The 72,089-nt window shown below is 45.8% G+C and overlaps 2 protein-coding genes across 2 annotated transcripts; both read right to left on the reverse strand.

Moving 5' to 3' along the window:
- Positions 1-25,468: 25,468 nt before the first annotated feature.
- Positions 25,469-27,021, reverse strand: LOC123168892 (expansin-B2). The gene is made up of 3 exons (XM_044586756.1): positions 26,757-27,021; positions 26,536-26,645; positions 25,469-26,290 (listed from the first exon to the last, which is right to left on the reverse strand). Exons 1-3 carry the CDS (start codon positions 26,932-26,934, stop codon positions 25,763-25,765), a joined length of 816 nt encoding a protein of 271 aa, XP_044442691.1. The 5' UTR covers positions 26,935-27,021; the 3' UTR covers positions 25,469-25,762.
- A 39,378-nt stretch (positions 27,022-66,399) lies between these two features.
- Positions 66,400-68,065, reverse strand: LOC123168899 (expansin-B2). The gene is made up of 4 exons (XM_044586764.1): positions 67,828-68,065; positions 67,611-67,720; positions 67,188-67,372; positions 66,400-67,089 (listed from the first exon to the last, which is right to left on the reverse strand). The coding sequence occupies exons 1-4, from the start codon at positions 68,018-68,020 to the stop codon at positions 66,753-66,755; spliced, it is 825 nt and encodes a 274-aa protein (XP_044442699.1). The 5' UTR covers positions 68,021-68,065; the 3' UTR covers positions 66,400-66,752.
- Between the last annotated feature and the right edge of the window lie 4,024 nt (positions 68,066-72,089).

Raw genomic sequence — 72,089 nt, forward strand, 5'->3', positions numbered from 1 at the left:
GAAGTTAGAAGTTGCCAGGCTAGATATGTATATATCTAAGGAGAGAGATAGTAATAAGGAAAATACCTTTTGCTCTCCTAGTATTATTGACACAGGAGATGCATACCTGAATGAATTACTCTCTAATGGAGAGAATTCTAAGGCATCCATGGAAGAAAAATACCTTAACAAACTGAAATAAGTTTTTTCTTCAAAGAAGAACAGAGACACATTGTCACCTAGCATTTCTAGGTTGAGAAAAGGTGTTCCTACGAATTAAAAGGCTAGTAAAACCAATAGAGATTTGCACAAATGTGACTCGTTCCGTCTCGAATCACGCTTCTTCTATGAGAAGCTCTGGTTTGTACGAAGCTTATATCAAACCTTCTCTTAAATTGGACAAAAAATTACCACAGCCTATTAGTGCCATATCATGACACCATGCCAAGTTTCATGTATTACATGTGACTTTTGGATTCTTAGAAATTTTAAAACCAAGATTCTCAATGTTTGCGGTCGAACCATGATGCCGAGATGTTTGAAATTCTTTCCCATTTATTGCATGGGGTCTAAACATGCACAAAGTGACACATCTATGATTTTTAACCCATTTGGTGCACTATTGCATATGCGCGTAGTAAAAATTTGAATTACGTCGATTAAATGCGTATAAACTGAGTTAATATCTAAAATGGGTCAAACAAAGTTTGAAAAATTCTTAATTTTAACACCACAATTGTATTGATATATCTGCGTTGTCGAAGAAATCTCAAGGTGAGAAGAGGCGGCGACTGTCAGTTCGATCGCAGAATTGACATGTTCCCTCTCAGAACCACGAGTCTTCTCGTGATAAGCTCTGATTTTGTAAGAATCTTATGTAAAACTTGTCTCAAATTGGACAAAAAATTTATCACAACCTATTGGTGCCATATCATGATACCATACCAAGTCATGTATTTCAGATGACTTTTGCATTTCCAAAATTTAAGAACCAAGATTCTAAATGTTTGTCGCTGATGCGTCTCCAACGTATCTGTAAATTTTGATTGTTCCATGCTATTATATTATCTATCTTGGATGTTTTATATGCATTTATATGCTATTTTATATGATTTAATTGACCCGCGGATACTTGTGGTGACATTGGAGTATCTAGGTGACATTAGGGTTGATCGATGTGTGTCCTATTGTGTTACTTTACTACGAACTCTAGGGCTGTTTGTGACACTTATAGGAATAGCACAATGGATTGATCGGAAAGAATGACTTTGAGGTGGTTTCATACCCTACAAGCAATTTCATCTTATGTTCTCCGCGATAGGAACTTCGGAGTGACTTTTGTCACACGTTGAGGGATTGACATATGATCTAATTATGTTATCATTGTTGAGAGAACTTGCATAGTGAAAGTATGAACCCTAGGCCTTGTTTTCAAGCATTGCAATACCGTTTTCGCTCACTTTTACCACTTGCTACCTTGCTGTTTTTATATTTTCAGATTAAAAAAACCTATATCTACCATCCATATTACACTTGTATCACCATCTCTTCGCCGAACTAGTGTACCTATACAGTTTACCATTGTATTAGGTGTGTTGGGGACAACAGAGACTCTTTGTTATTTGGTTGCAGGGTTGTTTGAGAGAGACCATCTTCATCCTACGCCTCCCACGGATTGATAAACTTTAGGTCATCCACTTTAGGGAAATTTGCTACTGTCCTACAAAACTCTGTGCTTGGAGGCCCAACATGAGTCTACAAGAAAAAGGTTGCGTAGTAGACATCAGTCGTTGAGCCATGCCGTAGAAATGTTTGAAATTCCTTCTCATTTCTTACATGGGGCCTAAAAATGCAACCAGGTCACATATATGATTTTAAACCCATTTTAGTGCACTAGTGCATGAGCCTGTAGTTCAAACTTGAATTATGCCCATTAAATGCCTAGAAACTCAATTAATGTATAAAAAGGCAAAATGAACCCTAAAAATTATAAAATTTAACATGACACTCATATTATAGCATATTCACTACAGAAAAAATGATTTGAGAAATTCAAACACTATCCTTTGCTATTATACCCCCATTCTTTCAAATCAATTTGAAATTCAAGTACACCACACACAATTTATGTACAACCATTTGTGATGCATTAAATATCTCACACGACCTGCTTGGCTAAACCATGGGTGCACCCTCCTATTTGTGTACGCGAAAAGCTTCATCACCCAAATCACATTGCCCTTCTTGGACTACAATCGGCAACCCACGTCCAAATAGTTTGCAAGCACCGAGAGCGCTCGAACAACCGTCCTTTCCTTGGCGGCCTCCCTAGCCGGGATGGAGGCCGGCCGCACCGAGCTCGTGGCAGCATTTTCCAAGGAGTTGTATGCTTGCCGACAATCTGGCGATGGAGGCCATAGAGCGCCTTCCCCAGGGCATCATCGAGCATGAACTGGAGATGGAGGAGGTTATGCGGCTTGAAGCTACGTTGATATTTCCCCAAAGAGGAAGGGATGATGCAGCACAGCGGCGGTAGGTATTTCCCTCAGTTATGAGACCAAGTTTATCGAACCAGTAGGTGAACCAAGCAACACTACATAAACAACACCTGCACACAAATAACAAATACTTGCAACCCGACGTGCAAAAGGGGTTGTCAATCCCTTTCGGGTAGCGGCGCGAGAAATTGGCAAACAGACGTGAGAGAGTAGTAAATATTGATAGATTGAATGCCAAATAAAATAAAGTGCAGCAAGGTATTTTTGTATTTTTGGTTTAATAGATCTGAAAATAGATTGTAATGGAAAATAATATGAGAAAGAGACCCGGGGGTCGTAGGTTTCACTAGTGGCTTCTCTCGAGGAAAATAGCAAACGGTGGGTAAACAAATTACTGTTGGGAAATTGATAAAACTACAAATAATCATGACGATATCCACGCAATGATCATTACATAGGCATCACGTCCAAGATTAGTAGACCGACTTCTGCCTGCATCTACTATTATTACTCCACACATCGACCGCTATCCAACATGCATCTAGTGTATTAAGTTCATGGAGAAATGGAGTAATGCAATAAGAACGATGACATGATGTAGACAAGATCTATTTATGTAGAAATAGACCCCATCGTTTTATCCTTAGTAGCAACGATACATACGTGTCGGTTCCCCTTCTGTCACTAGGATCAAGCACCGTAAGATCGAACCCACTACAAAGCACCTCTTCCCATTGCAAGATAAATAGATCGAGTTGGCCAAACAAAACCCAAATATCAGAGAAGAAATACGATGCTATAAGAAATCATGCATATAAGATATCAAAGAAGACTCAAATAACTTTCATGGATAAAAAGATAGAGCTGATCATAAACTCAAAGTTCATCCAATCCCAACAAACACCCCGCAAAAAGAGTTACATCATATGGATCTCCAAGAGACCATTGTATTGAGAATCAAACGAGAGAGAGAAAGCCATCTAGCTACTAACTATGGACCCGAAGGTCTACAAGGAACTACTCACGCATTATCGGAGAGGCACCAATGGAAGTGGTGAAACCCTCCGTCTAGATTGGATCTGGTGGTTCTGGACTCTGCGGCAGCTGGAATTGATTTTCGTCGACTCCCCTAGGGTTTCTGGAATATTGGGGTATTTATATAGTAAAGAGGCGGTCCGGGGGGCACCCGAGGTGGGCACAACCCACCAGGGCTTCTTTGGCCCACTAGATGTCTTCTGGTCCTTAAAAAACCACAAAAAGTTTGGCTGTGTTTGGACTCCATTTGGTATTGATTTCCTGCGATGTAAAAAACATGCAAAAAAACAGTAACTGGCAGTTGGCACTATGTCAATAGGTTAGTACCAAAAAATGATATAAAATGACTATAAAGTGATTATAAAACATCCAAGAATGATAATATAACAGCATGGAACAATCAAAAATTATAGATACGTTGGAGATATATCAGCATCCCCAAGCTTAATTCTTGCTCGTCCTCGAGTAGGTAAATGATAAAAACAGAATTTTTGATGTGGAATGCTGCCTAACATGTCATCTCATATTCTTTTCTTTATAGCATGGACATTTTGACTTTTATATTGTTCAAAGCAATAGTCTAGTTTTGAACTGATGACTTAAATACTCAAGCATACCAACAAGCAACCATGTCTTTCAAAATATCAACGCTAAAATAAGTTATCCCTAGCCCATCATGCTCAATCATTGATCCATTCATGAAACACACTCGCATATTAGCTACACCCAATACTCAAGTACGATCATAGTGCCTCCTAGTTGGTGCTTTTATAAGAGAAGATGGAGACTCAAATTAAAAATAAAAAATTGCATAAAGTAAAGAAAGGCCCTTCGCGGAGGGAAGTAGGGATTTGTAGAGGTGCCAGAGCTCAAAGCGAAAATTGAGAGATAAAAACATTTTTAGAGGCATACTTTTCCCACCAACGAAAACGACTTAGAGTTCCCAACACTTTCCATGCTAGATATATCATAGGCGGTTCCCAAACAGAAATTAAAGTTTATTTCTTTTTCCACCATACTTTCACTTTCCATGGCTAACCGTAATTATGGGTGCCTTCCATACCAACACTTTCCAAGGAATTTATTATTTGACAACATAAAGTAAATTCATTTTTCATTTCGGGACTGGGCCTCCCTAATACCTTTGCCTTACTCTCGTGCAATGACAAGTGAATAAACACTCATCGTGAGAATAACACATCTAGCATGGAAAATGTGAGCCACCCCTCACCGCATCGCGAGCGGTACGAGCACACAAAAGAGAAATTTATTTTGAATATTAGAGATGACACATACACATTTGCTTAGAACGGCAAAAGAATACCGCATATAGGTAGGTATAGTGGACTCATGTGGCAAAACTGGTTTAAAGGATTTTGGATGCACAAGTAGTGATCACACTTAGTGCAAAATGAAGGCTAGCAAAAGATTGAGAAGCGACCAACCAAGAAACGAATAATCTCATAAGTGAGCATTAAGCATAATTAACATCGAATAATGCACCACAAGTATGATATAATTTCATTGCATAATTATTGACTTCCGTGCTTGCATAGGGAATCACAATCCTTAACACCAATATTCTTACTAAAGCGTAATTACTCATCAACATGACTCACATATCACATCATCATATCTCAAAACTATTACTAAGAATCAAGTTCATTTTGTCCAATGATCTTCATGAAAGTTTTTATTATATCCTTCTTGGATATCTATCACTTTGGAACTAATTTGCATGTGTTGCTTTTGATAAGCTCATACAAATATAAGTGAAGATCATGAGCATAATATTTCTTTCTCTCAAATTAATTTAAGTGAAGCAAGAGAGAATTCCTTGAAAATTTTACTAACTCTCAAATAAATCTAAGTGAAGCAAGAGAGCATTTCTCCAAAAATAACTAAGCACACCGTGCTCAAAAAGATATAAGTGAAGCACTAGAGCAAATCCATAGCTCATAAAAAATTAAGTGAAGCATAGAGAGCAATTCTAACAAGTCATGGCATAATTTTGGCTCTCTCAAATAGGTTTGTCCAGCAAGGAATCAAGACTAAACACACAAAGCAAAACAAGCAAAGACTCATATCATACAAGACGCTCCAAGAAAAACACATAGTATGTGACGAATAAAAATATAGCTTCGAGTAAAATACCGATGGTCGTTAGAAGAAAGAGGGGATGCCACTCGGGGCATCCCCAAGCTTAGTTGCTTGCTTCCCTTTGGATAATATCTTGGGGTGCCATGGGCATCCCCAAGCTTAGGCTCTTCTTACTCATCATTCCTTCATCCATCGTAATCTCACCCAAAACTTGAAAACTTCAATCACACAAAACTCAACAAAACGTTCGTGAGATCCGTTAATATAAGAAAGCAAATCACCACTTTAGGTACTGTTGCAAACCCATTCATATTTTATATTTGCATTATATCTACTGTATTCCAACTTTTCTATGGCAAAAACTCTTCAAAGGAAACCATAGAATCATCAAAACAAGCACACAATGCAAAGAAAACAGAATCTGTCAAAAACAAAACAGTCTATAGTAATCTAGATATTTTTGAATACTTCTATAACTCCAAAAATCCAGAAAAACTAGGACGACCTGAGAAATCTGTATATCAATCTGCTGTAAAAAATTCAGAGTTTTTCATTGCTTCTGTGATTTTTAAAAATTCTATCTCTGGACGCAGAAGTTTCTGTTTTTTCAGCAAGATTAAACAACTATCACTCAAGAAGATCCTATAGGCTTTCTTGGCACAAACACTAATTAAAACACAAAAACACAATCATAACGGTAGCATAATTGTGCTAACACTCAAGAACAGAAAGCAAAAAGCAAAAATAATTTTTATTCATTGGGTGGCCTCCCAACAAGCGTTATTGTTTCACGCCCCTAGCTAGGCATAAAGTAAGGATCTAAGTTTTTTCATCCTTATCCAACTCTTCAATCAAACACTTAGAATTCTTCAAAGATTTAGCATAAAGATTTTCAATGGCAATACTCCTAGGACCAAATTTAAAGAATTCATTCTTGCCAAAGGGATCTCTTATAACTTCAACAAAATCTGGGTGAATACTAATCATCTTAAGATCCACTTTACTGTTATTACTTGAAGTTGCACCCTTGCTCTTAGTAACTTGAGTGGTCTTGACAATCTTTACGGGAGTTTTTTCAATAGTTTTAGCGGAAGCAAAAGTCGTGCTCAAATTACTAAGATTTCTTCTAGTTTATCAATCCGAGACGGACTTTCTTCAATTCTTTCGTGAACTACGGTTCTCTTTTCTTTTAACAACTTAAAAACGTCTCCCGCTTTTAACCCAATTTTAGTAGCAAACTTATGAATCTTTTTATCCAAGTTATCAATATGCTCTTCAGTAAGCATTTTCTTTTCAATACATCTAATCTTTCCATGACATGCTCAAGAGTCAAAGTTGTTTCATTAATCATAAAAGGTGGTGAGCCTACCAAATTTTCCAAAGCATGAAAAGCATCAAGAGAGGGACACATCAAGAAATTTCCACCAGTAATCGTACCAAGTGGTGATGCCCACATAAAAGCAATGAAGAAGAACAACGGTAGATTGCTTACGGATAGATCTGTTATGAGCATTGCAAATTCTATACCAAGCATCTTTTAAATTTTCTCCTCCCCTTTGTTTAAAGTTGAGAACCTCGTTCTCGGGAGTGCACGCAATAGAGGAAGAACTATCCATGACGATAATAACGGTAAACAAGATTGCACTCAAAAACAGATCCGACAAGAAACGGCGAACGAAAAAGAGGGCGAATAAAACGACAAATTTTTGTGAAGTGGGGGAGACGACAATGAGAGGCAAATGGCAAATAATGTAAATTGTGAGGAGATGAGATTTGTGATTAGGAACCTGGTAGATGTTGAAGATCCTCGTCGGCAACGGTGCCAAAAATTCCTTTTGATGCGGCTTGAAGCTACGTCGGTATTTCCCCAAAGAGGAAGGGATGATGCACCACAGCTGCGGTAGGTATTTCCCTCAGTTATGAGACCAAGGTTATCGAACCAGTAGGAGAACCAAGCAACACTACGTAAATAGCACCTGCAAACTAATAACAAATACTCGCAACCCGATGTGTAAAAGGGGTTGTCAATCCCTTTGGGGTAGCGGCGCCAGAAATTGGTGAACGGACGTGAGAGAGTAGTAAATATTGATAGATCGAACGCCAAATAAAGTAAAGTGCAGCAAGGTATTTTTGTATTTTTGGTTTAATAGATCTGAAAATAAAAGCAAAGGAAAACAGATAGCAAAGGCAAATAATATGAGAAAGAGACCCGGGGGCCGTAGGTATCACTAGTGGCTTCTCTCCAGGAAAATAGCAAACGGTGGGTAAACAAATTAATGTTGGGAAATTGATAGAACTTTGAATAATCATGATGATATCCAAGCAATGATCATTACATAGGCATCACGTTCAAGATTAGTAGACCGACTCCTACCTGCATCTACTACTATTAGTCCACACATCGACCGCTATCCAGCATGCATCTAGTTTATTAAGTTCATGGAGAAACGGAGTAATGCAATAAGAACGATGATATGATATAGGCAAGATCTATTTATGTAGAAATAGACCCCATCGTTTTATCCTTAGTAGCAACGATACATACGTGTCGGTTCCCCTTCTGTCACTAGGATCAAGCACCGTAAGATCAAACCCACTACAAAGCACCTCTTCCCATTGCAAGATAAATAGATCGAGTTGGCCAAACAAAACCCAAATATCGGAGAAGAAATACGAGGCTATAAGCAATCATGCATATAAGAGATCAAACAAGACTCAAATAACTTTCATGGATAAAAAGATAGATCTGATCATAAACTCAAAGTTCATCCGATCCCAACAAACACACCGCAAAAAGAGTTACATCATATGTATCTCCAAGAGACCATTGTATTAAGAATCAAACGAGAGAGAGAAAGACATCTAGCTAGTAACTACGGACCCGAAGGTCTACAAGGAACTACTCATGCATCATCGGAGAGGCACCAATGGAAGTGGTGAACCCCTCTATGATGGTGTCTTGATTGGATCTGGTGGTTCTGGACTCTACGGCAGCTGGAATTGATTTTCGTCGACTCCCCTAGGGTTTCTGGAATATTGGGGGTATTTATAGAGTAAAGAGGCAGTCCGGGGGGCACCCGTGGTGGGCACAACTCACCAGGGCTTCTTCGGCCCACTTGATGTCTTCTGGTCCATAAAAAACCACAAAAAGTTTCGCCGTGTTTGGACTCCGTTTGGTATTGATTTCCTGCGATGTAAAAAAATGCAAAAAACAGCAACTGGCACTTGGCACTATGTCAATAGGTTAGTACCAAAAATGATATAAATGACTATAAAATAATTATAAAACATCCAAGAATGATGATATAACAGCATGGAACAATCAAAAATTATAGATACGTTGGAGACGTATCAGGAGGCGGCGGAGATCGACGAGCGCTAGACGTATTAGTAGTTTTTTGTTTACAAGGCCAGTCTTTTGTTAGAGCTATATTTAGGTGAACTAGGTCTATTTTATTAGTGAACTTACTTGTTTACCCAAAATCAGAAGTGGTGTTTAATTTTACAATGACGTGGACGACCACTATAACCAATGAAAGTCACACAAAAAAATTGTATGTTCAATCTCATCGCACACGTGTAAAGTAGAAAAATCATTTGCTATGATAAGCTATCTCACACATTTGTTCATAATGAGTCGTTTCTGATGACACTTTGTGCACAAGTTTTCCCCTACACCTAGCGATTTTTTTCGCCAATGGCGGAAATACCCACCTTTACCCATTTTTCTCCTCGACCAAATGCCACATTTCTCATGTGCTCCTTCCTTTCTAAGTTCAAACCTTCCTTGCTTGCTTGCTGTGTAGCCTCCTCACTGACGACTCTCCTTCCCGGTGCTCGCCTCATCAATCTAGTCGGGTAATCCACTCCTCCTCCTCCATCCTACATGGCCCGACCACCGGCATCACACCTTCCACCCAAATCACCATCCCATCCTTCAAACCCTCATCGCCCAATTCCATGGTCCATGTAATATAGCTAGGAGCTCAAAGAGCATTAGGTAGTGGAGAAGCAAATCATGGTCACACGCGCGGATGAAGTCGCGAAGGCTGTCATGTGTGTTGACCACCAAATCCTGGAGGAGCACCTGGTCATCGAGGCCACCGTCAATGCTTCAGGTGCAGATGCCGCTGCGTGGTTGGCTTCTTTAATTGACAGTTCGTGGTGTTTCTCGATACCACCGCTGGTGCCTTCGACAAAGACTATGAGGTATTTTCTCAGCGTGCCCGTACTTACCTCAATTCCAGGGCCAGCAGGTTGGTGCCCGTACTGACTCGAATGGCCCACCATGACGAGGAGGGGACCCATGATGTGGAGGCCTCACCCTCTTTCAAGGGCAAGGAGCCCATGGTCATCTCCGACGATGAGGAGTAACTTGTTTTTAGCATACTAAGCTAGCTATGTCGGTTAAGTATGTTCGGTTAACCTTTTGGATGTACTGCTCCTGCCTTTATAAATTCTAGTCAAGTATCCAATGTAAAATTTTATGCAATCCGATCTTCAAGTATTTCCTATTATGCAACATGGTGTTCAGTTAACTATTTGGTTCAATGATGTGATGTTCAGTTAACTGTTTGACTCAATTTTGCAATGTGATGTTCAATTGTTTCGGTATAGGTTTGTATTTATATATATGTGAGAAATAAATCAATTTTTTTTGTACTAAATAGATGAGAAACATACACAGTTTATATTTTTTTACATGTGAAGCATACATGTTGTTGTTAACTGGCAATTTCATGCCTCAAATTAATCTGTTGGATCTGCAATGTGTTTATTCTTCATTAATCTATTTTATTGATAGTATTCCAATTCTCAATTAACCTAATCAATATATAACTTATGTAATTACAAGGTAACAATGGGAGACATTGAGGTTTACCATCGAGGTTTGCACATGGTCCTTTCGCTAATAGCACATTATCGTGCAATTGCAGGAACCATTCTATAATAATTAGGTTTTTACTAATTTGGTCTTGCATGTAGGTCCTCGTGTTATAGGTTTAGACCCATTTTACATATGGGGAAATAAGATGTCCATAAATATCAGTCAAGTCGAGAAACTTATAAATATTATTAGTATATATAAACTAGCGAGGAGAAACAACAAACTCTTTGTCTATGCAATAAAGATGTCTCCATAGGATAGTAGTAATTGTCTTTGGTTTTTTCCCTATGCACATCATTCCAATATTTAGAAAATATATTTATGCATAGCTTTGTTTTCGGTCCTTTCCAAAGCAGTTCACCGATGATTACCGCTCAAACCACCTTTGTGATCAAGACGCAACGAGGGTATTCATACAACACCCATGGTATAATATTCAGTCTTCCTTAATAGGGTGAAGGATGGGTGAGCAATCATCCGCAAGCACTTGCCTAAAGTTGGAAGGACCTTCAATGATCTTCAACATCGTTGAAGACTCAATATTTGCCTTTCGCTTCAACAGTTTTCCAGGTGAGATTCATTTGTCTATTGATCATCTATGACGCTACTTTTGAAAGGCTCTAGATGTTACAGGTGAAACTTGGTGCTTGTGTAATGTGGTGTGGTGAACTAGCTTTATGAAATCATGTTGGCCGTTACAATAATATGAAATATACTATGTGTTTGATTCAAAATCTGAATGTTTACTAAAGGGATTAAATACAATAGGATTTTTAGCCTCCTTATTGGGTTATTAGATTGCACATGGTTTCTTATCTAGCTTCATGGGCGATGACCAATTTTAACCTACACAGTTGCAACAAAATAAGTATGTGCGATCAATGAACAACTAACCACGGTGTGATGCTGGACAATTGTATGCGTTATGCCGCCATACCACAAATGTTTCTAACAAGATAAGTGTGTGTGATGAATCGCCCTATGTCACACAGTTTTTCCCACGCATCGTGCGTGATGTACTTCAATGACGCAGATGCTTCTATCAAGAAAAGCATCTGTGATGTCTCACCCTATCACACATGAATTTCTGGAATGCATCATGTGTGATGCGCTATACTAACACAAATGTTTGTTTTGAATATATTGTGTGGGTTGTTTAGCATATCTCACACGACTTGTTCGACCTACTTGTTTGTGATAGCTCTTCCGACCGCACATGAGCACTTCCGCTCTTCGTGTGTGATCGGAGGAGCTATCACTGATAATTAATCTAGGTCGTGTGGGATGAACCCTCTTATCGACCACCTTAGCAAGGCGACATTTTTTTAAATGTGTCATCAAAAGCGGGTTTAAACCATTTACACAAGACGACTCTGCACTAGTGGAGGCAAAAATGTTGCAGGCTACTAAACACGCCCTAGGAATCTATAAGTATTTGTTAGTTTTAGATGGAGTAAAGTTTTACTTATGGGAATCCACCTGTGGTTGGATAGTTAGGAGGACGGTGGTATCCCAGCCCATCAGGGATCAAGTCCTAGACTTGATATCGGTGCTCGTATTTTACTGGGTTTATTTCAGGCCTTTCAGTGATGTGCGTTTAGTGGGAGAATGTCGGGTAACGTAGCAGAAATTCAAAATTTTCTACGCATCACCAAGATCAATCTATGGAGTTTACTAGCAACGAGAGGGAAGGAGAGTGCATCTACATACCATTGTAGATTGCGATGCGGAAGCGTTGCAAGAACGCGGATGAGGGAGTCATACTCGTAGCGATTCAGATCGCAGTTGATTCCGATCTAAGCACCGAAGAACGGTGCCTCCGCGTTCAACACACGTGCAGCCCGGTGACGTCTCCCATGCCTTGATCCAGCAAGGAGAGAGGGAGAGGTTGGGGAAGACTCCATCCAGCAGCAACACGACGGCATGGTGGTGGTCGAGGAGCGTGGCAATCCCGCAGGGCTTCGCCAAGCACCGCGGGAGAGGAGGAGGAGGAAGAGGGGTAGGGCTGCGCCAAAAAGGAGACGTTCTCATGTCTTGGGCAGCCCCAAACCTCAACTATATATAGGGGAGGGGGAGGGCTGCGCCCCCATCTAGGGTTTTCCCCCCAAGGGGTGCGGCCAGCCCTAGATGGGGCTTGGGGGGCGGCCAAAGGGGGGAGGAGTGCCTCCCAAGTCAAGTGGAGGCCCTCCCCCTTAGGGTTTCCCCTCTCCCATGCGCATGGGCCTTGGGGGGGCTGGTGCCCCTGGCCCATTAAGGCTAGGGTGCCCCCTTACAGCCCATGCTACTGTATTGGACGTGGTGGAACATTTTCCGGACCTCCGGACCCCTCCGGAATCCTCCGGAATCTTCTGGAAGCTTCCCGGTACAATACCGAAAAAACCCGAACTTTTCCCGGAACCCGAACAACAACTTTCCATATATAAATCTTTACCTCCGGACCATTCCGGAACTCCTCGTGATGTCCGGGATCTCATCCGAGACTCCGAACAACATTCGGTAACCACGTACATACTTTCCCTATAACCCTAGCGTCATCGAACCTTAAGTGTGTAGACCCTACGGGTTCGGGAACCATGCAGACATGACCGAGACGTTCTCCGGTAATAACCAACAGCGGGATCTGGATACCCATGTTGGCTCCCACATGTTCCACGATGATCTCATCGGATGAACCACGATGTCGGGGATTCAATCAATCCCGTATGCAATTCCCTTTGTCTATCGATATGTTACTTGCCCGAGATTCGATCGTCGGTATCCCTATACCTTGTTCAATCTCGTTACCGGCAAGTCTCTTTACTCGTTCCGTAACTCACATCATCCCGTGATCAACTCCTTGGTCACATTGTGCACATTATGATGATGTCCTACCGAGTGGGCCCAGAGATACCTCTCCGTTTACACGGAGTGACAAATCCCAGTCTCGATTCGTGCCAACCCAACAGACACTTTCGGAGATACCTGTAGTGCACCTGTATAGCCACCCAGTTACGTTGTGACGTTTGGTACACCCAAAGCATTCCTATGGTATCCGGGAGTTGCACAATCTCATGGTCTAAGGAACTGATACTTGACATTAGAAAAGCTCTGAGCAAACGAACTACACGATCTTGTGCTAGGCTTAGGATTGGGTCTTGTCCATCACATCATTCTCCTAATGATGTGATCCCGTTATCAACGACATCCAATGTCCATGGTCAGGAAACCGTAACCATCTATTGATCAACGAGCTAGTCAACTAGAGGCTTACTAGGGACATGGTGTTGTCTATGTATCCACACATGTATCTGAGTTTCCTATCAATACAATTCTAGCATGGATAATAAACGATTATCATGAACAAGGAAATATAATAATAACCTATTTATTATTGCCTCTAGGGCATATTTCCAACAGTCTCCCACTTGCACTAGAGTCAATAATCTAGTTCACATCACCATGTGATTAACACTGACAGGTCACATCACCATGTGACCAACACCCAAGAGTTTACTAGAGTCAACAATCTAGTTCACATCTCTATGTGATTAACACTCAATGAGTTCTGGTTTGATCATGTTATGCTTGTGAGAGAGGTTATTAGTCAATGGGTCTGAACCTTTCAGATTCGTGTGTGCTTTACGAATATCTATGTCATCTTGTGGATGCTACCACGCGCTATTTGGAGCCATTTCAAATAATTGCTCTACTATACGAATCCGGTTTACTACTCAGAGTCATCCGGATTAGTGTCAAAGTTCGCATCGATGTAACCCTTTACGACGAACTCCTTTTCACCTCCATAATCGAGAAAATTCCTTAGTCCACTAGATACTAAGGACAAGTCCGACCGCTGTCATGTGATCCTTTCCCGGATCACTATTGTACCCCTTGACCAACTCATGGCAAGGCACACTTCATGTCCGGTACACAGCATAGCATACTGTAGAGCCTACGTCTGAAGCATAGGGGACGACCTTCGTCCTTTCTCTCTCTTCTGCTGTGGTCAGGTCTTGAGTCTTACTCAATACTCACACCTAGTAACACAGCCAAGAACTCCTTCTTTGCTGATCTATTTTGAACTCTTTCAAAATCATGTCAAGGTGTGCGTTCTTTGAAAGTATCATCGGGCGTCTTGATCTATCTCTATAGATCTTGATGCCCAATATGTAAGAAGCTTTTATCCAGGTCTTCCTTTGAAAAACTCCTTTCAAACAACCCTTTATGCTTTCCAGAAATTTTACATCATTTCGGATCAACAATATGTCATTCACATATACTTATCAGAAATGTTGTAGCGCTCCCACTCACTTTATTGGAAATACAAGTTTCTCATAAACTTTGTATAAACCCAAAATCTTTGATCATCTCATCAAAGCGTACATTCCAAATCCGAGATGCTTACTCCAGTCCTTAGAAGGATCGCTGGAGCTAGCATACCTTTTAGCATCCTTAGGATCGACAAAACCTTTCTGATTGTATCACATACAACCTTTCCTTACGAAAACTGGTAAGGAAACTTGTTTTGACATCCATCTGCCAGATTTCATAAATGCAGCTAATGCTAACATGATTCCGACGGACTTAAGCATCGCTACGGATGAGAAAATCTCATCGTAGTCAACTCCTTGAACTTGTGGAAATACTCTTTGCCACAAGTCGAGCTTCATAGACGGTAACATTACCGTTCACGTCCGTCTTCTTCTCAAAGATCCATTTATCTCGGATTTCATGGCTTCTAACCATTTGTCGGAATATGGGCCCACCATCGCTTCTCCATAGCTCATAGGTTCATCGTTGTCCAACAACATGACTTCCAAGACAGGATCACGTACTACTCTGAAGTAGCACGCATCCTCGTCGTCCTACGAGGTTTGGTAGTGACTTGATCCGAAGTTTCATGGTCACTATCATAAGCTTCCACTTCAATTGGTGTAGGTGCCACAGGAACAACTTCCTGTGCGATGCTACACACTAGTTGAAGTGACGGTTCAATAACCTTATCAAGTCTCCACCATCCTCCCACTCAATTCTTTCGAGAGAAACTTTTCCTCGAGAAAGGACCTATTTCTAGAAGCAATTACTTTTGCTTCCAGATCTGAAATAGGAGGTATACCCAACTGTTTTGGGTATTCTTATGAAGATGTATTTATCTGCTTTGGGATCGAGCTTATCAGCCTGAAACTTTTTCACATAAGCTTCGCAGCCCCAAACTTTTAAGAAACGACAACTTAGGTTTCTCTAAACGGTGTCGTTTCAACGGAATTGCGTGGTGCCCCTTTTAAAGTGAATGCGGTTATCTCTAATGCCTAACCCATAAACGATAGTGGTAATTCGATAAGAGACATCATGGCATGCACCATATCCAATAGGGTGCAGTTATGATGTTCGGACACACCATCACACTGTGGTGTTCCGGGCGGTATTAATTGTGAAACACTTTCCACAATGTCTTAATTGTGTGCCAAACTCGTAACTCAGATACTCATCTCTATGATCATATCACAGACATTTTATCCTCTTGTCACGACGATCTTCAACTTCACTCTAAAATTACTTGAACCTTTCAATAATTCAGACTTGTGTTTCATCAAGTAAATATTCTCAGCATCTACTCAAATCATCTGTGAAGTAAGAACATATCGATATCCACTGCGTGCCTCAGCACTCATTGGTCTGCACACATCAAATGTATTACTTTCAACAAGTTGCTCTCTTGTTCCATCTTACTGAAAATGAGGCCTTTCAGTCATCTTGCCCATGTGGTATGATTTGCATGTCTCAAGTGATTCAAAATCAAGTGAGTCCAAACGATCCATCTGCATAGAGTTTCTTCACGCATATATACCAATAGACATGGTTCGCATGTCTCAATCCTTTCAAAAACGAGTGAGTCCAAAGATCCATCTACATGGAGCTTCTTCATGCGTTCTATACCAATATGACTCAAATGGCAGTGCCACAAGTATGTGGTACTATCATTACAATTTAATATCTTTTGGCATGAACATGTGTATCACTGCGATCGAGATTCATTTTAGGTGCAAGACCATTGAAGGTATTATTCAAATAAACAGAGTAACCATTATTCTCCTTAAATGAATAACCGTATTGCGATAAACATAATCCAATCATGTTTATGCTCAACGCAAACACCAAATAACAATTATTTAGGTTTAACACCAATCTCGATGGTAGAGGGAGCATGCGATGCTTGATCACATCAACCTTGGAAACACTTCCAACACACATCGTCATCTCACCTTTAGCTAGTCTCCATTTATTCCGCAGCTTTTATTTCGAGTTACTAACACTTAGCAACCGAACCGGTATCTAATACCCTGGTGCTGCTAGGAGTACTAGTAAAGTACACATTCATATAATGTATATCCAATATACTACTGTCGACCTTGCCTGCCTTCTCATCTACCAAGTATCTAGGGTAGTTCTGCTTCAGTGACGGTTCCCCTCATTACAGAAGCACTTAGTCTCGGGTTTGGGTTCAACCTTGGGATTCTTCACTAGAGCAGCAAATGATTTGCTGTTTCATGAAGTATCCCTTTTGCCCTTGCCCTTCTAGAAACTAGTGGTTTTACTAACCATCAACAATTGATGCTCCTTCTTGATTTCTACTTTCGCGGTGTCAAACATCGCGAATAGCTCAAGGATCATCATAACTATCCCTGATATGTTATAGTTCATCACGAAGCTCTACTAGCTTGGTGGCAGTGACTATGGAGAACCATCACTATCTCATCTGGAAGATAAACTCCCACTCGATTCAAGCGATTGTGGCACTCAGACAATCTGAGCACATGCTCAACGATTGAGCTTTTCTCCCTTAGTCTTCAGGCTTAAGAAACTTGTCAGAGGTCTCATACCTCTTGACGTGGGCACTAGTATGAAATCCCAATTTCAGTCTTCGGAACATCTCATATGTTCTGCGAAGTTTCAAAAACGTCTTTGGTGCCACAATTCTAAACCGTTAGCATTACGCACTGAACTATCACGTAGTTATCAAAACGTGTATGTCAGATGTTCCGCAACATCTACAGACGACGCTGAGGTTCAGCACACCGAGCGGTACATTAAGGACATAAGCCTTCTGTGCAGCAATGAGGACAATCCTCAGTTTACGGACCCAGTCCGCATAATTGCTACTACCAACTTTCAACTAAATTTTCTCTAGGAACATATCTTAAACAGTAGAACTAAAGCGTATGACATAATTTGCAAAGATCTTTTGACTATGTTCATGATAATTGAGTTCATCTGATTAATGAACTCCCACTCAGATAGACATCCCTCTAGTCATCTAAGTGATACATGATCCGAGTCAAACTAGGCCGTGTCCGATCATCACGTGAGACGGACTAGTCATCATCGGTGAACATCTCCATGTTGATCGTATCTACTATACGACTCATGTTCGACCTTTCGGTCTCTTGTGTTCCGAGGCCATGTCTGTACATGCTAGGCTCGTCAAGTCAACCTAAGTGTTTCTCATGTGTTCCGAGGCCATGTCTGTACATGCTAGGCTCGTCAACACCCGTTGTATTCGAACGTTAGAATCTATCACACCCGATCATCACGTGGTGCTTCGAAACAACGAACCTTCGCAACGGTGCACAGTTAGGGGAAACACGTCTCTTGAAATTTTATTGAGGGATCATCTTATTTAAGCTACCGTCGTTCTAAGCAAATAAGATGCATAACATGGTAAACATCACATGCAATCAAATAGTGACATGATATGGCCAATATCATCTTGCTCCTTTGATCTCCATCTTTGGGGCACCATGATCATCTTCGTCACCGGCATGACACCATGATCTCCATCATCATGATCTCCATCATTGTGTCTTCATGAAGTTGTCACGCCAACGATTACTTCTACTTCTATGGCTAACGCGCTTAGCAATAAAGTAAAGTAATTTACATGGCGTTATTCAATGACACGCAGGTCATACAAAAAATAAAGACAACTCCTATGGCTCCTGCCGGTTGTCATACTCATCGACATGCAAGTCGTGATTCCTATTACAAGAATATGATCAATCTCATACATCACATATATCATTCATCACATCTTCTGGCCATATCACATCACATAGCACATGCTGCAAAAACAACTTAGACGTCCTCTAATTGTTGTTGCAAGTTTTTACGTGGCTTGTATAGGTTTCTAGCAAGAACGTTTCTTACCTACGTAAAACCACAACGTGATATGCCAATTTCTATTTACCCTTCATAAGGACCCTTTTCATCGAATCTGTTCCGACTAAAGTGGGAGAGACAGACACCCGCTAGCCACCTTATGCAACTAGTGCATGTCAGTCGGTGGAACCTGTCTCACGTAAGCGTACGTGTAAGGTCGGTCCGGGCCGCTTCATCCCACAATGCCGCCGAAACAAGATAAGACTAGTAGCGGCAAGAAGAATTGGCAACATCGACGCCCACAACTACTTTGTGTTCTACTCGTGCATAGAAACTACGCATAGACCTAGCTCATGATGCCACTGTCGGGTAACGTAGCAGAAATTCAAAATTTTCTACGCATCACCAAGATCAATCTATGGAGTTTACTAGCAACGAGAGGGAAGGAGAGTGCATCTACATACCATTGTAGATTGCGATGCGGAAGCGTTGCAAGAACGCGGATGAGGGAGTCATACTCGTAGCGATTCAGATCGCAGTTGATTCCGATCTAAGCACCGAAGAACGGTGCCTCCGCGTTCAACACATGTGCAGCCCGGTGACGTCTCCCACGCCTTGATCCAGCAAGGAGAGAGGGAGAGGTTGGGGAAGACTCCATCCAGCAGCAACACGACGGCATGGTGGTGGTGGAGGAGCGTGGCAATCCCGCAGGGCTTCGCCAAGCACCGCGGGAGAGGAGGAGGAGGAAGAGGGGTAGGGCTGCGCCAAAAAGGAGACGTTCTCATGTCTTGGGCAGCCCCAAACCTCAACTATATATAGGGGAGGGGGAGGGCTGCGCCCCCATCTAGGGTTTCCCCCCCAAGGGGTGCGGCCAGCCCTAGATGGGGCTTGGGGGGCGGCCAAAGGGGGGAGGATTGCCTCCCAAGTCAAGTGGAGGCCCTCCCCCTTAGGGTTTCCCCTCTCCCATGCGCATGGGCCTTGGGGGGGGCTGGTGCCCCTGGCCCATTAAGGCTAGGGTGCCCCTTACAGCCCATGCTACTGTATTGGACGTGGTGGAACATTTTCCGGACCTCCGGACCCCTCCGGAATCCTCCGGAATCTTCTGGAAGCTTCCCGGTACAATACCGAAAAAACCCGAACTTTTCCCGGAACCCGAACAACAACTTTCCATATATAAATCTTTACCTCCGGACCATTCCGGAACTCCTCGTGATGTCCGGGATCTCATCCGAGACTCCGAACAACATTCGGTAACCACGTACATACTTTCCCTATAACCCTAGCGTCATCGAACCTTAAGTGTGTAGACCCTACGGGTTCGGGAACCATGCAGACATGACCGAGACGTTCTCCGGTAATAACCAACAGCGGGATCTGGATACCCATGTTGGCTCCCACATGTTCCACGATGATCTCATCGGATGAACCACGATGTCGGGGATTCAATCAATCCCGTATGCAATTCCCTTTGTCTATCGATATGTTACTTGCCCGAGATTCGATCGTTGGTATCCCTATACCTTGTTCAATCTCGTTACCGGCAAGTCTCTTTACTCGTTCCGTAACTCACATCATCCCGTGATCAACTCCTTGGTCACATTGTGCACATTATGATGATGTCCTACCGAGTGGGCCCAGAGATACCTCTCCGTTTACACGGAGTGACAAATCCCAGTCTCGATTCGTGCCAACCCAACAGACACTTTCGGAGATACCTGTAGTGCACCTGTATAGCCACCCAGTTACGTTGTGACGTTTGGTACACCCAAAGCATTCCTACGGTATCCGGGAGTTGCACAATCTCATGGTCTAAGGAACTGATACTTGACATTAGAAAAGCTCTGAGCAAACGAACTACACGATCTTGTGCTAGGCTTAGGATTGGGTCTTGTCCATCACATCATTCTCCTAATGATGTGATCCCGTTATCAACGACATCCAATGTCCATGGTCAGGAAACCGTAACCATCTATTGATCAACGAGCTAGTCAACTAGAGGCTTACTAGGGACATGGTGTTATCTATGTATCCACACATGTATCTGAGTTTCCTATCAATACAATTCTAGCATGGATAATAAACGATTATCATGAACAAGGAAATATAATAATAACCTATTTATTATTGCCTCTAGGGCATATTTCCAACAGAGAAGACGTTCCCATCAACTACGAAGGCGTGCCTGGCAACTTTGTCAATTGTAAGATGATGTGACGGGTCCGAGCATCTACAACCGGGCCCCCTGTACCCGCCCCCAACGCATGGATGGGCTGTCTGGTCAGTGTTTGGACAAAAAAACGCCAGCCAACCAGGCGCCCCATTTCTGGCCTAAACGCCGGACTGACTGGCACTCGCCATATCCAACCAGAATCTAGGGCGGATATGGGGACGCACGAACGTGCCCACACGTCAGATCCGGACCACTCTGGCCCACCGGACCCCACATAAAATGGACCCATACGCACTGCGGCCGAAACCCTAGCCTCGTTCCACTCCACTCCACTCCCCACCCACACTATCAAGCTCCTCTCTGGCCAGCTTTGGTGTTCTCCTCCATGGCGGCGCCTGGATCTGACTCCAACATGTCTGGATCTGACGACTGGGAGCTCATCCCTTCCAGCCACGAGGAGGATATGACCGTCTACAGTGCCCTCAGACGCTCCCGAGAGGAGTTCGCCCTTCTACAGTCTTCAATGAGCCCGCGAGAATCCGTTGCCCAACTGGCAGTCAGATCCGGTGTCGGTGGATCCGGGCCCGGAAGACCTCATCGCGCGTCGCCGATTGCGGCCACCACAGCTGCATGGCGCAACCCTGCCATGCCGCTGGAACCTTTTAGGTGACACCTTGTCCCCGCGGCGTCTGGCGCCGAAATTGAGGCCATTTGCGCCTCCATGACCAGCCGCGAACCCAAATAGGAGGGTCGGTGTGCCCGCCGCGCTAGGCTTCTGGTGCGGCTTCAAGCGGAGGCGGCTGCCGCGGCCCTCGCGGCCCAGGCGGCCACGACAGCTCGTGATGCGGAGGAGGCTTTGGCAGCTCGTGAGGAGACGTCGGAGGAATCCCTCCGTGCTCGCATAGCCAAGAAGCGATGGAGGAGGCAGTCAAGGCGATGGCAAAATACCATAGCCAAGTGGTCCGTGCCATGGCGGGACTGCCCCCAAGGAGGAGAAAGACGAAGACGGTGGCAGATCGGACAACTTCTTCGGTGAGCAGATCCGCCTCGATCCGTTCTGCGTCTTCGACCGCTACTGCTGCAAGGGCAACGGGAAGGGCAAAGGCAAGGCCGGCCGTGGATGGACTTCTCCGGTCATCGTTTCGTTCTTAGTTAGTAGAGCATATCAATTTTTGGTAGTCCAATGACATGCAATTTTTCTTTTTTTTTTTGGCGAAAAACCGATGACATGTATTTAGCTACCTACGATGTTGCATGAACTAATATGAATTTGAGTATTTGGTTTAGATGCATCCTGTTGTGGAGAAGCAATTTGGTGGGTTGTCCGGTCATTGCCCACGGACGTGCTCGTGCACGTCCGCGGACGTTTGGTGACCGAAATTTGGTAACTGTGGTTGTAGATGCTCTCAGTCCCTCGAAAATGCTTATAGGGGGTGTGCGTGCGTATTCATAGGGATAAGTATATCTACGTATGTTGTATGAGCGTCTGTGTTTGTATTATATTTAAGAAAAATTACTAACATATTTAAGTTCCAAAGGAATTGGACTTTTAGCGAAATTTTAGGTTTAATAGTGGAAATTATATTTTTGTATCTTGGATATCATAAAGTTAGGCGGTACATTTTTATACACGGGAGGCATCCGAGGCCACCTGCATAAGTGGGTGACGTGTAAGCTGGAAGTGCCGTATATATTATTATTTGTCTTTTTTAACGCATATTAATATTATTATTTGTCTGAATGGGCTTGGATACCTGGTGCGCATACGTAGTTTTTTTTTAGATTGCATATGAAGCAGTTATACAATAATACTTGAATGGTACAACACACCGAAGTGAATTTAAGCCGGTACAACGTCCACAACCAGATACATCATATCCCCCCACCCCCAAATCCATGTTATACACGCAACGTGAGAGAGTGTATGTAGAAAAACTTTGAAATAAACGGACATAGATCAACATAGAAACATGCATAACCCACAATTCATCGAAACAAAATAGGCACTTCGTATGATCAAACAGGGATAGATTAAAAACTAGAAACTAACTAAAATATTAATGGCGACAGACGCGAGCATCAGAGATCACCATCTCCATGCCGCCCTCTTTCCCTTAGGGGATGGAGTGGAGCTCGAACTACCCCTATCCACTTCTGTCCGCTGCAGCACGATGCGGACGGCCAGCTCCTCGTTGCCGTCCGCCTTCGCCTCGTGGACAAGGGCATCCCAATCGATGGGTTTGTCCTTGCAGCCGGATCCACCGCAAGACACGCTGCCAGTGCTTGACGTTGGGAGAGGAGGGGATGGAGAGGGAAGGGGAATCGACGGAAAGCGAAGCCGAGAGTGAGAGAGTGGAGACCAAGGTTTGGTCTAGATGGGGGGTTTTGTGGGGTTGGCGTAAGCCAGCATGGGCTGGTCCGAATCCGGGCGTGTACGATCTACACCATATTCACTTCATATATATAGAAGTACCAGTCAACCCGAACATATAGAGATATGTCGTATGAGAAGGCCGGTTGGATCAGAAAAATCTGTGTGGCCACGCCATCGGCCCGGTCAAAATAAGGAGCCGGCTGATGATGTGAGTGACTACAGGTCCACCGACGTAGCATCGGCGGGACCAAGGCTAGCACTTCGGTACTACTCGGCGCCGACACTCTATGCCCGATTCTCACACGACACATGATCCAGCGGCTATGCTACACTTGGTTTGACCAGAATGGTTGCTTTGGACAAAATGACTGCTTCCGATGATCCCAGAATTAATTAATTTCCACCTCGACCTGCCGTTCGGCTTCTAATTACCTGTGGGCTATGGTTTCAGATTTCATGTGCGTGAATCACACATTTCCTACCGAATCCGGGAACAGATATATGTTTATCAAAGCAAGGAAAAAAGACGTAGACGGCAAATGTACATCTCGATCTACTTCGCTAGAAATGAAATGTCCATCTTGATCTCTAAGGAAGGAAAAAAATTGCAAGATTTTCATCTACATTTTGGTTTTTCTTTTAAATGGAGGAGGACCCCCGACCTCTGCATCTGGACGATGCATGCAGCCACTTTATTAATTATTCACACAAGACCTTACAAAGTCATACAACAGTAAGACTGAAACCACCGACTAGGCAACAAAAGTGTCGCTACTCCTATCCAAGTGATGAAGGGATGCTGATAGTCTGGGCCTAGTATCAAACAGACCTCGCAGCCAAACCTAACATCAAAGACCTGAGGTCCCATCCAGGACGCCTGCCGGCTATGGGTCACCTACCAGTCCGGCGCACTCCTCAACCAGGACGCCTGCCGGGTCTGAGGCCGCCGCAGCCACCTGCCACAAATCCATCTTCAAAGCTGTACTGATGCATCAACCTTGCCCGGTCTAGCTGCCGTCAACGCCACCACGACGCCAGACCGCGTCACCCTCCTGCGCGAGTCCATCTTCGCGCATCGGACGCAGAGTCACCACAGCGCCATGCCGCCGAGACCCGCCGCCATTAATGAGTGAGATGCCGCACCGCTCCACCAAAGAATCCGTCCTCTGGTCCTGCATCCAGCCGCTGCTCAAAAAACGATGCCCCCATGAGGGAAAACGACGCCCCAAAAGCACCGCCATCGTCCGATCCGGAAACTCCGGATCAAGGTTTTCACCCAGAGCAGCGCAAGCAAGTCGACAGAAGCTGCAAAGGCAATGTCTTCAACAAGATAACGACGCGAAAACGCCGCCATCGCCCGCCATGACCCGAGTCATAGCACGGTTTTCACCGACAGCCCCGTCTCCCCACTGTACACCTGGACTGGATGCGAGAATCCACAACCATCTAGTCGACCGCCTCCGGCGAAGAAGATGGCCACCACCTCCACGCCAAGGGCCAGAGCCCCCGACGTCCTCGTGTTGCGTGCCTAGTCCAGAGGCCGCTTGCCGCGCCGGAACAAAGGATGCGCACGACGGCTCGAGGAACCACCATCCAGATCCGAATGGGATCCAGATCGGACACCCTAGCCGCCGACGTGATCTCTTCGTCGCCGGCACCAGCACGACAGCCCTGGTCGCCACCAGCCTGCGCCATCGCCCTTGGATCGGCCGGAGTATGTCGCCGCCACCCAGATCCGATCGCCGGCCGAGGAAGATTGCCGCCGCCGCCGCTGCGGCCCACAGGCTTAGCCTGCGATGCCCTCGGCGGCGGCGGCGGGAGGAGAGGGAGGCCCGGCGGGAGGAGGGGGAGGCCTGGCGGGGAGGCCCCGGTGCGGCGCGGCGCCGCCGCACGGGGGAAGGAGGTCACGGGCTAAGTATAAGGGGGAGAATTTCACTTCCCGGCCTCTGCACCAACTAGGGATACATACGACCATTTTAGTATGAGTACCAAGATAAACATGGTCCTCCGAATTTTTTAAATGAGTATCAAGATATTTTTTGATGAGTGGTTCCACCACACATCAAACTTGATTCTCAATAAATGGGGGAAAACCCCTGTGCATCACCTGTCAATTCTAGGAATTGAACTCGGATCGTTAGGCTGCACAACCGCATGCCCAACCACTGAGCCATTTTGGTATGGGTCGTGGAACAAGAAAGCGCAAGAACCGTGGCATATACTCGATGATAAGCTAATGCACATGATGATATATGTCCACACTGTATATATGCCATAAACTTCATCCATTTGAATTAATTTATAAGCTCAATTGGATCACACTCTATCAGGCATGGAACCGCGGTAGTGGCCGGGGTAGCACATGGATGCTACTCCACTTGCCTAGCTCCTTACATTTCACACACACATACAAAGACAGCCACACATCTTCAGGACACACAATCGACGACAGTTAACACGCTTGAAAGTACATAGTGCCTAGTAATAACTTAAAATCATTCGATCCTCGTAAATAGGGATCGTCCTGATGACACCAAAATGATTAACTCGGCATCGATCGGAGAAGTACGCACGTAAGCAAATCAGTAGAACTGGAGGTTGGACCAGTAGGCATGGTCCGGCTGCCAATAAGCCGGAATGGCATTGTTGGCCACCAGCGTCTTTCCGGTGTCGCTGGTGATGCGGATGGCGAATGGCCCCTGCAGCCGGCGGTTGGTGTCCATCCGCCAGATGGAGCCCCACGAGCGGCGCATGTCCTGCCAGTAGCCCGTAGGGCGGCCGTTGATGGTCTGCATGAGCTCCATCCGCACCACGGTCCCGTCCACATTCACGTATTCCACGAGCACCGCGAGATAGTTGGGGTTGGAGCCACGCTGGACGTGGAAGGTCACCTTCATACCCGGGAAGTTGCAGGGCACCCTCCTGAACTGCATGTCGATGATGCCGGCGTGGCGGAGCCGGTCGTTGAGGCCGTACCTGGCCATGGAGCCGAACGCGGTGCCACTGAGGTCGAGGTGGTACCTGGCCACGGGGTAGTAGTTCATGTCGGTGATGACGATCCTCCTCGGCTGGCCGGAGCAGGAAGGGTTGTTGGAGTACTCGCATTTAATCTGAAGCACAGAGCAAAACAAATTAAAGGTCAACGTCCCGATGTACGTACTTGGGCATGGAGTACATTGTGCTTTGCAAGCACATGGCAGCAGGGGTGTTCACTAATTAAAAGTCACCGATATCGTAAAATGGAGATGCTGTCAGGTTTGAGTTTGACCAACTAATAAAATGATCACCATCAACTAATTTAACTGAAACTGTCGGGTGTCGGCGCCATGCATGGTGCAATTAATGTTGTACGTACCTCGTAGCACATGCCACAGCCCTCGCCGCCGGCGAAAATAGGCTCGTTACCGCATGCCCCCATGGAAGAGATTGGGTACTGGTTCACGTTCTTGAAGCCGCAAGCACCACCTGCAAATCGATCGGTGGATCAACATTATTAGTACTAAGTTGGCACGAGTATATGATTTGGTACAGCGACGGCATGAAAATATGTGCCGTCATCGGATCCTATAGACGTACCATTGTCGTCGGGGCCGGCGCCGTTGGGCGCCCCGTACCAGGTGGCCTTGGCGGGGAGCCAGCCGGAGTTGTAGGATCTAGCGACGGCGGTGTCGTAGTCGACCGCAGAACGGACGGACGTGAAGAGCACGGAGAGGAGTGCCACAAGGGCAATGGCATTGGTGGAGAGGCCAGCCATATTGGCGCTACAGGTCGTACGTCTATGAACCTTCTTAGACTTGTAGCGCCAATATCGCTGAAGACCGGAGTAGTAGTAGTACTCCTGTTTGTGTTGTGATGGCTGGACGGGGTGACATTGCCGGGGCATTTATAGGCAAGCCAATAGGCAAAATGAGGTGAGAAGGACGAGTCGGCGCAAGTTGCAGTTGCACCCGACGACTACGTGATGGCGTGTTTAGAGCTGCAAGGTCACATGGCTACGGAGGGAATCATGGAGGAATGGCGAGGCACCGGTTTACGCGCGCACAACTATAAAATCACATCTTGCAGGAGATCACCGAGCACCCGCTAATGATTTTTTGGGTGCACAAGTCAAATTGTTGATTGTAGAGAAAGTCAGACCATCGTTATGCCCTAAGATCAGGCCCCCACGTTGTATCCTGCCGTCCTGATACGAAGGATATATACGGTTCGCTTATCTTAACGCATTGTCATGCTTCGCGAGGGAATGATGCTAAAGAGGTTTTCACACCACAGGAAAACCAAATAAACCCGAGTACTAAAAATACTCGGCAAAGGCCAATTTCAACTCTGCTTGCTATAAGTCGAGTGTTGCACCCCACTTACTCGGCTCGACTTATATTACACCGACTTATAAGATATAAGCACAGATCCCATCTATGGGCACTCGACTTACCTATAAGCCGAGTTCAAAACAGTGGTTCTCGGCAACATAAACGAAGCCGGCTTAATTTTTCATCCCGGAACGATCGCCTCCAGCCACGTGTCTGGTGTAAGCCGACTATATGTTGCATGTTCATGGTGTACATGTAATTCGATGTCTACGCTTAATACACAACGTAAATGTAAGTAGAGTGCTTTTAGAAATGCACTCGGTTTGCAAAGAAACTGGGCGGTGCTATTTGGGCATGAGAAGCCCCAGGTCGTGCCACGTGGCATGTAAGCCGAGTATAACTCTCGGCATATGCATGTAAGCCGACTGTAACACTCGGCAAAGAGCCCATAATACAGTTTTTTGTTTCATTCTTGGGCCAGCCCTCCAATTCAGACAAAAATGTGTACTCCTATACAACAATGTATACATAGCACAACCAACATGTCCAGATAGTGGCAAAAATTCACAACCAAGCACCAAGTTTCCAAGTTCACAACCAAGCATGAGTTCCAAGTGCACAGATAAGAATAAGTAAGATCAAAAGTTCATGAACAACCAGCACGACACACTCAGAGTAGAAGATGATCTCCATAGACACGAGTTCTAGATATGCTTCACCATAGCATTCATATTTTGCCCGAGCATTTGCAAAAGAATCACAACAAATATTTCATCAGTTAATGGTGTTGGTTATGTCTTATAGAAAAGAAGTAACATTTGCCCGATGTACTAACCGTGGAGACGATAACATCAACACCACGATGACGACGAACTGGACGAAGATTATCAAGTTCGTCCACTAAACCCTATCTAACCTGCACCCTTGCTAACTCTAACATTTTTTTGCTCTGAGCACAGACTTGGAGTAAGTATCCTCTGCCTCATGCCTAGTCTCAAACCCTTGATAGGAGCTATTGTTGTCAGTAGGCGTCTGTTCATGGCATGTCTGCCATGAATCGTAGACTCCTTGATGCCTCCCTCAGTACACCACATACCACTTCATCTACCAAGACAGAAGAACAAGATTTGAACAAACAAGAGAAGCAACGGATGGTTAGAAGAACACATGGAACATAAGCAACGTAAGCATTAATGATTTATATACCCAAAAGCATCACAAATTCTACTCAAATTGAACTATGAGTCGACATCAACAGCTACAATCACTGCAACAACACCAAACTATCTAATTAGGGCTACTACGAGAATGGAGTCCTACTCAGACTGGCAGTCGGTGAAGCCGATGATCGTGGAGTCGGACAAGGTGAGCATCTTCCCGTGGAAGAGCCAACAACCTCGATAATGGCAGTCGGCGGACTTGGCGGGAATGGGTCATTTCTCACCTCAGGCGACACTTCTTTCCTGTCGAACTCGTCTTAAAACTTTTGTTGCTCGGCATGGAGGTGGCCATCATGTGGCGAATGCCCTCGGCCTTCCGCTCGTCTTGGAGGGACTCATTGACCACACGGTCCTCCGCCAGGATCTGCGGGTTCGCCTGAATGAGCATGGCCGAGTAGTCCTCACTAGCACGTTCGGCCATGACATGTGCCATGTGGTCCAACGCCTCCTCGGCCAGGGAGTATACCCTAAAGGGAGAGGAATCATCGTGTGACACCATGTCCGCGAGGTTGGTGCTATCACCTAATACATAATTCATTAACAAAAACAACAAAGCATCATTTCCTTCTATTTCATTGGCATCAGAAAATGCCGCTCATCCTTGCCTCTAAACCCCTATTCTAGAAAACTCGTTTATTTGGCGTGTAGGTTGACTTTTGGTCCGTCGAGGCACCCTTCAACAACTCTCATCTCTCAAGTGGTGTTGTATATAGTTGGAACTCCCTCACTGGTATTTTGACTATCGGTGATGGTCGTTGTTGTACTTTCCTTCCTGCTTTAGTGCTTTACCAATGTCTCACAGGAGGAGAAGTACAACAAAGACCCCGTGCGACGACAGAAGGGATCCTTCCTCCAAACACATCGAACTATCCTAAAGGGAGCGCCATCCTACTGAGAGTCAACACACAAATCGAATAATGATGGTGACTCATGGCCCCTAAACCCTAAACCTAGAAGGCTCTCGCCTTCAACCACTCGAGACCATTTCACTATAACCATGACACTTTCCATACATAAATCCTCATTATTATGGCAAAATTAAATGACAAACATTGTTCAACACTACTAAGCCATAATTATGCCGTCTGTATATCATACTATTACATAGATCAATAGTACATAATTATTTACTAGGATAGATCAGCACTACTACTGACAGTCTACTCCAGCAAATCAAAAGAAACCTAAGGAGCTTGATAGTTTCTGGGTCCACGTCAAGCTCGTCATCGTTCTCGTCCTTAGAGAGAAGATCTATCTCCTCTGGAGGTCCGTGGAGGGGCCTGCCTCGCCGTCATAGCGGGTAGCCGGCTTCACCTCCTTCCCATATTCGTCGACAAAGTAGCCCAACCCATCAATCTCATCGAAAGTCTTACTGATTTGCGCGGAAATTATCGCATCCATCTCAGCGTCCTCATTCTTCCTCTGGTCCTTCTACTTACTATATCAGAATTCAAGCTCAGTCGCCATGAGCTGGATTGACCTCGGCGTACTTAGTCATGGCTACCTCATCCATCTTGGCCAGGCTGCGTGCCTTCTCCTCATTGCGGGAGTACATCCAATAAGGAGGGGAAAGGAATGTTGCATCCTTGGTATCTTTGGGGAAGTTGAGGTCGGACGGGCCCTGCCCATACATGCAAGTCACCGCATCATATGCACGCATGACAAGCTCAAGGGTATCGAACATGTCGAGCTACCAATGATCACCGTCACAGGTCATCTCGGTGGCGTAGGGGCACAACTCCCGGAGTTGAACGCCATGAAAACCGCTCGCGGGAGGGCAACACAGCGGCATCCTCCTACACGAACCCTGGTGACAAACTTGATTTTGCAACATTAAATAAGAAGTGATGAATACACAGCCCTATCTATCACTTTCTCTCTTTAGTAGAAGGATCGCTTATTTGGCATGTGGGTTGAATTTTAGTCCAACGATGCTCCTTTCAACAACTCCCATCTCTCAAGTGGTGGTATATGTGGTGGGGCACTCCCGGTCTAGTATTTCAACTATCAGCGGCGATCGTTACTCTCGCCCCTTTATACGTTACCAAGGTCTTGGAGGAAGATACGAGGAGCAATGACCCCCTACGACAACATTCAGTATCCTTCCTCTTAGAACAACACCTCTCATCTCTCAAGTGGTTGTATATATGATGGACACTCACTCGTAGTTCGACCATCGGTGTTGGTCGTCCTTCCACTTCTCCTCTTGCTTTACCAAGGTCTCATAAGAGGACGATCCCCTACAACAACAGACATTATCCTGAACATTTCTTCCAAAGGAAGAACCATCGGACTAAAATTCAACACACATATCGAATATCGATGCAGACTTGTGGCCAAAGTTGTCAAAATCGTGATTTCGAATCGGATCGGAGCTCTAATGGCAGGATAACAAATCATAGGATCTTAACTATTAGGATCGTAGTGACATAGATTCTATGAACCAAAATCGTAGAATCAGAAGGAATAGTTTGGATCGAGAAGTCGTAGAATTGTGAGACAACCTTGCTTGTGGCCCTAAACCCCCGCACTTGGACATGAATTTCTTTCCTACTTATAAAGATTAGAGTTGGCGGTGAATTTGTAGGTGGGACCAAACAAATAAACAAATGCACTTCTATCCACATCTAGAAATAGCAACCTTCCAAGAGACATAACTAAACAAATGTTACTTTTACTAGGTTTGATACCTATCCCAAATAAACTAATGCGCTTCTACCCTAGTGTGAGAATAACACTCTTGTAATACACACAAGTTATAGATGGAAGTATGTCATTCCAATTCAAAATCATGATCTTGATTTTAGTTTCTCTGCCCAACCAATTCTTTTGATTCCATGTTAGCAGAAGAGGGCAAACAAATTATAGTTAACATGGCGATAGATGTAGTCCTCCTACCTAAGCCACAATCTTGTGCATTCAACTTACTCACGCTTGCTGGCCTATGTTTCAAAACTAATATTATCTCACTGTAAATCTTGCAGAGGACCTACTATGGTTGCTCAAGGCTCTTTATTGACTGCAAGATGTTCTTTTATTATATGCACGCACTCTTTTTAATCATGAACCATGCAACAACCACAAGACACCATCATCTTTTGAAGATCTCCTAAGCCAGTGGCAATTTCTCAATTTTCATGGCATCATAGCAATGCACGAGCATTGTGCTAGTACTCCTAAACCAAATGTTATTAGATCAACAAGAGGAAGAACATACCAAATTCACCAAGCAATGTAACACTAGGATCCAAATCACATGAACTAGTGCATCTATGAACCTAGAACAACATCACCAATCCACCGACAGGGGTAGGAGTAAGAAAAGAGGAGAGCTCACCAGCCTGAGTTGTAGCTGAGGCAGAGGAACAACCACACTACGGTTGCAGTATGATTCAACGCAACGGCTCGAGTATGATCACACCGACGAGCACTAGGAGGGCTTGAGTATGATCACACCAACGAGCACTAGGAGGGCTCGATTATGATCACACCGACGAGCACTAGGAGCACCGACGAGCATCACGTAGAAGCTCGAGCACGGACACAACGAAACCCTGACGGGGAGAAATGCATCGCTAGCGAATATAGAGGAGGAGAGGAACAAATCGACGCAGAGGAAGAGGTAGAGCTCGAGGAGAGGAGGAGTCACATAATTAGCATGGCATCGGAGCATGCCGAACCGTGTTAGAATCGGACAGCTATGGCTACAGACAAAAGTGGGTTGCGACAGGTGAGCAAGGCGAGGTGGGCGTAGGAGTCCCATCGGTGGGGCGCCGGCCATGGAGGAGGGGGTAGTGGGCGGCGTCGCCGGCAGTGGCGATTTGGCGGGATGGTGCACGCTACTTCTTGAGCATGCGTTGGTTTTTCCTTGAAGAGGAAAGGGTGATGCAGCAAAGTAGAGATAAGTATTTCCCTCAGTTTGAGAACCAAGGTATCAATCCAGTAGGAGACAACGCACAAATCACCGAATACCTGCACAAACAATCAAACAACTTGCACCCAACGCAATAAAAGGGTTATCAATCCCTTCACGGTTACTTGGAAAAGTGAGATCTGATAGAGATAGATGAAAGTAACAAATGATAAAGTAAATATTTTTGGTATTTTTGGTTTATAGATCGGAAAGTAAAAGATTGCAAAATAGTAGATCGGAAACTTATATGATGGAAAATAGACCCGGGGCCCATAGGTTTCACTAGAGGCTTCTCTCAAGATAGAAAATAATACGGTGGGTGAACAAATTACTGCCGAGCAGTGGATAGAAAAGCGCAAAGTTATGACGATATCTAAGACAATGATCATGAATATAGGGATCACGTCCGTGTACAGTAGACCGAAACGATTCTGCATCTACTAGTATTACTCCACACATCGACCGCTACCAGCATGCATCTAGAGTATTAAGTTCATAAAGAACGGAGTAACGCATTAAGTAAGATGACATGATATAGAGGAATTAACTCAAGCAATATGATGAAAACCCCATCTTTTCATTGAAGGAAATATGCCCTAGAGGCAATAATAAAGTTGTTATTTTATATTTCCTTATATCATGATATATGTTTATTATTCATGCTAGAATTGTATTAACCGGAAACTTGATACATGTGTGGATACATAGATAAAACACAGTGTCCCTAGTAAGCCTCTACTAGACTAGCTCGTTAATCAAAGATGGTTAAGTTTCCTAGCCATAGACATGTGTTGTCATTTGATGAACGGGATCACATCGTTAGGAGAATGATGTGATGGACAAGACCCATCCGTTAGCTTAGCATATTGATCGTTCAGTTTTATTGCTATTACTTTCTTCATGTCATATACATATTCCTTTGACTATGAGATTATGCAACTCCCGGATACCGGAGGAATACCTTGTGTGCTATAAAACATCACAACGTAACACGGTGATTATAAAGATGCTCTACAGGTATCTCCAATGGTGTTTGTTGGGTTGGCATAGATCAAGATTAGGATTTGTCACTGCGAGTATCGGAGAGGTATCTCTGAGCCCTCTCGGTAATGCACATCATAAAAAGCCTTGCAAACAATGTGACTAATGAGTTGGTTGCGGGATGATGTATTACAGAATGAGTAAAGAGACTTGCCGGTAATGAGATTGAACTAGATATGAAGATACCGACGATCGAATCTCGGGCAAGTAACATACCGATGACAAAGGGAATAACGTATGTTGTCATTACAGTTCGACCGATAAATATCTTCGTAGAATATGTAGGAACCAATATGAGCATCTAGGTTCCGCTATTGGGTATTGACCGGAGAGGTGTCTCGGTCATGTCTACATAGTTCTCGAACCCGTAGGGTCCGCACGCTTAATGTTCAATGACGATTTTGTATTATATGAGTTATGTGATTTGGAGACCAAATGTTGTTCGGAGTCCCGGATGAGATCATGGACATGACGAGGAGTTGCGAAATGGTCGAGAGGTAAATATTGATATTGAAGGAAATATGCCCTAGATTCAATAATAAAGTTGTTATTTATATTTCCTTATATCATGATAAATGTTTATTATTCATGCTAGAATTGTATTAACCGGAAACTTGATACATGTGTGAATACATAGACAAAGCAGAGTGTCCCTAGTATGCCTCTACTTGACTAGCTCGTTAATCAAAGATGGTTAAGTTTCCTAGCCATAGACATGTGTTGTCATTTGATGAACGGGATCACATCATTAGAGAATGATGTGATGTACAAGACCCATCCATTAGCTTAGCATAATGATCATTTAGTTTTATTTCTATTGCTTTCTTCATGACTTATACATGTTCCTCTGACTATGAGATTATGCAACTCCCGAATACCGGAGGAACAACTTGTGTGCTATCAAACGTCGCAATGTAACTGGGTGATTATAAAGATGCTCTACAGGTGTCTCCTATGGTGTTTGTTGAGTTGGCATAGATCGAGATTAGGGTTTGTCACTCCGAGTATCGGAGAGGTATCGCTGGGCCCTCTCGGCAATGCACATCACTATAAGCCTTGCAAGCAATGTGACTAATGAGTTAGTTATAGGATGATCGAATCTCGGGCAAGTAACAAACCGATGACAAATGGAACAACGTATGTTGTTATGCGATTTGACCGATAAAGATCTTCGTAGAATATGTAGGATCCGTATATGAGCATCTAGGTTCCGCTGTTGGTTATTGACCAGAGATGTGCCTCGGTCAAGTCTGCATAGTTCTCAAACCCGTAGGGTCCGCACACTTAATGTTTGATGACAATTTGTATTATGAGTTATGTGATTTGATGACCGAAGCTTGTTCGGAGTCCCGGATGAGATTACGGACATGACGAGAGTCTTGAAATGGTCGAGAGGTAAAGATTCATATATTGGAAGGTTGCATTTGGACATCGGAATGGTTCGGGCATTTTTTCGGAGTACCGGGAGGTTACCGGAACCTCCCGGGAGAAGTTATGGGCCTTATGGGCCATAAGAGGGAAGCACACCAGCCCAAAAGGGGCTGGTGCACCCCCATTGGGCAGGAGGCCGATTCGGACTAGGAGAAGGGGGCCAGCCCCCCCTTTCCTTCTCGTTCTCCCTTCCCCCTTCCTACTCCATGTGGGAGGTGGAATCCTACTAGGACTAGGGAGTCCTAGTAGGACTCCACACCTTGGCGCGCCCCCTAGGGCCGGCTGCCTCTCCCTCTCCCTCCTTTATATACGTGGCCAGGGGGCACCCCAAGAGCACAACAAAAGTTTCTCTTAGCTGTGTGCGGTGCCCCCCTCCACAGTTACACACCTTGATCATATCGTCGTGGTGCTTAGGCGAAGCCCTGCGCCGGTAACTTCATCATCACCGTCGCCAAGCCGTCGTGCTGACGGAACTCTCCCTCGGCCTCAACTAGATCAAGAGTACGAGGGACGTCATCGAGTTGAACGTGTGCTGAACACGGAGGTGCCATACATTCGGTGCTAGGATCGGTCGGATCGTGAAGACGTACGACTACATCAACCGCGTTGATAAACGCTCCCGGTTTCGGTCTACGAGGGTACGTGGACACACTCTCCCCGCTCGTTGCTATGCTTCTGCTAGATAGATCTTTCATGATCGTAGGAAATTTTTGAAATACTACATTCCCCAACAGTGGCATCCGAGCCAGGTCTATGCGTAGATGTTATATGCACGAGTAGAACACAAAGAGTTGTGGGCGATAATAGTCATACTGCTTACCACCAACATCTTACTTTGATTCGGAGGTATTGTTGAATGAAGCGGCCCGGAATGACATTACATGACCACGTTCATGTGACTGGTTCTACCGACGTGCTTCGCACACAGGTGGCTAGCGGGTGTCAGTTGCTCCAACTTTAGTTGAATCGAGTTTGACTACGGCCGGTCCTTGTTGAAGGTTAAAACAACACACTTGACGAAAAATCATTGTGGTTTTGATGCGTAGGTAAGAACGGTTCTTGCTAGAAGCCCGTAGCAGCCACGTAAAACTTGCAACAACAAAGTACAAGACGTCTAACTTGTTTTTGCAGGGCATGTTGTGATGTGATATGGTCAAGACATGATGTGATATAATTTGTTGTATAAGATGATCATGTTTTGTTGAAGTTATCAGCAACTGGCAGGAGCCTTATGGTTGTCTCTTTATTGCATAAGATGCAAGCGCCATATAATTGCTTTACTTTATATCTATGCGATAGCAATAGTTGCAAAAGCAATAGTTGACGAGACGACCATGTGACAACACGTTGATAGAGATCAAGATGATGGAGATCATGGTGTCATGCCGGTGACGATGGAGATCATAACGGTACTTTGGAGATGGAGATCAAAGGCACAAGATGATGATGGCCATACCATGTCACATATTTTGATTGCATGTGATGTTTATCTTTTATGCATCTTATTTTGCTTAGTATGACGGTAGCATTATAAGATGATCTCTCACTAAATTTCAAGGTATAAGTGTTCTCCCTGAGTATGCACCGTTGCTACAGTTCGTCGTGCCGAGACACCACGTGATGATCGGGTTGTTGGAAATATGCCCTAGAGGCAATAATAAAATGGTTATTGTTGTATTTCCTTGTTCATGATAATTGTCTATTGTTCATGCTATAATTGTATTAACTGGAAACCGTAATACATGTGTGAATACATAGACCACAACATGTCCCTAGTAAGCCTCTAGTTGACTAGCTCGTTGATCAATAGATGGTTATGGTTTCCTGACCATGGACATTGGATGTCATTGATAACGGGATCACATCATTAGGAGAATGATGTGATGGACAAGACCCAATCCTAAGCATAGCGCAAGATCGTGTAGTTCGTTTGCTAAGAGCTTTTCTAATGTCAAGTATCGTTTCCTTAGACCATGAGATTGTGCAATTCCTGGATACCGTAGGAATGCTTTGGGTGTACCAAACGTCACAACGTAACTGGGTGGCTATAAAGGTGCACTACAGGTATCTCCGAAAGTGTCTGTTGGGTTGGCACGAATCGAGACTGGGATTTGTCACTCCGTATGACGGAGAGGTATCTCTGGGCCCACTCGGTAATGCATCATCATAATGAGCTCAATGTGACTAAGGAGTTAGCCACGGGATCATGCATTACGGTACGAGTAAAGTGACTTGCCGGTAACGAGATTGAACAAGGTATTGAGATAAAGACGATCGAATCTCGGGCAAGTAACGTACCGATTGACAAAGGGAATTGTATACGGGATTGATTGAATCCTCGACATCGTGGTTCATCCGATGAGATCATCGTGGAACATGTGGGAGCCAACATGGGTATCCAGATCCCGCTGTTGGTTATTGACGGGAGAGTCGTCTCGGTCATGTCTGCGTGTCTCCCGAACCCGTAGGGTCTACACACTTAAGGTTCGGTGACGCTAGGGTTATAGAGATATTAGTATGCGGTAACCCAAAAGTTGTTCGGAGTCCCGTATGAGATCCCGGACGTCACGAGGAGTTCCGGAATGGTCCGGAGGTAAAGATTTATATATGGGAAGTCTTGTTTTGGTCGCCGGAAAAGTTTCGCGCATTATCGGTATCGTACCGGGAGTGCTGAAAGGGGTCCAGGGGTCCACCAAGGGGGTCCACCTGCCCCGGGGGGCCACATGGGCTGTAGGGGTGTGCGCCTTGGCCTATATGGGCCAAGGGCACCAGCCCCAAGAGGCCCATGCGCCAAGAGATAAGGGAGAGTCCTAAAGGGGGAAGGCACCTCCTAGGTGCCTTGGGGAGGATGGACTCCTCCCTGGCCGCACCCTTCCTTGGAGGAAGGGCCAAGGCTGCGCCCCCCCTCTCCCTTGGCCCTATATATAGTGGGGGGAGGGAGGGCAGCAATACCCAAGCCCTGGCGCCTCCCTCTCCCTCCCGTAACACATCTCCCTCCTCCCGCAGGGCTTGGCGAAGCCCTGTTGGAATCCCGCTACTTCCACCACCACGCCGTCGTGCTGCTGGATCTCCATCAACCTCTCCTTCCCCCTTGCTGGATCAAGAAGGAGGAGACGTCGCTGCTCCGTACGTGTGTTGAACGCGGAGGTGCCGTCCGTTCGGCGCTAGGATCATCGGTGATTTGGATCACGACGAGTATGACTCCATCAACCCCGTTCTCTTGAACGCTTCCGCTCGCGATCTACAAGGGTATGTAGATGCACTCCTCTCTCTCTCGTTGCTAGATGACTCCATAGATTGATCTTGGTGACACGTAGGAAAATTTTGAATTATTGCTACGTTCCCCAACAGTGGCATCATGAGCCAGGTTTATGCGTAGATTCTATGCACGAGTAGAACACAAAGTAGTTGTGGGCGATGATTTGTTCAATTTGCTTACCATTACTAGTCTTATCTTGATTCGGCGGCATTGTGGGATGAAGCGGCCCGGACCGACCTTACACGTACTCTTACGTGAGACAGGTTCCACCGACTGACATGCACTTGATGCATAAGGTGGCTAGCGGGTGTCTGTCTCTCCCACTTTAGTCGGATCGGATTCGATGAAGAGGGTCCTTATGAAGGGTAAATAGCAATTGGCATATCACCGTTGTGGCTTTTGCGTAGGTAAGAAACGTTCTTGCTAGAAACCCATAGCAGCCACGTAAAACATGCAACAACAATTAGAGGACGTCTAACTTGTTTTTGCAGGGTATGCTATGTGATGTGATATGGCCAAAAGGATGTGATGAATTATATATGTGATGTATGAGATTGATCATGTTCTTGTAATAGGAATCACGACTTGCATGTCGATGAGTATGACAACCGGCAGGAGCCATAGGAGTTGTCTTGATTTATTATGACCTGCGTGTCAATGAAAACGCCATGTAATTACTTTACTTTATTGCTAACCGTTAGCCATAGTAGTAGAAGTAATAGTTGGCGAGACAACTTCATGAAGACACGATGATGGAGATCGTGATGATGGAGATCATTGTGTCATGCCGGTGACGAAGGTGATCATGCCGTGCCTCAAAGATGGAGATCAAAAGGCGCAAGATGATATTGGCCATATCATGTCACTTTATGATTTGCATGTGATGTTTGTCATGTTTACATCTTATTTGCTTAGAACGACGGTAGCATAAATAAGATGATCCCTCACTAAAATTTCAAGAGATGTATTCCCCCTAACTGTGCACCATTGCGAAGGTTCGTTGTTTCGAAGCACCACGTGATGATCGGGTGTGATAGATTCTAACGTTCGCATACAATGGGTGTTGACGAGCCTAGCATGTACAGACATGGCCTCGGAACACAAGCAGAACACTTAGGTTGACTTGACGAGCCTAGCATGTACAGACATGGCCTCGGAACACAAGAGACCGAAAGGTCGGACATGAGTCGTATAGTAGATGCGATCAACATTGAGATATTCACCGATGATGACTAGTCCGTCTCACGTGATGATCGGACACGGCCTAGTTGACTCGGATCATGTATCACTTAGATGACTAGAGGGATGTCTATCTGAGTGGGAGTTCATTAAATAATTAGATGAACTTAGTTATCATGAAAATAGTCAAAAGGTCTTTGCAAATTATGTCGTAGCTTACGTTTTAGTTCTACTAAGATATGTTCCTAGAGAAAATTTAGTTGAAAGTTGATAGTAGCAATTATGCGGACTGGGTCCGTAAACTGAGGATTGTCCTCATTGCTGCACAGAAGGCTTATGTCCTTAATGCACCGCTCGGTGTGCTGAGCCTCGAGCGTCGTTTGTGGATGTTGCGAACATCTGACATGCACGTTTTGATGACTACGTGATAGTTCAGTGCGTAATGTTAAAACGGTATAGAACTGAGGCACCGAAGACATTTTTGAAACGTCGCAGAACATATGAGATGTTCCAAAGACTGAAATTGGGATTTCAGACTAGTGCCCATGTCAAGAGGTATGAGACCTCTGACAAGTTTCTTAAGCCTGCAAACTAAGGGAGAAAAGCTCAATCATTGAGCACGTGCTCAGATTGTCTAAGTACTACAATCGCTTGAATCGAGTGGGAGTTAATCTTCCAGATGAGATAGTGATGGTTCTCCATAGTCACTGCCACCAAGCTATTAGAGCTTCGTGATGAACTATAACAAATCAGGGATAGATATGATGATCCTTGAGCTATTCGCGATGTTTGACACCACGAAAGTAGAAATCAAGTAGGAGCATCAATTGTTGATGGTTAGTAAAACCACTAGTTTCAAGAAGGGCACGGGCAACAAGGGATACTTCATGAAACGGCAAATCAATTGCTGCTCCAGCGAAGAAACCCAAGGTTGAACCCAAACCCGAGACTAAGTGCTTCTGTAATGAGGGGAACGGTCACTGAAGCAGAACTACCCTAGATACTTGGTAGATGAGAAGACAGGCAAGGTCGACAGAAGTATATTGGATATACATTATATGAATGTGTGCTTTACTAGTACTCCTAGTAGCACCAGGGTATTAGATACCGGTTCGGTTGCTAAGTGTTGGTAACTCGAATAAAAAGCTACGGAATGAACGGAGACTGGCTAAAGGTGAGATGACGATATGTGTTGGAAGTGTTTCCAAGGTTGATGTGATCAAGCATCGCATGCTCCCTCTACCATCGAGATTGGTGTTAAACCTAAATAATTGTTATTTGGTTTTTGCGTTGAGCATAGACATGATTGGATTATGTTTATCGCAATACGGTTATTCATTTTAAGGAGAATAATGGTTACTCTTTTTATTTGAATAATACCTTCAATAGTCTTGCACCTAAAATAAATGGTTTATTGAATCTCGATCGTAGTGATACACATGTTCATGCCAAAAGATATAAGATAGTAATGATAGTACCACATACTTGTGGCACTGCCACTTGAGTCGTATTGGTATAAAACGCATGAAGAAGCTCCATGTTGATGGATCTTTGGACTCACTCGTTTTTGAAAAGATTGAGACATGGGAACCACGTCTATTGGCATATATGCATGAAGAAACTCCATACAGATGGATCGTTTGGACTCACTTGATTTTGAATCACTTGAGACATGCAAATCATACCACATGGGCAAGATGACTGAAAGGCCTCGTTCTCAATAAGATGGAACAAGAAAGCAACTTGTTGGATGTAATACATTTTGATGTGTGCAATCCAATGAGTGCTGAGGCACGCAGTGGATATCGTTATGTTCTTACTTCACAGATGATTTGAGTAGATGCTAAGTATATTTACTTGATGAAACACAAGTCTGAATTATTGAAAGGTTCAAGTAATTTCAGAGTGAAGTTGAAGATCGTCGTGACAAGAGGACAAAATGTCTGTGATATGATCATAGAGATGAATATCTGAGTTACGAGTTTGGCACACAACTAAGACATTGTGGAAGTCATTTCACAACTAATACCGCCTGGAACACCATAGTGTGATGGTGTGTCCGAACATCATAACTGCACCCTATTGGATATGGTGCATACCATGATGTCTCTTATCGAATTACCACTATCGTTTATGGGTTAGGCATTATAGACAACCGCATTCACTTTAAATAGGGCACCACGCAATTCCGTTGAGACGACACCGTATGAACTATGGTTTAGAGAAACCTAAGCTGTCATTTCTTAAAAGTTTGGGGCTGCGATGCTTATGTGAAAATGTTTCAGGCTGATAAGCTCGAACCCAAAGCGGATAAATGCATCTTCATAGAATACCCAAAACAGTTGGGTATACCTCCTATTTCAGATCCGGAAGCAAAGTGATTGTTTCTAGAAACAGGTCCTTTCTCGAGGAAAAGTTTCTCTCGAAAGAATTGAGTGGGAGGATGGTGGAGACTTGATGAGGTCATTGAACCGTCACTTCAACTAATGTGTAGCAGGGCACAAGAAGTTGTTCCTGTGGCACCTACACCAATTGAAGTGGAAGCTTATGATAGTGATCATGAAACTTCGGATCAAGTCACTACCAAACCTCGTAGGACGACAAGGATGTGTACTATTTCAGAGTGGTACATAATCCTGTCTTAGAAGTCATGTTGCTAGACAACAATGAACCTACGAGCTATGGAGAAGCGATGGTGGGCCCGGATTCCGACGAATGGCTTGAGGCCATAAAATCCGAGAGGATCCATGTAGACTTTGGAAGAACTACTTGATGGTCGTAAGGCTGTTGGGTGCAGATGGATTTTAAAAGGAAGACAGACAATGATGGTAAGTGTCACCATTAAGAAAGCTCGACTTGTCGTTAAGATGTTTTCTGACAAGTTCAAGGAGTTGACTACCGATGAGACTTTCTCACTCGTAGCGATGCTAAGAGTCTGTTGGAATTATATAAGCAGTTACTGCATTATTTATGAAATCTTGCAGATAGGATGTCAAAAAAACATTGTTTCCTCGACGATTTTCTTGAGGAAAGGTTGTATGTGATACAACCAGAAGGTTTTGTCAATCCTGAAAGATGCTAACAAGTATGCAAAGCTCCAGCAATCCTTCTAAGGACTGGAGTAAGCATCTCGGAGTTGGAATGTACGCTTTGATGAGATGATCAAAGATTTTGGGTTTTTACAAAGTTTATGAGAAACTTGTATTTCCAAAGAAGTGAGTGGGAGCACTATAGAATTTTTGATGAGTATATGTTGTTAACATATTGTTGATCAGAAATGATGTAGAATTTCTCGAAAGCATCCAGGGTTATTTAAAAAGTGTTTTTTTAATGGAAAACCTGGATTAAGCTAAACATTGAGCATCATGATCTATAAGGATAGATCAAAAAACGCTTAATAGTACTTTCAAATGAATACATACCGTTAGATCAGCAAAGAAGGAGTTCTTGGCTGTGTTACAAGGTGTGAGTATTGAGTAAGACTCAAGACTTGACCACGGCAGAAGAGAGAGAAAGGACGAAGGTCGTCCCCTATGCTTAAGACGTAGGCTCTACAGTATGCTATGCTGTGTACCGCACCTGAAGTGTGCCTTGCCATGAGTTAGTCAAGGGGTACAATAGTGATCCGGGAATGGATCACATGACAGCGGTCGAACTTATCCTTAGTATCTAATCCGGAATTTTCTCGATTATGGAGGTGGTAAAAGAGTTCGTCGTAAAGGGTTTGTCGATGCAAACTTTGACACTAATCCGGATGACTCTGAGTAGTAAACCGGATTCGTATAGTAGAGCTGTTACTTGGAATAGCTCCAAGTAGTGCATGGTAGGTACATCTACAAGATGACATAAGAGATTTGTAAAGCACACACGGATCTGAAAGATTCAGACCCGTTGACGAAAAACCTCTCTCACAAGCGAGATATGAACAAACCCCATGGGTGTTGGATTCATTACAATCACATAGTGATGTGAACTAGATTATTGACTCTAGTGCAAGTGGGAGACTGTTGGAAATATGCCCTAGAGGCAATAATAAAATGGTTATTGTTGTATTTCCTTGTTCATGATAATTGTCTATTGTTCATGCTATAACTGTATTAACTGGAAACCGTAATACATGTGTGAATACATAGACCACAACATGTCCCTAGTAAGCCTCTAGTTGACTAGCTCGTTGATCAATAGATGGTTATGGTTTCCTGACCGTGGACATTGGATGTCATTGATAACGGGATCACATCATTAGGAGAATGATGTGATGGACAAGACCCAATCCTAAGCATAGCACAAGATCGTGTAGTTCGTTTGCTAAGAGCTTTTCAAATGTCAAGTATCGTTTCCTTAGACCATGAGATTGTGCAACTCCCGGATACCGTAGGAATGCTTTGGGTGTACCAAACGTCACAACGTAACTGGGTGGCTATAAAGGTGCACTACAGGTATCTCCGAAAGTGTCTGTTGGGTTGGCACGAATCGAGACTGGGATTTGTCACTCCGTATGACGGAGAGGTATCTCTGGGCCCACTCGGTAATGCATCATCATAATGAGCTCAATGTGACTGAGGAGTTAGCCACGGGATCATGCATTACGGTACGAGTAAAGTGACTTGCCGGTAACGAGATTGAACAAGGTATTGGGATACCAACGATCGAATCTCGGGCAAGTAACGTACCGATTGACAAAGGGAATTGTATACGGGATTGATTGAATCCTCGACATCGTGGTTCATCCGATGAGATCATCGTGGAACATGTGGGAGCCAACATGGGTATCTAGATCCCGCTGTTGGTTATTGACGGGAGAGTCGTCTCGGTCATGTCTGCGTGTCTCCCGAACCCGTAGGGTCTACACACTTAAGGTCCGGTGATGCTAGGGTTATAGAGATATTTGTATGCGGTAACCCGAAAGTTGTTCGGAGTCCCGGATGAGAGCTCGGACGTCACGAGGAGTTCCAGAATGGTCCGGAGGTAAAGATTTATATATGGGAAGTCTTGTTTTGGTCGCCGGAAAAGTTTCGCGCATTATCGGTATTGTACCGGGAGTGCCGAGAGGGGTCCGGGGGTCCACCTGCCCCGGGGGGCCACATGGGCTGTAGGGGTGTGCGCCTTGGCCTATATGGGCCAAGGGCACCAGCCCCAAGAGGCCCATGCGCCAAGAGATAAGGGAGAGTCCTAAAGGGGGAAGGCACCTCCTAGGTGCCTTGGGGAGGATGGACTCCTCCCTGGCCGCACCCTTCCTTGGAGGAAGGGCCAAGGCTGCGCCCCCCCTCTCCCTTGGCCCTATATATAGTGGGGAGGAGGGAGGGCAGCAATACCCAAGCCCTGGCGCCTCCCTCTCCCTCCCGTAACACATCTCCCTCCTCCCGCGGGGCTTGGCGAAGCCCTGTTGGAATCCCGCTACTTCCACCACCACGCCGTCGTGCTGCTGGATCTCCATCAACCTCTCCTTCCCCCTTGCTGGATCAAGAAGGAGGAGACGTCGCTGCTCCGTACGTGTGTTGAACGCGGAGGTGCCGTCCGTTCGGCGCTAGGATCATCGGTGATTTGGATCACGACGAGTACGACTCCATCAACCCCGTTCTCTTGAACGCTTCCGCTCGCGATCTACAAGGGTATGTAGATGCACTCCTCTCTCTCGTTGCTAGATGACTCCATAGATTGATCTTGGTGACACGTAGGAAAATTTGGAATTATTGCTACGTTCCCCAACACGGGTGTGATAAGCTCTACATTCACATACAATGGGTGCAAGCCAGTTTTGCACACGCAGAATACTCGGGTTAAACTTGACGAGCCTAGCATATGCAGATATGGCCTCAGAACATTGAGACCGAAAGGTCGAGCGTGAATCATATAGTAATATGATCAACATAGTGATGTTCACCATTGAAAACTACTCCATCTCACGTGATGATCGTACATGGTTTAGTTGATATGGATCACGTGATCACATAGATGATTAGAGGGATGTCTATCTTAGTGGGAGTTCTTAAGTAATATGATTAATTGAACTTTAATTTATCTTGAACTTAGTACCTGATAGTATTTTGCATGTCTATTTTGTTGTAGATCAATAGCTTGCGATGTAGCTCCCCGTTTATTTTTGATATGTTCCTAGAGAAAAATAAGTTGAAAGATGATAGTAGCAATGATGTGGACTAGGTCCGTGATCTGAGGATTATCCTCGTTGCTGCACAGAAGAATTATGTCCTTGATGCACCGCTAGGTGACAGACCTATTGCAGGAGCAGATGCAGACGTTATGAATGTTTGACAAGCTCGGTATGATAACTACTTGATAGTTTATTGCGCCATGCTTCATGGCTTAGAAACCGGGACTTCAAAAAAGTTTTGAACGCCATGGAGCATATGAGATGTTCCAAGAGTTGAAATTAGTATTTCAGACTCATGCCCGTGTTGAGAGGTATGAGACATCTGACAGTACTTTGCCTACAAGATGGATGAGAATAGCTCAACCAGTGAGCATGTGCTCAGATTGTCTGGGTACTACAATTGCTTGAATCAAGTGGGAGTTAATCTTCCAGATAAGATAGTGATTGACAAAATTCTCTAGTTACTATCACCAAGTTACTAGAACTTCGTGATGAACTATAATATGAAAGGGATGAACAAGACAATTCCCGAGCTCTTCGTAATGCTAAAGGCTGCGGAGGTAGAAATCAAGAAAGAGCATCAAGTGTTGATGGTTAACAAAACCACTAGTTTCAAGAAAAAGGGCAAAGGGAAGAAGGGGAACTTCAAGAAGAACGGCAATCAAGTTGCTGCTCAAGTGAAGAAACCAAAGTCTGGACCTAAGCCTGAGACTGAGTGCTTCTACTGCAAAGGAAATGGTCACTAGAAGTAGAACTTCCCCTAGATACTTGGCGGATAAGAAGGATGGCAAATTGAATAAAGGTATATTTGATATACATGTTATAGATGTGTACTTTACTAGTGTTTATAGCAACCCCTCGGTATTTGATACTGGTTCAGCTGCTAAGAGTAGTAACTCGAAACGGGAGTTGCAAAATAAATAGAGACTAGTTAAGGGCGAGGTGATGATGTGTGTTGGAAGTGATTCCAAGGTTGATAAGATCACCATCGCAGACTCCCTTTACCTTCGGGATTAGTGTTGAACCTAAAATAAATGCTATTTGGTGTTTGCGTTGAGCATGAATATGATTGGATCATGTTTATTGCAATACGGTTATTCATTTAAGTCAAAGAATAATTGTTGTTCTATTTACATGAATAAAACCTTCTATGGTCATATGCCCAATATAAATGGTTTATTGAATCTCGATCGTAGTGATACACATATTCATAATATTGAAGCCAAAAGATGCAAAGTTAATAATGATAGTGCAACTTATTTGTGGCACTGCCGTTTAGGTCAAATTGGTGTAAAGCGCATGAAGAAACTCCATGCTGATGGGCTTTTGGAATCACTTGATGCTTGCGAACCATTCCTCATGAGCAAGATGACTAAGACTCCGTTTTCCGGAACAATGGAGCGAGAAAATGACTTATTGGAAATAATACATACTGATGTATGCGGTCCGATGAGTGTTGAGGCTCACGGCGGGTATCATTATTTTCTGACCTTCACAGATGATTTGAGCAGATATGGGTATATCTACTTGATGAAACATAAGTCTGATACATTTGAAAAGTTCAAAGAATTTCAGAGTGAAGTGAAAAATCATCGTAACAAGAAAATAATGTTTCTATGATCTGATCGTGGAGACGAATATTTGAGTTACGAGTTTGGTCTTCAGTTAAAACAATGTGGAATGGTTTCACAAACTCATGCCACCTGGAACACAACAGCATAATGGTGTGTCCGAACGTCATGACCGAACTTTATTGGATATAGTGCAATCTATGATATCTCTTACCCATTTACCACTATCATTTTGGGGTTATGCATTAGAGACAGCTACATTCACGTTAAATAAGGCACCGTTTAATCCATTGAGACGACACCGTATGAACTATGGTTTGGCAAGAAACCTAAGCTGTCGTTTCTTAAAGTTTGGGGTTGCGATGCTTATGTGAAAAAGTTTCAACCTGATAAGCTCAAACCGAAAGCAGAGAAGTGCGTCTTCATGGGATACCCAAAAGAAAATGTTGGGTACACCTTCATCACAGATCCGAAGGCAAGATCTTTGTTGCTAAGAATGGATCCTTTCTAGAGAAGGAGTTTCTCTCGAAAGAAGTGAGTGGGAGGAAAGTGGAACTTGATGAGGTAATTGTACCTTAATTGGAAAGTAGCTCATCACAGAAAACCATTCTCGTGCACCAACTAGAAAGGAAGCTAATGATAATGATCATGAAACTTTGGATCAAGTTACTACTGAACCACGTAGGTCAACCAGAGCATGTTCCGCACCAGAGTGGTACAGTAATCCTGTTCTAGAGGTCATGTTACTTGACCATGTCGAACCTACGAACTATGAGGAAGCGATGATGAGCCCAGATTCCGCAAAATGGTTTGAGGCCATGAAATCTGAGATGGGATCCATCTATAAGAACAAAGTGTGGACTTTCGTGGACTTACCCGATGATCGGCGAGCTGTAGAGAATAAATGGATCTTCAAGAGGAAGACGGACGCTGATAGTAGTGTTACTATCTACAAAGCACGAATTTTCGAAAAAAGGTTTTCGACAAGTTCAAGGTGTTGAATACAATGATATTTTCTCACTCGTAACGATGCTTAAGTCTGTCCGAATTATGTTAGCAATTGCCGCATTTTATGAAATTTGGCAAATGAATGTCAAAACTGCGTTCCTGAATGGATTTCCTAAAGAAGAGTTGTATATAATGCAACCAGAAGGTTTTGTCAATCCAAAAGGTGCTAACAAAGTGTGTAAGCTCCAGTGATCCACTTATGGACTGGTGCAAGCATCTCGGAGTTGGAATGTACGCTTTGATAGTGTGATCAAAGCATATGGTTTTATACAGACCTTTGGAGAAGCCTGTATTTACAAGAAAGTGAGTGGGAGCTCTGTAGCATTTCTGATATTATATGTGGATGACATATTGTTGGTCGGAAATGATGTACAATTTTCTGGAAAGCATAAAGGAGTGTTTGAAAGGAGTTTTTCAAAGAAAGACCTCAGTGAAGCTGCTTACACATTGAGCATCAAGATCTATAGAGATATATCAAGACGCTTGATAAGTTCTTTCAATGAGTACATACCTTGACAAGTTTTTGAAGTAGTTCAAAATGGAACAGTCAAAGAAGGAGTTCTTTCCTGTGTTGCAAGGTGTGAAGTTGAGTAAGACTCAAAGCCCGACCACGGCAGAAGATAGAGAGAGAATGAAAGTCATTCCCTATGCCTCAGCCATAGGTTCTATAAAGTATGCCATGCTGTGTACCAGACCTATTGTATACCCTGCCCTGAGTTTGGCAAGGGAGTACAATAGTGATCTTGGAGTAGATCACAGGACATTGGTCAAAATTATCCTTAGAGGACTAAGGAAATATTTCTCGGTTATGGTGGTGATAAAGAGTTCGTCGTAAAGAGTTACGTCGATGTAAGCTTTGACACCGATCTGGATGACTCTGAGTCTCGATCTGGATACATATTGAAAGTGGGAGCATTTAGCTAGAGTAGCTCCATGCAGAGCATTGTAGACATAGAAATTTGCAAAATACATACGGATCTGAATGTGGCAGACCCATTGACTAAACCTCTCTCACAAGAAAAACATAATCACACCTTAGTACTCTTTGGGTGTTAATCACATGGCGATGTGAACTAAATTATTGACTCTAGTAAACCCTTTGGGTATTGGTCACATGGCGATGTGAACTATAGAGTGTTAAATCACATGGCGATGTGAACTACATTATTGACTCTAGTGCAAGTGGGAGACTGAAGGAAATATGCCCTAGAGGTAATAAAAAAGTTATTATTTATATTTCCTTATATCATGATAAATGTTTATTATTCATGCTAGAATTGTATTAACCGGAAACTTGATACATGTGTGAATACATAGACAAAACAGAGTGTCCCTAGTATGCCTCTACTTGACTAGCTCGTTAATCAAAGATGGTTAAGTTTCCTAGCCATAGACATGTGTTGTCATTTTATGAATGGGATCACATAATGAGAGAATTATGTGATGGACAAGACCCATCCGTTAGCTTAGCATAATGATCGTTTAGTTTCACTGCTATTGCTTTCTTCATGACTTATACATGTTCCTCTGACTATGAGATTATGCAACTCCCGAATACCGGAGGAATGCCTTGTGTGCTATCAAACGTCACAGCGTAACTGGGTGATTATAAAGATGCTCTACAGGTGTCTCTCATGGTGTTTGTTGAGTTGTCATAGATCTAGCTTAGGATTTGTCACCCCGAGTATCACAGAGGTATCTCTGGGCCCTCTCGGTAGCACATCACTATAAGCCTTGCAAGCAATGTGACTAATGAGTTAGTTAGGGGATGATGCATTACGGAACGAGTAAAGAGACTTGCCGGTAACAATATTGAACTAGGTATGAGGATACCGACGATCGAATCTCGGGCAAGTTACATACCGATGACAAAGGGAACAACGTATGTTGTTATGCGGTTTGACCGATAAAGATCTTCGTAGAATATGTAGGAGCCAATATGAGCATCCAGGTTCCTCTATTGGTTATTGACCGGAGATGTGTCTCGGTCATGTCCGCATAGTACTCGAACCCGTAGGGTCCGCATGCTTAACGTTCGATGACGATTTGTATTATGAGTTATGTGATTTGATGACCGAAGCTTGTCCGGAGTCCCGGATGAGATCACGGACATGATGAGGAGTCTTGAAATGGTCGAGATGTAATTCATATATTGGAAGGTTGCATTTGGACATCGAAATGGTTCGGAGTGGTTCGGGCATTTTTCGGAGTACCGGGAGGTTACCGGAACCCCCCGGGAGAAGTTATGGGCCTTATGGGCCATAAGAGGGAAGCACACGAGCCCAAAAGGGGCTGGTGCGCCCCCCTTGGGCAGGAGGCCGATTAGGACTAGGAGAAGCCCCCCCCCCCTTTCCTTCTCCTTCTCCCTTCCCCCTTTCCTACTCCGTGTGGGAGGTGGAATCCTACTAGGACTAGGGAGTCCTAGTAGGACTCCACACCTTGGAGCGCCCCCTAGGGCCGGCTGCCTCTCCCTCTCCCTCCTTTATATACATGGCCAGGGGGCACCCCAAGAGCACAACAAAAGTTTCTCTTACCCGTGTGCGGTGCCCCCCTCCACAGTTACACACCTCGGTCATATCGTCGTAGTGCTTAGGCGAAGCCTTGCACCGGTAACTTCATCATCACCATCGCCACGCCGTCGTGCTGACGGAACTCTCCCTCGGCCTCAACTGGATCAAGAGTACGAGGGACGTCATCGAGCTGAACGTGTGCCGAACACGGAGGTGCCGTACGTTCGGTGCTAGGATCGGTCGGATTGTGAAGACGTACGACTACATCAACCGTGTTGATAAACGATTCCGCTTTCGGTCTACGAAGGTACGTGGACACACTCTCCCCGCTCGTTGTTATGCTTCTCCTAGATAGATCTTGCGTGTTCGTAGGAAATTTTTGAAATACTACGTTCCCCAACACCTAGTGCATCGGATCCATTGAAAATCTTTTGTGACAATACTGGAGCAATTGCCTTGGCGAAGGAATCCAGATTTTACAAAAGAACCAAACACATCAAGAGACGCTTCAACTTCATTCGTGATCAAGTCAAGGAGGGAGGCATTGGGATTTGCAAAATACATACCGATCTGAATGTGGCAGACCCGTTGATTAAGCCTCTTCCACGAGCAAAACATGATCAACACCAAGACTCCATGGGTGTTAGAATCATTATAATGTAATCTAGATTATTGACTCTAGAGCAAGTGGGAGACTGAAGGAAATATGCCCTAGAGGCAATAATAAAGTTTTTATTTTATATTTCCTTATAACATGATAAATGTTTATTATTCATGCTAGAATTGTATTAACCAGAAACTTGATACATGTGTGGATACATAGACAAAACACAGTGTCCCTAGTAAGTCTCTACTAGACTAGCTCGTTAATCAAAGATGGTTAACTTTCCTAACCATAGATATGTGTTGTCATTTGATGAACGGGATCACATCATTAGGAGAATGATGTGATGGACAAGACCCATCCGTTAGCTTAGCATATTGATAGTTCAGTTTTATTGCTATTGCTTTCTTCATGTCGTATACATATTCCTTTGACTATGAGATTATGCAACTCCCGGATACCGGAGGAATAACTTGTGTGCTATCAAACATACCGATGACAAAGGGAATAACATATGTTGTCATTACGGTTCGACCGATAAAGATCTTCGTAGAATATGTAGGAACCAATATGAGCATCCAGGTTTCGCTATTGGTTATTGACCGGAGGGGTGTCTCGGTCATGTCTACATAGTTCTCGAACCTGTAGGATCTGCACGCTTAACGTTCGATGACGATTTCGTATTATATGAGTTATGTGATTTGGTGACCGAATGTTGTTCAGAGTCCCGGATGAGTTCACGGACATGACGAGGAGTCTCGAAATGGTCGAGAGGTAAAGATTGATATATAGGACGGTAGTATTCCGACACCGGAAGTGTTCTGGAGAGTATCGGGTACATATCGGGTCACCGGAAGGGGTTCCGGGCAGCCCCGGCAAAGATATGGGCCTATGGGCCAAGAGGGGAAACACATCAGCCAGCAGGGGCTGCTGCGCCCCCCATATGGGCCGCACCTGAGGGAAAGGGAAAGAGGGGAAGAGAGAACGAAGGGGAGGGATTCGGCCTCCCCCTTCCTTCCCTCCTCCCTCCTCTTTCCTTCCCCCTCCGGTGGATATGGTAAGGGGGGGGGCGAATTGGACAAGGCCCCCAAGTAGGATTCCTCCTACTTGGGGCGCCCCTTGGCTGTCCCCCTCCCCGTCCCACCTATATATACATGGGGAGGGGGCGCCTAGAACACACACCAACAATTGTTAGCCGTGTGCGGCGCCCCCTCCACAGTTTACGCCTCCGGTCATATTCACGTAGTGCTTCGGTGAAGCCCTGCGCGAATCACTTCACCATCACCGTCACTACGCCGTCGTGTCGACGGTCTCTCCCTCGACACTTTGCTGGATCAAGAGTTCGAGGGACGTCATCGAGCTGAACGTGTGCAGAACTCGGAAGTGTCGTACGTTCGGTGCTTGATCGGTCGGAACGAGAAGAAGTTCGACTACGTCAACCATGTTGTCAAACGCTTCCGCTTTCGATCTACGAGGGTATGTGGACACACTCTCCCCCTCTCGTTGCTATGCATCTCCTAGATAGATCTTGCGTGAGCGTAGGAATTTTTTAAATTGCATGCAACGTTTCCCAACATTTATCCTCGATGGCAACCATACAATACGTGCCTTGCTGCCCCTGCCGTCACTGGGAAAGGACACCGCAAGATCGAACCCAAAGCTAAGCACTTCTCTCATTGCAAGAATAACCAATCTAGTTGGCCAAACCAAACCGATAGTTCGAAGGGAATTACAAAGATATCAAATCATGCATAAAAGAATTCAGAGAAAATTCAAATAATATTCATAGATAAGCTGATCATAAATCCACAATTCATCGGATCTCGGCAAACACACCGCAAAAAAGTATTACATCGAACAGATCTCCAAGAACATCGAGGAGAACATGGTATTGAGAATCAAAGAGAGAGAAGAAGCCATCTAGCTACTAGCTATGGACCTGTAGGTCGGTGGTAAACTATTCACGCTTCATCTGAAGGGCAATCGGGTTGATGTAGAAGCCCTTCGTGATCAAATCCCCCTCCGGCAGGGTGCCGGAAAAGGTCCCTAGATGGGATCTCACGGGTACAGAAGATTGTGGCAGTGGAAAAGTGTTTTCGTGGATGCCTCTGGTGGTTTGGGGATATTTGGGAATATATAGGCGAAAGAATTAGGTTAGGGGAGTCACGGGGGGGGGGGGGGGGGGGGCACAAGGATGGGGGGCGCGCCCTCCATCCTTGTGGCCGCCTCGTGGCTCCTCCAACTTCATCTCCAAGTCTTCTGGTTGTCTTCTGGTCCAAGAAAAATCATCGTGAAAGTTTCATTCCGTTTGGACTCCGTTTGGTATTCCTTTTCTCCGAAACTCAAAAACAAGGAAAAAACAGGAACTGGCACTAGGCTCTAGGTTAATAGGTTAGTCCCAAAAATAATATAAATAGCATATTAATGCATATAAAACATTCAAAACAGATAACATAATAGCATGAAATAATCAAAAAATATAAATACGTTGAAGACGGATCATGCATGTGGGGGATAAAGAGGAAAAGTGATGGAGAGAAAGGGCACGAGGGGTGGGGGGTTGTCGCTAAGTCCCTCCCACCAACTGTAGGCAGAGATTGTCTGCTATTGTACTCGGCTTATAACGTAAGCCGAGTATCTTTTTTACGCTACTTGGCTTCTAACTGGTAAGCCGAGCGACTTTTTAGGCTACACTCAGACTTCTAACTAGTAAGTCGAGCGACTTCTTAGGCTACACTCGGCTTCCAACTGGTAAGTCGAGTGTCGTTTTTGTTGGAAATATGCCCTAGAGGCAATAATAAATGGTTATTATTATATTTCTTTGTTCATGGTAATTGTCTATTGTTCATGCTATAATTGTGTTATCCGGAAATCGTAATACATGTGTGAATACATAGACCACAACGTGTCCCTAGTAAGCCTCTAGTTGACTAGCTCGTTGATCAACAGATAGTCATGGGTTTCCTGACTATGGACATTGGATGTCATTGATAACGGGATCACATCATTAGGAGAATGATGTGATGGACAAGACCCAATCCTAAGCATAGCACAAAAGATCGTGTAGTTCGTTTGCTAGAGCTTTTCCAATGTCAAGTATCATTTCCTTAGACCATGAGATCGTGCAACTCCCAGATACCGTAGGAGTGCTTTGGGTGCACCAAACGTCACAACGTAACTGGGTGACTATAAAGGTACACTACGGGTATCTCTGAAAGTGTCTGTTGGGTTGGCACGGATCGAGACTGGGATTTGTCACTCCGTGTGACGGAGAGGTATCTCTGGGCCCACTCGGTAATGCATCATCATAATGAGCTCAATGTGACTAAGGAGTTAGTCACGGGATCATGCATTACGGCACGAGTAAAGAGACTTGCCGGTAACGAGATTGAACAAGGTATTGGGATACCGACGATCGAATCTCGGGCAAGTAACATACCGATTGACAAAGGGAATTGTATACGGGATTGATTGAATCCTCGACATCGTGGTCCATCCGATGAGATCATCGTGGAACATGTGGGAGCCAACATGGGTATCCAGATCCCGCTGTTGGTTATTGACCGGAGAGGCGTCTCGGTCATGTCTGCATGTCTCCCGAACCCGTAGGGTCTACACACTTAAGGTTCGGTGATGCTAGGGTTGTAGAGATATGAGTATGCGGAAACCCGAAAGTTGTTCGGAGTCCCGGATGAGATCCCGGACGTCACGAGGAGTTCCGGAATGGTCCGGAGGTGAAGAATTATATATAGGAAGTCCAGTTTCGGCCACCGGGAAAGTTTCGGTGGTTATCGGTATTGTACCGGGACCACCGGAAGGGTCCCGGGGGTCCATCGGGTGGGGCCACCTATACCGGAGGGCCCCATGGGCTGAAGTGGGAAGGGAACCAGCCCTTAGTGGGCTGGGGCGCCCCCTTGGGCCTCCCCCTGCGCCTAGGGTTGGAAACCCTGGGGGTGGGGGGCGCCCCACTTGGCTTGGGGGGGAAGCCACCCCCCTTCCCCCTTGGCCCCCCCCCATGTAGATGGGATCCCCAGGGCCGGCGCCCCCCCAGGGGGGCCTATATATAGTGGGGGGGAGGGAGGGCAGCAAGACTACAGCCCCTGGCGCCTCCCTCTCCCCCTGCAACACCTCTCCCTCTCGCAGAAGCTTGGCGAAGCCCTGCCAAGATCCCAATACATCCACCACCACGCCGTCGTGCTGCTGGATCTCCATCAACCTCTCCTTCCCCCTTGCTGGATCAAGAAGGAGGAGACGTCGCTGCTCCGTACGTGTGTTGAACGCGGAGGTGCCGTCCGTTCGGCACTCGGTCATCGGTGATTTGGATCACGGCGAGTACGACTCCATCAACCCCGTTCATTGGAACGCTTCCGCTCGCGATCTACAAGGGTATGTAGATGCACTCCTTTCCCCTCGTTGCTAGTATACTCCATAGATGGATCTTGGTGATGCGTAGGAAATTTTAAAATTCTGCTACGATCCCCAACAGTGGCATCATGAGCCAGGCCTATGCGTAGTTACTATGCACGAGTAGAACACAAAGCAGTTGTGGGCGTAGATGTTGTCAATTTTTCTTGCCACTACTAGTCTTATCTTGTTTCGGCGGTATTGTGGGATGAAGCGGCCCGGACCGACCTTACACGTACGCTTACGTGAGACAGGTTCCACCGACTGACATGCACTAGTTGCATAAGGTGGCTAGCGGGTGTCTGTCTCTCCCACTTTAGTCGGAACGGATTCGATGAAAAGGGTCCTTATGAAGGGTAAATAGAAATTGGCATATCACGTTGTGGTTTTACGTAGGTAAGAAACGTTCTTGCTAGAAACCTATACAAGCCACGTAAAAACTTGCAACAACAATTAGAGGACGTCTAACTTGTTTTTGCAGCATGTGCCTTGTGATGTGATATGGCCAGAAGATGTGATGAATGATATATGTGATGTATGAGATTGATCATATTCTTGTAATAGGAATCACGACTTGCATGTCGATGAGTATGACAACCGGCAGGAGCCATAGGAGTTGTCTTTATTATTTTGTATGACCTGCGTGTCATTGAATAACGCCATGTAAATTACTTTACTTTATTGCTAAACGCGTTAGCCATAGAAGTAGAAGTAATCGTTGGCGTGACAACTTCATGAAGACACAATGATGGAGATCATGATGATGGAGATCATGGTGTCATGCCGGTGACGAAGATGATCATGGTGCCCCGAAGATGGAGATCAAAGGAGCAAAATGATATTGGCCATATCATGTCACTATTTGATTGCATGTGATGTTTATCATGTTTTGCATCTTATTTGCTTAGAACGACGGTAGTAAGTAAGATGATCCCTTATAATAATTTCAAGAAAGTGTTCCCCCTAACTGTGCACCGTTGCGAAGGTTCGTTGTTTCGAAGCACCACGTGATGATCGGGTGTGATAGATTCTAACGTTCGCATACAACGGGTGTTGACGAGCCTAGCATGTACAGACATGGCCTCGGAACACACGCAATACACTTAGGTTGACTTGACGAGCCTAGCATGTACAGACATGGCCTCGGAACACGGAAGACCGAAAGGTCGAGCATGAGTCGTATAGAAGATACGATCAACATGGAGATGTTCACCGATCTTGACTAGTCCGTCTCACGTGATGATCGGACACGGCCTAGTTAACTCGGATCATGTTTCACTTAGATGACTAGAGGGATGTCTATCTGAGTGGGAGTTCATTGAATAATTTGATTAGATGAACTTAATTATCATGAACTTAGTCTAAAATCTTTACAATATGTCTTGTAGATCAAATGGCCCACGTTGTCCTCAACTTCAACGCGTTCCTAGAGAAAACCAAGCTGAAAGATGATGGCAGCAACTATACGGACTGGGTCCGGAACCTGAGGATCATCCTCATAGCTGCCAAGAAAGATTATGTCCTAGAAGCACCGCTAGGTGAAGCACCCATCCCAGAGAACCAAGACGTTATGAACGCTTGGCAATCACGTGCTGATGATTACTCCCTCGTTCAGTGCGGCATGCTTTACAGCTTAGAACCGGGGCTCCAAAAGCGTTTTGAGAAACATGGAGCATATGAGATGTTCGAAGAGCTGAAAATGGTTTTCCAAGCTCATGCCCGGGTCGAGAGATATGAAGTCTCCGACAAGTTCTTCAGCTGTAAAATGGAGGAAAATAGTTCTGTTAGTGAGCACATACTCAGAATGTCTGGGTTACACAACCGCTTGTCTCAGCTGGGAGTTAATCTCCCGGATGACGCGGTCATTGACAGAATCCTTCAGTCGCTTCCACCAAGCTACAAGAGCTTTGTGATGAACTTCAATATGCAAGGGATGGAAAAGACCATTCCTGAGGTATATTCAATGCTGAAATCAGCGGAGGTGGAGATCAGAAAGGAACATCAAGTGTTGATGGTGAATAAAACCACTAAGTTCAAGAAAGGCAAGGGTAAGAATAACTTCAAGAAAGACGGCAAGGGAGTTGCCGCGCCCGGTAAGCCAGTTGCCGGGAAGAAGTCAAAGAATGGACCCAAGCCTGAGACTGAGTGCTTTTATTGCAAGGGAAGTGGTCACTGGAAGCGGAACTGCCCCAAATACTTAGCGGACAAGAAGGCCGGCAACACCAAAGGTATATGTGATATACATGTAATTGATGTGTACCTTACCAGTACTCGTAGTAGCTCCTGGGTATTTGATACCGGTGCGGTTGCTCATATTTGTAACTCAAAACAGGAGCTGCGGAATAAGCGGAGACTGGCGAAGGACGAGGTGACGATGCGCGTCGGGAATGGTTCCAAGGTCGATGTGATCGCCGTCGGCACGCTGCCTCTGCATTTACCTACGGGATTAGTTTTAAACCTCAATAATTGTTATTTAGTGCCAGCTTTGAGCATGAACATTGTATCTGGATCTCGTTTAATTCGAGATGGCTACTCATTTAAATCCGAGAATAATGGTTGTTCTATTTATATGAGAGATATGTTTTATGGTCATGCCCCGCTGGTCAATGGTTTATTCTTGATGAATCTCGAACGTGATGTTACACATATTCATAGTGTGAATACCAAAAGATGTAAAGTTGATAACGATAGTCCCACATACTTGTGGCACTGCCGCCTTGGTCACATTGGTGTCAAACGCATGAAGAAGCTCCATGCAGATGGACTTTTGGAGTCTCTTGATTACGAATCATTTGACACGTGCGAACCATGCCTCATGGGTAAGATGACCAAGACTCCGTTCTCCGGAACAATGGAGCGAGCAACCAACTTATTGGAAATCATACATACCGATGTGTGCGGTCCAATGAGTGTTGAGGCTCGCGGAGGATATCGTTATGTTCTCACTCTCACTGATGACTTAAGTAGATATGGGTATGTCTACCTAATGAAACACAAGTCTGAAACCTTTGAAAAGTTCAAGGAATTTCAGAGTGAGGTTGAGAATCAACGTGACAGGAAAATAAAGTTCCTACGATCAGATCGTGGAGGAGAATATTTAAGTCACGAATTTGGTACACACTTAAGGAAATGTGGAATCGTTTCACAACTCACGCCGCCTGGAACACCTCAGCGAAATGGTGTGTCCGAACGTCGTAATCGCACTCTATTGGATATGGTGCGATCTATGATGTCTCTTACCGATCTACCGCTCTCATTTTGGGGCTATGCTTTAGAGACTGCCGCATTCACTTTAAATAGGGCTCCGTCGAAATCCGTTGAGACGACACCGTATGAATTATGGTTTGGGAAGAAACCTAAGCTGTCGTTTCTAAAAGTTTGGGGATGCGATGCTTATGTCAAGAAACTTCAACCTGAAAAGCTCGAACCCAAGTCGGAAAAATGCGTCTTCATAGGATACCCTAAGGAAACCATTGGGTATACCTTCTACCTCAGATCCGAAGGCAAGATCTTCGTTGCCAAGAACGGGTCCTTTCTGGAGAAAGAGTTTCTCTCGAAAGAATTAAGTGGGAGGAAAGTGGAACTTGATGAGGTGATAGTCACCCCTTCCGAACCGGAAAGTAGCGCAGCGCGGGAAGATGTTCCTGTGGTGCCTACACCGACTGGGGAGGAAGTTAATGATGATGATCATGAAGCTTCGGATCAAGTTACTGCTGAACTTCGAAGGTCCACAAGGACACGTTCCGCACCAGAGTGGTACGGCAACCCTGTCCTGGAAATCATGTTGTTAGACAACGGTGAACCTTCGAACTATGAAGAAGCGATGGCGGGCCCGGATTCCGACAAATGGCTAGAAGCCATGAAATCCGAGATAGGATCCATGTATGAAAACGAAGTATGGACTTTGACTGACTTGCCCGATGATCGGCGAGCCATAGAAAATAAATGGATCTTTAAGAAGAAGACAGACGCGGATGGTAATGTGACCATCTATAAGGCTCGACTTGTCGCTAAGGGTTATCGACAAGTTCAAGGGGTTGACTACGATGAGACTTTCTCACCCGTAGCGAAGCTGAAGTCCGTCCGAATCATGTTAGCAATTGCCGCATTCTATGATTATGAGATATGGCAAATGGACGTCAAAACGGCATTCCTTAACGGCTTCCTTAAGGAAGAATTGTATATGATGCAGCCGGAAGGTTTTGTCGATCCTAAGAATGCTAACAAAGTATGCAAGCTCCAGCGCTCAATCTATGGGCTGGTGCAAGCATCTCGGAGTTGGAACATTCGCTTTGATGAGATGATCAAAGCGTTTGGGTTTACACAGACTTATGGAGAAGCCTGTGTTTACAAGAAAGTGAGTGGGAGCTCTGTAGCATTTCTCATATTATATGTGGATGACATACTATTGATGGGAAATGATATAGAATTCTTGGAAAGTATAAAGGCCTATTTGAATAAGTGTTTTTCAATGAAGGACCTTGGAGAAGCTGCTTATATATTAGGCATCAAGATCTATAGAGATAGATCAAGACGCCTCATTGGTCTTTCACAGAGTACGTACCTTGACAAGATATTGAAGAAGTTCAATATGGATCAGTCCAAGAAGGGGTTCTTGCCTGTATTGCAAGGTGTGCAATTGAGCACGGCTCAATGCCCGACCACGGCAGAAGATAGAGAAAAGATGAGTGTCATCCCCTATGCCTCGGCCATAGGGTCTATTATGTATGCCATGCTGTGTACCAGACCTGATGTAAACCTTGCCGTAAGTTTGGTAGGAAGGTACCAAAGTAATCCCGGCATGGAACACTGGACAGCGGTCAAGAATATCCTGAAGTACCTGAAGAGGACTAAGGATATGTTTCTCGTTTATGGAGGTGACGAAGAGCTCGTCGTAAAGGGTTACGTCGACGCTAGCTTCGACACAGATCTGGATGACTCGAAGTCACAAACCGGATACGTGTATATTTTGAATGGAGGGGCAGTAAGCTGGTGCAGTTGCAAGCAAAGCGTCGTGGCGGGATCTACATGTGAAGCGGAGTACATGGCGGCCTCAGAGGCAGCACAGGAAGCAGTCTGGATAAAGGAGTTCATTACCGACCTAGGGGTGATTCCCAATGCGTCGGGCCCGATGACTCTCTTCTGTGACAACACTGGAGCTATTGCCCTTGCCAAGGAGCCCAGGTTTCACAGGAAGACCAGGCATATCAAGCGTCGCTTCAACTCCATTCGTGAAAGTGTTCAGAATGGAGACATAGATATTTGTAAAGTACATACGGACCTGAATGTAGCAGATCCGTTGACTAAACCTCTCCCTAGAGCAAAACATGATCAACACCAGAACGCTATGGGTGTTCGATTCATCACAATGTAACTAGATTATTGACTCTAGTGCAAGTGGGAGACTGTTGGAAATATGCCCTAGAGGCAATAATAAATGGTTATTATTATATTTCTTTGTTCATGATAATTGTCTATTGTTCATGCTATAATTGTGTTATCCGGAAATCGTAATACATGTGTGAATACATAGACCACAACGTGTCCCTAGTAAGCCTCTAGTTGACTAGCTCGTTGATCAACAGATAGTCATGGTTTCCTGACTATGGACATTGGATGTCATTGATAACGGGATCACATCATTAGGAGAATGATGTGATGGACAAGACCCAATCCTAAGCATAGCACAAAAGATCGTGTAGTTCGTTTGCTAGAGCTTTTCCAATGTCAAGTATCTTTTCCTTAGACCATGAGATCGTGCAACTCCCGGATACCGTAGGAGTGCTTTGGGTGTGCCAAACGTCACAACGTAACTGGGTGACTATAAAGGTACACTACGGGTATCTCTGAAAGTGTCTGTTGGGTTGGCACGGATCGAGACTGGGATTTGTCACTCCGTGTGACGGAGAGGTATCTCTGGGCCCACTCGGTAATGCATCATCATAATGAGCTCAATGTGACTAAGGAGTTAGTCACGGGATCATGCATTACGGTACGAGTAAAGAGACTTGCCGGTAACGAGATTGAACAAGGTATTGGGATACCGACGATCGAATCTCGGGCAAGTAACATACCGATTGACAAAGGGAATTGTATACGGGATTGATTGAATCCTCGACATCGTGGTTCATCCGATGAGATCATCGTGGAACATGTGGGAGCCAACATGGGTATCCAGATCCCGCTGTTGGTTATTGACCGGAGAGGCGTCTCGGTCATGTCTGCATGTCTCCCGAACCCGTAGGGTCTACACACTTAAGGTTCGGTGACGCTAGGGTTGTAGAGATATGAGTATGCGGAAACCCGAAAGTTGTTCGGAGTCCCGGATGAGATCCCGGACGTCACGAGGAGTTCCGGAATGGTCCGGAGGTGAAGAATTATATATAGGAAGTCCAGTTTCGGCCACCGGGAAAGTTTTGGGGTTATCGGTATTGTACCGGGACCACCGGAAGGGTCCCGGGGGTCCACCGGGTGGGGCCACCTATCCCGGAGGGCCCCATGGGCTGAAGTGGGAAGGGAACCAGCCCTTAGTGGGCTGGGGCGCCCCCCTTGGGCCTCCCCCTGCGCCTAGGGTTGGAAACCCTAGGGGTGGGGGGCGCCCCACTTGGCTTGGGGGGAAGCCACCCCCCTTCCCCCTTGGCCGCCCCCCCCATGTAGATGGGATCCCAGGGCCGGCGCCCCCCCCAGGGGGCCTATATATAGTGGGGGGGAGGGAGGGCAGCAAGACTACAGCCCCTGGCGCCTCCCTCTCCCCCTGCAACACCTCTCCCTCTCGCAGAAGCTTGACGAAGCCCTGCCGAGATCCCGCTACATCCACCACCACGCCGTCGTGCTGCTGGATCTCCATCAACCTCTCCTTCCCCCTTGCTGGATCAAGAAGGAGGAGACGTCGCTGCTCCGTACGTGTGTTGAACGCGGAGGTGCCGTCCGTTCGGCACTCGGTCATCGGTGAGTTGGATCACGGCGTGTACGACTCCATCAACCCCGTTCATTGGAACGCTTCCGCTCGCGATCTACAAGTGTATGTAGATGCACTCCTTTCCCCTCGTTGCTAGTATACTCCATATATGGATCTTGGTGATGCGTAGGAAATTTTAAAATTCTGCTACGATCCCCAACAGTTTTTGGGCTACTCGACTTTAATAGTTTTTATTGTGATTATATTACTCCCTTCGTTCCTAAATATAAGTTTTTGTAGAGATTTCTATATGAACTACATACTGATGCATATAGACGATATTTTAGAGTGTAGGTTCACTCATTTTGCTTCATATGTAGTCCATATTAGAATCTCTAAAAAGATATATATTTAGGATCGGAGGAGTAGTTTGGATAGTTAATATTATATTGTATTTCTTATCTTTTTTAGGCTTTTTATTTACTATGTGTCAATCACATTCTCGCTCCACACCAGAAGCCGTGAATTTGGAAACAGTTTCCAACCCATCCTCGCATGGTTATGGGCGAAACCCGAATCTGTGGGTCTGCATTGTCTGGCCCTTTGAGCGGCTTTGAATGGTGCCATACCACCTTACACCACCCTTTTGTGCATATATTAGGCCCACATGCAGGTGGTGAAGGTTTTCTGACCCTCCCTCGCACAGTTTTGAAAGAAGCGCCGGTCATGGGCCCCGCGGCATCTAAGGCTTTGGCTGGCTTTGAGGGGGTGGGTACTAGGGCAATATGGGGCAAGCAAAGTTCCAGGGTCTTCCAAAAATAATAATGAGGCAAGGCTTTCGACCATTGCGGATGTGAAATACTTGGGGTCAGATTTTGCCTGGAGAGTAGGGGCTTCGTAATTTTTGGCCTCTTGGCCTTGTGTCTTAAAATTCTTTTCTAACTTCTAATTTAATGAACGGAAATGATAAATCTCGAATATCGGATTTTGACCATGATAAATCGAACATTTTTATTGCAATTTTAGTTGACACGAGGATGACATTTTTGTACGAGCACGGCGCAAAAAATGAACCGGGTGTAAATTTGTCATGATTCCTAAGTAAACTTGCCATAGTCACCAAACATAAATTGCAACTGTTGAGTTTAAGGATTATTAGGAAGTATAGGATAGACTAGGATTTGGTCCTGCCTTATCTTGTACTCCAAGTTAGTCTTTGTACTCCTATATATACGCCCACGAGGCTCAAGCAATACATAAAAACTATTTCATCAAATCCCTCACTTCCTTCTAACATGGTATTTATCGCAAGTCGATCCTAAACCCTAGCCGCCGCCACTTCTGCACCCACGCGCCGCCCTCGGGGCGGTCGGCCTCCATGACCGCCGCTGGGGGCCGCGCTGCTCGTACCTAGGATTCGTCCGCCGGCCGTGTTGACCGGCTGCCCTAGAGAGTCTTTTCCCCGAGCCTTGCTCTGGGGTTTTTTCTCTCCCACCAGTCATCTTGATCGCGCAGTTTCTTTTTGGTTTTCTAATCTATTCTTGATCGGTTTGCGTCGCCCACCACCGTCGTCGACCCCGAGCGCCTCTACTCCGACCCCGACGCGACCAGCCGGCCTCTCCTCTGACCCGGCGGCCACGCGCGCCGAGGCAGCCCGTCAAGGCTAGCCGCCGTCCGCGCGTCGGTCCGCCCGTCGCCCTGCGCCGACCGTCACCGCCCTGCTCCGACCGGGACACCTGCATTGCCCCGACCCGGCGGCCTCGCGCCATGCGACGGCCAATCATAGCCGTCGCTCGCGCGCCGGCCCGCCCATCGATCCACATCACCGACCTCCGCCGTGTCTGCACGGCGCCCGGCGGTCCACCTCGCCGGCCTCATCCTCGGCTGCGTCAGCCTCATCGTCCGCCTCAACTCGGGCGCCGCTGCTCCATTGGTCGCTTGGGCCTCGCTACCCGTGCGCCGGTGTTGCTTTGGCAGCCCGGGTGCCGGTGCTGACAAGCTCGTTTGCATGACGTCCCACGCCGTCCGTCGTCGCCGGCTTCATCTCGGACTCCGCCTCCACCGAGCGACGTCCCCGACCTCGCGCGTGATCGGCTTGATCACCCGCTCGCCGCCGCGATCCGCCTTATCTACGCCGCGCGACCGGCCTGACCCGTCGGTTACGCGCGCCTCCGCATGTCCCGTGAAGATCGTCCCCGAGTTCAGCGCGCCTCTCCACCGATCGAGCATCGGGCTGCCGCTGCGTCGCCACGTCGGGTCGCAGCGCTGCCGCCCCGTGGTTCTCCTAGCGGCTGCATCGACTCGTGCGTTACCGCTGCGTCACCCCTTCGGGCTGTAGTGTCGCGATACGCGGTCCCCGCCGCCGTCCCGAGGCCGTCCCCGCGGTTGCACTGACTCGCGAACCGCCGTTGTGTCGCCCCTTCGGGCCGCAGCGTTGCGGCCCGCGGTCCCCGCCGTCGCCCCGACCCGCCTGCCGCCGTTGCGTCGCCCCTTCGGGTCGTAGCGCCGCGGCCCGCGGTCCGCTCCGCCGTCACCGCGCGTTGACCTCTCATGGTATGCGCCGCGCCGTCTTCCTTAGCGCGGGAACGCCACCGTCCGCGCCGATCTTCGTCACGCTGTCAGGGTTCTTCGCCTACTTCGAGCACCGCCGCCGCACTCCGAACCTAGCCGCCGCCGCCGCTCTTCTTTGGCCGCCGCCGCCGCCCGTCCACCCCCTTCGTCTTCGTCCAAGCACCAGCCCGTCGCCAGCGTCGCCGTCATCTACCCCGACCACTTCATCTACTCTGACCACCGTTGGTGACATCGGCCCCGCGCCGATGGACGCCGCAATCGTCGTCGAGTTCTTCTCTGCTGGCCCCTCCGACTTCTCCGACATGGCGTACAGCTCGTGCAGGTCCCTCGTCTACGCATGCCCAGTGCTGGCAACACTGATGCGTGCCTTCATCCACGACGTGTCCCCGGGCCTGGCAAGCCTGGTCGGCGCTTCGTCAACTTCGTTTTCGTCCGTCTACGCATGCCCGGTGCTGGCAACACCGGTGCGTGCCTTCGTCCACGATGTGTCCCCGGGCTTGGCAAACCCGCCGCGACGCGTCGTCAACAACATTTTCTTCCCGATGCACCACTACTTCGACACCACTGCGCCCATGCTAACTCGGCGCCCCCTTGCGCCCGCGGCTCCACGGCGACTTCCTTGACACCGGCTACCCCGACTCGACATCGACCACGGCATTCTTTGCATGGCTACCTCGACCACGGCTCCACCACCCACGCTCTCGGCTACATCGACAAACGGCACAAAGGGCTACCGCCTGCTTGAGCAACCTCGTTGGTTTCCACTCCAGCCACGACTCCGCGATGCGTCGACCGTTACGACTGTGGGGGGGTGTCCGTCGGCTTGCCTTCAGATTCTTCTCCAGTCTCACCGTCTGCGTCGCTACCGTTGTGACTGCGGGGGGATGTTGAGTATAAGGATTATTAGGAAGTATATGATAAACTAGGATTTGGTCCTGCCTTGTCTTGTACTCCAAGTTGGTCTTTGTACTCCTATATATACGCCCACAAGGCTCAAGCAATACATAAAAACTATTCCACCAAATCCCTCTCTCCCTTCTAACAGCAACGAAAAACGTTGGGTTTTCCATTGTCAAATCCCGAACGTTTGGGACTTACCGGCATCCCTAATGAATGCAGCAAATCGTTTGCCTCTGTATTTTAAAAAAAGAATGTCACAACGTTAATTCACCAACTGCAAACTAGGACTTTTAGAAATGATGGGAGCATCTGATTGACTGAATACACAATTGGTATCCCATAATGCATATGGATAAACCTGATTAATTACAATATATCAGATTTCGAGCTGTGAATCTTGTGATAGTGGGCTGGGTAGCACGTGGATACTACTACTCCACTAGACAGAAGCCCGGCCTGGATGTTAGGCTTTCGGGCCATGCTGCCCATGCTAAAGCCTACTTCCATTCCAACACATCTTCGAGCTACACGCACGACGACGTAAACATATACCTTGACAGTAAAATTCAACAATATACTTTGCATTCACACTGTACCAAATCAATCAACGTATTCGTTGATCGATCGGAAGCTCGGAGCGATCAACGGAACTGGACGTTGGAACGGTAGTTTGTGTCGGGCTTCCAGTTGGCCGGGATGACTTGTTTGGCCACCAGCGTCTTGCCGGATTCGCTGCGGATGCGGAGAGAGAAGGGGCCCTGCAGCCGGCGCCTGGAGTCCATCCGCCAGATGGCGCCCCACGAGTGGCGCATCGCCGTCCAGTACCCCGTCGGGCGGCCGTTCCTTGACTCCATGAGGTCCATCTGCACCACGGTGCCCTCCCGGTTCGCGAACTCCACCAGCACGGCGAGGTAGTTGGGGTTGGAGCCCCGCTCGACGTGGAAGTTGACGTTCAAGCCCGGATGATTGCATGGCACCCTGCATGCATGCACCGACGGAGCTGATCAGTGACCGGAGCCCCAAGAGTTCGCTTGGAGTACTACTGTGGTCAAGGTTGTGCCAGAGACGTTACGGACCTTTGGAACTGGATGTCGATAATGCCGGCGTGGCGGAGCTTGTCGTTCTGGCCGGGCTTCGCCATGGCGCCGAACGCCGTGCCGCTGAGGTCAAAATGGTACTTGGCCACAGGGTAGTAGTTCATGTCGGTGATCATGACCGTCTCCGGCTTGCCGGAGCAGGCCTTGTTATTGACGCATCGTATCTGGAAAACCAAGCAGAAAGTCAACTAATGCGCTACACTACACGTAAACATGTTTTCTTGAGCCGAGACTGCTACCCACGCACTATTACAGAGTAACATGTTACGGACTGCTACCCACGTATTTCATCAGTGTGTGAACGGAGCTACGTACGCACTGTTAGCTTTGACTAATCTAGTGTAATGACTAGCAGCAGCGTCGGCGCTGTAGTATACTAATTAATTTATCATGTACACGTACCTGGTAGCAGGCGCCGCAGCCCATGCCGTCCTTGAACAGGGGCTCGTTGCCGCAGGAAGTCATGGACATGAACGGGTACTGGTTAGTGTGCTTGTAGCCGCAAGCACCACCTGCACAGATCGATCGACATTGTTATTAACTATCCTAAGCTGGCATTGTGTAACGTTATAACATGCGCCGCCGGCCACCACCGGAGCATATGCACGTACGCACGTACCGTTGTCATCGGGGCCGGCGCCGGTAGGCGCGCCGTACCATGTGGCCTTGGCAGGGAGCCATGACCAGCTAGCCTTGGAGGCTTTGGCCAAGGAGCCGGTGTAGTTGAGCGCCGAGTGGGCGCAGCAGCCATACGTGAGAAGAACGGAGACGAGTGCAACAAGTGCAACGGCATTGGCAGAGACCCGAGCCATACTTGCACTAGTAGCCAGTAGTACTTGTCAAGTAAGTCGGCAGCTGTGGTCTGATGGCCGGACGGATCGGCATTGCCGGGGGATTTATAGGGCAGGCCAGCGGGCAAAAATGAAGTGGGAACGGCGACAATGGCCGCTCAACCTGTACAGTATTCCGTGTTTGAGCTAGCAAGGTCACATGGGCAATGGCTCAAGGAGCGAATCATGGAGGAATTTAGTGGCATTGCCTTACGTGCTTCCTACTATAAAAATGACATCTTGTCAGTGATCGCATGTTATGCCATTGGCGACTTGGCGTACACTCGTACGGCACACCGGTACCCGCTGCGTAATAAGTACTCTGGGCGCGCAAGTGACGCAAATCGGGTGCTGGTTGCAGAAAGTCAGATGATTTGTGTGCCGTTGGATCAAACCTCACGCTACCCTGATTCTGACGCATGTTCTTCCTCCTTCTGGGCTTCTCTTTCCAGCGCCCTCTGTTCCTGTGGCTGACTGGGTCGACGCACCTCGTCCAGCAACGCGCCGTCCCTGTGGCCCGTCGCTACGTGCCTTCGGTCTGGACTCCCAAGACTAATTAACCCTAGAGCTTACTCCTTTGCATCCTCCTTCGCTGGAGTTGCCTTCGTGTTCTCACCTGCCACCAGCCCACCGCCACCGCCACCGCCACCGTCATGCCTCTATGGACCCAAGATAAATCATCGGAAATGATACCTATCTGACGTTAGGTACGAGCACATCACAAATCGAACGTTTTTTATGATAAGTTTAGTGACACAAGAACAACAGGTTAGTTGACACACACGGTAATTTTCTGTCAAAAATAAACTAAAGCACGAAGTAGACATCTTACCAATTAAAATTGTCATTCTTGCGTCACTGAACTTGCCATTGGACACATTCGATTTGCCCTATGCTTACACCCAGTGTTCGAGCGTTATTAGATTCGTAAATCATATCATCAATTCGTCGCTAAAATAGAAACTCAAATCATGAATGTAAAAAAATGTGTTTGCCAATTCCAAACTAAGAATCTTATATAATGAAAAGGAGTTATAGTGCTGAAACTTTTTGCTTTCTGGAGCAAATTTTTTTTAAAAAAAAAAGGAAATGCGGAACGGAGACTGAAATGGAAACGGAAATAGAACATTTCTCGAAACAGACTTTCGCCTCGTTTTATATATAAAGTATTACAACCAAGTTATTCGGCCGAACGATACAAGGTGATGAGGTCGCCCTCTTACAAAGCAGATCCCAGGATACCCGGACAACACAAACGCATACAACTATGAAACCGAAAGAAAACATAGGACATAGGACAGCTAGATTACAACACCGCGAGATGCCCCAGGACACCTAAGCTCCACGACAATACCCTCACGAGGGGAAAGGGCACCAAGCGTCGCCATTGTCGAGCCTGAAACAAACCAGGGTTTTCACCCAGAGCTTTGGCATGAAGAGGAGAACCACAACAGCGTCCTCATGAGGATAACGGCACCCACGGATGTCGCCGCTGTCGGTGCAGTGCTTTCGCTCGGTAGCTCACCCGTGCCACCACGAGGCCCCAACACCCGGGAGGCGCACCAGCCTCCAAATCTGGATCTGGGCACCCCATTGCCAATGACAAATAGTGTGCCTGAGCTACCCGTCACTACACCCCTTGCCGCCCCGACAACCAAGAAGCATAGCCGCCACCACCGGCATGGCACCCGCCGACGAGCCATCCATGCAGACCACCATCCAGACCGCCGCCCCAGCATCCATGTCTCGAGACACCATCGACCATCCTCATCCCAATGCACCAACCACAGTCGGAAGAGTAGAAGACACCTTCTTCGACTCCTAGCCCTGCATCAGCCACTAGGTCTGGGTCAACACCTCCACCGTAGGAGGCGTCCACACCTGTGTCCCCATCTTGTCCCGATGAACTGAAGGGGAGCACAACCTAGCGGCTAGAGACAACCGCCGTTGAGCAAGCCTCAGCCCAAGTCCACTAGTCTAGGCCAAGCAGAGCTCACACAACGCCACACCCGTAGCCATCGGCGCCGATAAGACGGACGACACAACAGCAACAAGAGCACTACACTCAGATCGCCGCCACAACCGAGCCATCGAGCTGGGAGGACAAAGGCGAGGACAACACCTGCGCATACTAGGTCGGCCCCATCACGGGCACACCGTCGGCCGACATCCACAACCAAGAACGCGCACTGCCACACCACGAAGACAGCTGATGAGCCCGCCACCTCCTGCACGGAGTCGTCCCTACACCACCTACCCGGACCAGGACTGCACCACCCTGCACAACCCCCTCCCACTCCACCGGTCGGCCAACCAGCCACCCTAGGGCTGCCAACTAGGAGCCATTGCGGACCAACACTCCTCGAAAGCTGGCTCAAGTTGTTTATTATGATACCTCGGATTCATGACTCCTATGCAAGTTTTACATTGATAAATTTTAGTACCAATGTTGGGCCTTCTGGAAGAGTTCGACGATAGATAAAGGGATTCAAGGGAGGCCCCATAACCGCCACACACCGTAAGATGCGTTTGTGGTGGAACAAAAAGACATATTGCTGGTGCTTAATGTTGGCTAAAGTGGAACAAAACACCGGGGCAAAAAGCCTAAGTCTTCCACCCTTGGCCAGATTTTAACAGGTTGAACAATTAAGCTTGATAACCCAAGATATCCATGTTGTCACATGGAAAGTACGCTGCACCTGCAACTAGCAACGCTTTAAGAGTGGTTGAGCAAATGGTAACATAGCAAATCAAAGGTTTGCTAGGTAGTGGAGGTTAAAGGTTATATCATGTCAATATAGAGGTTGTAAACATGTGGTAGGTCGCAAGACCAAACGATTGCATCAAGACATCTAGCAAGTAAGGTAGTAATGGTATCCATGGTAACGATCATCCTTGTCTGTTATCCTGCTTTAAAGAGGAACAAACACATGAAGCATAGTTGAACGAATCCTTGCACTTCGTATCGTTACCGAACTCTAGCAAGAAGAAGCAAAACCAGAAAGAAGCAAACGGTAAGGTGAATAAACAAGGCATGGCATAAAGCACAAACACGAAAGATGGCATGGCATAAGCAAGAGAAGCAATTACTACATATTAAGTGAAGCTCGATATGCAACGAGTCACATATCGACGAAACTCCAGGTTAGGACATTAGGTTCAATCCCGTTTATATACTCATCAAGTTTAAATGTTCATTATCATGGCAAAGAGTACAATATAAGTAAAAATCCTTATCTAGGCAATTTAAATGAGGCCGGAAAAAATAAATAGCATCTCCTGAAAAGCCTCATATGCAATTAAAGGATTGACTACTGTTCTGCCATTAAACAATTTTATAGTAGTTAAACAGGAAAAAGTGCACCATTGTGTCATCTATGCATTTTTCTAGTCCAATTACATTCATGATTTATTTAATTCCGAATTACGGTTAATTATTTATGATTAAAACCAAGTAGCATTTCAGCAATTTTAATTCAAACAGCAAGTTAAATATTTTTAACATAGATGAGAGGCAAATAACTAGAATCTACGCGAAAAACTGAGCAAGAGTCACATATAACATGTTTAAATCCGACTTATGGGCATTTAGTTATTAGCGATTTAAAAATGATGGCATTTTCTGTAATTTCCAATATGCAGAAATTATTTAATCGTGAGGGGCCGAAACTACTGCTACATAGGCCGGCGCTGATATTAAACTATGCATGCAGGCGCTGGATATTAACCTACGCCTAATGGGCTGGCGCAAGAAACAGGAAGAACGTCAGATAGAATAAAGCGTGCATGGCACATCATCGCGAAATCACTAATTAAGGAGTACTCGTTGCAAAGAACACTCCATCTTCCCAGGTCACGACAAGTGACGCACATGCAGCGCGCCACTTGTCGCAACCTGGGAGTTTTCCCTTTTTTTCGTAGATTCATTTATTCAAAACGTTTTATCTCTTAAACCGTGCGTCCAAATCTCAAACCGTTTTCACCACTGGATTCCTCGCGTCGAGATCTTCAAAACTAGATCCCATGTGATAGGTTTTGACGAACTTTTTTT

Source organism: Triticum aestivum, chromosome 1D, assembly GCF_018294505.1.
Source record: "Triticum aestivum cultivar Chinese Spring chromosome 1D, IWGSC CS RefSeq v2.1, whole genome shotgun sequence".
NCBI lineage: Eukaryota > Viridiplantae > Streptophyta > Magnoliopsida > Poales > Poaceae > Triticum > Triticum aestivum.

Bases quoted from the DNA above. Each gene is read 5' to 3' on its own strand.
- LOC123168892 (XM_044586756.1), bottom strand. From the start codon at position 26,934: ATGGCTGGCCTCTCCACCAATGCCATTGCCCTTGTGGCACTCCTCTCC. The intron at 26,646-26,756 runs GTACGTCTATAG...ATCGATTTGCAG, and splicing joins CGCCGGCCCCGACGACAATG to GTGGTGCTTGCGGCTTCAAG. The intron at 26,291-26,535 runs GTACGTACAACA...TCTGTGCTTCAG, and splicing joins GCTGTGGCATGTGCTACGAG to ATTAAATGCGAGTACTCCAA.
- LOC123168899 (XM_044586764.1), bottom strand. From the start codon at position 68,020: ATGGCTCGGGTCTCTGCCAATGCCGTTGCACTTGTTGCACTCGTCTCC. The intron at 67,721-67,827 runs GTACGTGCGTAC...CGATCTGTGCAG, and splicing joins CGCCGGCCCCGATGACAACG to GTGGTGCTTGCGGCTACAAG. The intron at 67,373-67,610 runs GTACGTGTACAT...TTGGTTTTCCAG, and splicing joins GCTGCGGCGCCTGCTACCAG to ATACGATGCGTCAATAACAA.